The sequence below is a fragment of the Pithys albifrons genome, chromosome 1 (assembly GCF_047495875.1).
Source record: "Pithys albifrons albifrons isolate INPA30051 chromosome 1, PitAlb_v1, whole genome shotgun sequence".
In the NCBI taxonomy this organism is placed as follows: Eukaryota; Metazoa; Chordata; class Aves; order Passeriformes; family Thamnophilidae; genus Pithys; species Pithys albifrons.
In genome coordinates, this window is record NC_092458.1 from 105,425,928 (window position 1) to 105,498,016 (window position 72,089).

The 72,089-nt window shown below is 38.5% G+C and overlaps 1 protein-coding gene across 6 annotated transcripts; it reads right to left on the reverse strand.

Annotated features, from left to right (window-relative positions):
• Nucleotides 1-511: 511 nt before the first annotated feature.
• CHODL (chondrolectin) lies at nt 512-28,062 on the reverse strand. 6 transcript variants are annotated; one of them, XM_071572842.1, is made up of 8 exons: nt 27,885-28,062; nt 12,010-12,322; nt 11,150-11,307; nt 7,065-7,112; nt 6,602-6,685; nt 4,914-5,016; nt 2,498-2,576; nt 512-1,035 (listed from the first exon to the last, which is right to left on the reverse strand). In XM_071572842.1, the coding sequence occupies exons 1-8, from the start codon at nt 27,973-27,975 to the stop codon at nt 838-840; spliced, it is 1,074 nt and encodes a 357-aa protein (XP_071428943.1). In that variant the 5' UTR covers nt 27,976-28,062; the 3' UTR covers nt 512-837. The 6 variants fall into 6 exon arrangements, with proteins under 6 accessions (XP_071428943.1, XP_071428952.1, XP_071428960.1 ...); XM_071572867.1 differs by having other exon boundaries at nt 955-1,040; XM_071572875.1 differs by lacking the exon at nt 512-1,035 and adding an exon at nt 2,707-2,779.
• Between the last annotated feature and the right edge of the window lie 44,027 nt (nt 28,063-72,089).

Consider the following 72,089-nt stretch of genomic DNA (forward strand, 5'->3'; position numbering starts at 1 on the left):
TGTGGGAAACTTTGGGATCAATCTATTAGTGCCACTTCCAAGAAAAGCCATTTTTCTTCTCTTTGTTCCAACATTACATTACTCCTAATAAAATATTGGCTATATTTAAATTATCTTTAATGTCTTTTTAAAACAAACTTACTGAAATGGTAATTTCAATCTTAAACTCAGTGTGAATTTTTTTACATCAGAAAAGTTAAAAAAAAAAATTGCTTCAATAATAACTAATATCTGGCTTTAAGGGACACCTGATTAATGAGGCATCACTTACCCATTTATTTATGTGAAGCTTGGGCCAATATGTCAAAAAGTTATGGTCATTTCCTGGCAAAGTGAATTCATTCTATGATAACAAATTACTTTGATGAATCCTTGATTTTTACATCTGATTGACATTACAGCATTGCTCTGTCAGCAAACATGTTAATATTTAATAAAATATTTGTGCCTGAGGACCAAAAACTTTGTTAAATGTGCAAATAAATACTAAACAAATATTTTGTATCAAACTTTTATGCCAAGATAAATAATTGTTACACTGTAAAATTGTCAGTTCCATTTACAGTACATCGAATAGGTTACAATGCATGAGAGACTCAAGAAAACAGAGGGTTTGTTTAACTACAAACAGTCTTAAAACTGATATACAATGTGGATATTTCCCCATAAAAACTTCAAACATTCTGTTCATTTCATTGCTCACAACTAGCTAACTTACATCTCTTAGCAAAATAAACACATACCCTTTATTTAGCATGGCATATTTTGTTACTGAATTAATAAACAAACATTATATAAAAATGATCCGAACATTTGCCTCAAGGGGGAGCTTAAAGTTCATTCTTGTAGATCCTTTGCATTTTCAAGCCATTCCAAGCTAATGTTCTTTGACGACATTATAAATACAGCCTCACTGCAAAATGTTATTTTTTCTTTCTTTTCAGTCAGTAAATGATTATACCTCCATGCTACTGTCCTTCCTAGGCATCTTTGAAATCCACAGTGTGGACTGGTTTGGACTGGTTTTTGTTCTTCCTTTACTGAAAAATAAAAACAAACTATTTTCAGTGCCATGTGCACCTTTGCAGTCCCAATTCAGGTTTGTGATCAGACCTGAGTGTTTCCACCCCGTATTTGGAGGCCACCTGTGTTGCTTTCACAAAGCAGGTTCCCCATCCACAGTGGCACCACTGGTAAGCAACTGTTACCAAAGTTACCAGACTACCCTGCTTAGAAGTGCTACTCCCAGGAACTGTACTAACTTGGCCCATCTTTATTTCGAGGTTTTTTTCAGTTCCCATTCAAGTGATCAGGGTGCAGCCCACCCACTCCAGGGGGTACCCCAACCCTGCCCACTTGCACCCTGGACCTGCATCCCTGTGGCCCCAGAACACTAAGGGGTGTCAGTGTCAGAAAGCCTCTTCCCTTCAGGGCTTGACCTGACACCTGATGAAGTGATGGTGCATGAATCAGACTCCTAGCAATGAATGACTAGTAGAAAGCTTCCTCAGGGCTAGTTTTCATTCAGGAGTGTCTGGGGCATGGGGGGTGTTGGATGGATAAAACTGTTTCCAAAAGTACATACTCCACAATACTGCAAAGGTGTTCACTAATTTTTACAGGGAGCCCTGAGGTACCCTGCAAGCTTAGACCAGCCTCTCCCCACGGCTATGACTGCCACAATGCACCACCTTCCCTCACTTACATTGTCAGGTGACAGTGCACTGCAGTCTACTGGAAAGAGGAACTCCATGAGCCACTGCAGCTCCATTTCAATCAAAATATTTTAGTCCCTGGCTAGACTATTTCACACTAATGGGTTTTTTTACAATTAATTAAAAACCAGAAGAGGAGAAATAGCCATACATTACTCTGTAAGCTGGAAACTTGAGAGTCCCAACAGTCCTATACATTCAGTTTTCTGAATTTTCAGTTTACTCCTTTCCTGGTTTGTAAAAGCAAGTGAATCTGAGTTGATTTAACATGTACTTTGAGGGAGCTGAGTGGTACAGTAGTTTTTAGCCCCTTCAGACTTACCTCTCAGGTCCTACAAAGCAATGCATTATGTACCTGAGCCCATTGGAGTAATTGAAAAAACTCCCATCGGCTTCAGTGAACTTTAGATCAGGCCACAATGCTATAAACAAAGCAATTACAATGAATCAAGTAGTTTCAATGTTTCTTTCTTAAAGAAACTGATTCACTACTTCCTTCCAAATTAATCCAGCAAAAGCAGGTATATTTGATAAATTAATGATGAAATGCTTTGAATGGAGAGTCCTTGCCACATAGTGAGAAAGATTTCTAAATACCTTGGATCAGAACTTGAGCTGTATAAAATTATCTTTTCTTCAGCAAAGCTACACTGATTTTCACCAGCTAAACATCTGGTTTAGGAAATATATTTTAGTAAGAAGGGTAAGGAAGATGCAATAAATAGCTTGAGCATATTGCTGTTTTGACCATCAAATGCAATCATAGAAACTGAGAAATATACCAGGTTGGAATTTAAACTTTCTGCAAGGCATTCAGATGATAATGGAGATGGGTCTTTGAAGCAGTTTCTCCTTGCTTCCCTGGAAGAAATGAAAGGGAGAGCAACTAAGCATGAATGAGCTGATCAGTTCTGCTAGCTACAGGGACAAGGTTTTGTTTTCCTTATTACTACCCTTTAAGAGCCCAAAGCCAGGCAAAATTAGTCATGACCTTTCAAGCTAGGCATGTCCTGGTTGGCCATGGATTGTGTCTTTCAGAGGAAAGGTCACCATGCTGTGGAAGCCTAAAAAAGAATGAGAAGTCAGGTTCATGTGGAAAGTTGGGGATTCCTCCTTCCCCAGCAGGACAAAATCCCTTCCCTAGAGCTCTGAAGCATCCAGACCATCAGTTCAAGTCATTGCCTCTTTTTGCCCAAGAACTGCATACTTGTGATGAACCTGTGATTTTCCAAGGTGGAAATATAGTTGAAAATAGATGGGAAAATATTCTTAAAAAAAAACAAAGTTCTGTTTCAACAGATAAAGAAAATACTTCATTTTTGGTAATAGTTTTTTTAATTAAAATTATTTAAAAATGGCGTAATTTCTTTCATTAAAAGTTTTGATGCAACACAAAATGAACATTCTGGAGGGGAAAAAAAAATCTCTGTTTTGATTCAAAACTATTTTCTTTCTCATTTTTATATCATATAACCTATCAAACTAATCAGCTAACACAAAAGGGACTATCTTCCAAGGTGAATTTCCAACATCTGTGTCATGCAATTTTTATGTCTTGGAAGTTCAGATGAATTACATCTGGATGAACTGCTATAGCATCGAAGGCCTGATCAAAGCCCACTGAAGTCAACACCACTATTTCTATTGATTTCAGTGGGCCATGAATCTCTCATTGTTTTCCCGGGAGTATCTTAAGGTTGAAACTTTTCCGGAAAAAAGAAAGACCTACCAGAAAAGGTATGAACACATATGTCATACTCACCAGAAAATCCAGGGCCATTGTAATAAGGGTTACAGATTTCAATTACTATATAACTGCTATTGTTATACATATTATTTCTTTATTACTCTTTTACTTTGAGCTTCCAAATTTCTACAGCTCCAGTGCTATGTTTGGATAAAACCTTTCACAAGCATTTATTTGGCTGTCATGAGACATGTTGGAAAGTGAACATTTTCCTTTCTTTATTGGAAAGTGCATAAAATAAAGACACAATCTAGTTTATGATTCAGACTGCATAATATCTTTTCTTTATGATTAGTTGTATCAATGAGACACATTACTAAGGAGTACTGCAAATATCACTGTACACTCACTCATATAGACAGAAACAGCCTTCAGATTTGAAGTGTTTTTTCACCTGAAATAAAATATCTCAACTATTGGCAGAAAATATTAAATAAAAAGAACAAAGAAAAATAAGGACCAAAAATAAGGAGGACTTTTTTTCTAATTTCTTAAAACAGTGATATATTCCTTACTACTAATTCCTGCTTTTCAAGAGGGATAACAGCTTGTGAATCAGTTTATTATTCTTGATATTTTATTAAAATAGCATCTATTTATAAAACATTTCAGTTTAAGCTTTTCTGGATTACATTAACTTGGGAACACATCCTGAAAAAGAAGAAAAAGATCCTTGAAAATTTCAAGAAGATTAGTTCAGGAAAAAAAGGAAAAAATTGTATGTTGTCATATCTTAGTATATCAAATTTCGAGAAAAATGTCAAGTTCAAAGAATTTTAAAGCATGAATCAAAACACATCCCTTTTCATAGGCTGAAATGATTCCTTTTTGCATATTAACTCCTCTCTCTGCTAATACATGTATATAAAAATATCTATTTACTTTATGCATCTTCTTTGGCACATACATGATGTACAAAGGATGTCACACTGGTCTGTGGCTCACAGCATGGGTTTGCTTTTGGTTTTCAGTTTCCCTGTTCCACTGATTCATCTGTTGCTGCTATAGTATGTGCAGTGAAACATTAAACAGCTGCTGGCCCTTAAGTCTCTCCTGGAAAAAAGCTGCACTTGAAGTCAGAAAGTGAAGCAAGTCCTTGAGTTCACCCTTTACCTGTGAGGATCCCACTATTCTTTCCCACAGCCCAGATGTTGTATGGGTGGTTATTATGATATAGCTCAGCCTATCAAATGGTCTGCAAAAACACCTTCAAAGAGGTGAAGTTCTAACAGCAGTATACTTTGAGACCTGGAATTATTTCAGCATGTTATGGAAAAGCCTGAAGGTGAATGTTCAGCTGTAACAGCTGTAAACTATTTGGATTTTAATAGATGAAAAGATGCTTATTTGCATATTTGGGGACAGATGTAAGCAGTCTTTCAGCATGAATAGCTTGCCAATGGAAATACAAATTCCGCATTTTAAGACCGTTATGGATGAATATATTTTACCTTTTATGAAGCATCTGGAAACAGCAAGTCCCAAAAGCCACCAGTATCAACAGCAGAAGTGGTATAGTGGGTATTACAACATAAATTAGATTTGGAATTATACCTACGAGACAAAAGTTCTCATTAAGGTCTCCCATGTTAAATACTCTTAAGCTTGTGAGCAAAAATGTGGAGCGAAATATCAGAAATACATTAACTTACCCAAAAGAACACTTATACATTCCTTCTTTAGGCAAAGGTAAAGAGATAACTCAGCCGTATCAAGAATAAAACAGCATTTGTTGAGTGGTGTGAAAAACATATATTAAGACCTGAAATTCTAATTTTCTAATTTTTTATTTGAAAATTCAAGTATTTTAACAGAGTACATTTCTCAGCATATTATTTTTACAGTCCATATAACCTGTAGACTCAGCTGCCCTTGTATGTTGGATTCCCACCCATGCAGGACCACAGGACAAACAAGACTGGCTCTCGTCCCCCCTTTCCCCTCAAAAGACAGACATACACTATTCTTGACTAATCAGGAGAGCCAAAGGTGCTCTCCTGCAGGTTCCTGGACAAAAGAAGTGGAAAGTGGTACAAGCTGAGACTCTGTTATCTGTCTACAATAAAGGATGGGGTCTGCAACTTCCAGACTGTTTTTCAGTAACTATATGCCCATGTTTTATACCAGTATATGTTTAACCTACAAATTGTGGAAAGTTTCTTATCTAATGTCCTCTTTTGAAAATAGTTTTCACTAGCAAGAATAAATGTGAATGTTCAGGTTGGGTTTGTTTAGGAGTTTTAGATAGAGTGATTTGCATAGTTTGTATAAATGGTATTACTGATTTCAGAACACAGCACATCAATATGTCAATTCCTCTGGAGTTAGAAACAATGGAAAAATCACTTAGGAAGCTGACTCAAATCCATACAACCAGAGTGGAAACAAAGCATCAACTTTCCATAATCCCATAATACAATCCTGCAAAATTCAGAGTTGCTCCTTAAGGACATTCAGTTCCTTGTACTAAGGCCATATGACATATTTTCATTAACCTTGTGACTCCATTCAGGACAGAAATTGCTAAATCAAGTAATTGAGGGACTACAGCAAGCACCTAGGCAGTAGGCACCCATTTCCAAAATATCAAGTGTCATCTCTGCTAGAAATTTCAACAAAACTCAACTTCTCTTAGCATGTTGTATTCCTTAAAACACAGGGATCCTGGAGGAGCAGTGTTTATCCTGTAGATAACTGGAAAATTCATGTCATGTCTGTTAGGAAAGATTCATTTGTGGTTTGTTTTTTTTTTAATGAGTCAAAAGTATCAGACATAAAGCACATTCTGGGGAAGAGGTGGGGAGGAGATGGAGAGAGGCAAGGAACTGGTTACCACAGCCTAGAAGGAGATGCTCCATAGCTGGGGGAACAATGGTGATTTTGCATCTCACAGAAATAAGGCAGACTGTAGATTCAGATCAAAGTTTGGGGAGACAAGGAAATAATTAGTTTCCATAGTTACAAAGAGGAATGACTAAAACTCTTGAAGTGTTATTCAAATGTATACATTTTCAGGGCACTTTCTGGGGAAACAGTCTGTTTCCTCCCCTTGACAATAATGGAAACTGTTAAATATTAATTTGACGGAGTTCACTGTTAATACTTTTACAAGAACACTGAATTCATATGAACACTTTACCTGTTTCAGTAGCAATAATATGATACTGATCTTCTGGTTTGCTTGTGTCATAAGGATTTCCTGCTGGCACTGTCGGAAACGTATCTGAAAAGGATAACAGACATTTTAGGAAAATAGTGAGTAAAAATATGGCTGTTGTATTGTTAAATAAACTAACAATAATTACATTTTAATTTATATTGGAAAAATGAACATTTTTATTACTGACTAAACTGCTGGATATATACATGTAAACAGGATTTTATTACAAAATTGGGATTACATCTGGAACAAGAATTACAAGCAGTGCTATTCTTAACAGCCATATATTTGTAACTATTGCTCTCTAAAGGATTTCTTTTTCCTATGTTCCAGTTTTAAACTGTGCCTGTTAAACTTGAGCAATTTTGGAGGTTTTTGTAAGCTATCCTTACAATTATGTATTTACCATTGCAACTCAGTTTAATGTTTCAAAATTTCTTACCGTAATCTGGCTCCGCTCTGTCTCCTAATTCTTTTTCTAAGACATTATCTGTTAAATCAATATTTGAAGAGTGAAAAATGTGTGCAATAAAACAGATGTTTTCACTATTTTGCATGCAGTATCACAGAAATACAGTCCCCCAAATAATAACTGCTTAATTCTTCAGCATTTCATCTTCTTATCAAAGACTATTTGCAAACTAGTGTCAAATCATTTCTAGTTCATACTTTTGCTCCTTAGAAAAGGGCTACAGTTTATTCTAGTTCCAACTCTTGGTGGCCTCTGCTTAATTTCTTGTGCTGAATAAACTCCTAACATACTCAGTTTCATTTGTGTAGACAATCCTAAAACAATTTTAAAAAAATAAGTGTTCTTGAATTGCACTTAGATCTTATTCACATTTTCAAAATAATGCTTAGAGAATATTGGCTACAAAGCAAAAGAAAGCAGCACAAGTTTATGAGGTTAGATGTCAGCTTCATGTAGTTTGGGTTTGCAATAGGCAGCCCTAAAATCCAAACCATGGATTTCTTCTAATAAATTTTCATAAGGAAGTGAAATCACTAAAAGAGGAATGATATTGTATTTCATGTAATGCATCAGAAACTGAAGAATAAATTCACAGCTCTGAGTTGCATTGCAGAGGCTTGTAAGTTTACATATAGTTGTTGCTGCAACTAAAAGTTTACGAAGATTACAAAATTAATTACCTCATACAGGGGATAGGGGTGGAATCTGCATGATTGTTTGAACACCACTCCTTTATCATGAGATTATACCAATTTAATAGTGCTGTGAGCCTGCAGCTCAGTGTGTCTTGATAAACACAAACTGCTGGGAGAAATCAAAGCAGCAATGAAGCCTACCAGAAAAAGGCAATTATTTCACCTACTCTGGTAAAAAAACACCTATATCTAACCATATATACAGAAAGATACCAAAATACCCCAAAGAACGAAGTTCTGTCCCTGGGCAGCAGAAGAGGACTTTTTAATTTGATTGCATAATCAAACCCACAGGAGCTAGACAGAAAATAAATGTGGTTGCAATTACCAACCTATAATTAAATTTAAGATTGCTGAATGATCAATATGATCTAGAGCCAGTAAATACTGTCAAGGGAGGCACTATAAAAATGGCTTAAAAAAATGAAAGAATTGCTGCTTGATCAGGGCTGCCATGAACCTGCTGCTGTTACAATTACATTCAACTTCATCACAGTCGCCTACGACCTATTTTGGCCTGTGACTGGTATCATACACCACATACTCAATACAGACAGAAAAGCTGTGGAAAAACAAGATCCTCTGATAACAAACTGAAAATCAATATGCATGTGGCACTTTGATACTCCTGGTAAAATGGATGTATTTTGTATTGCAAATAGCTGATGAAGCTTTTACGGTGATTTGGGAGGGAAAAAGGTCATTTCTAAGTCTCACTCCGTTTGAGATGGCAAATGTAATTTACTTAAACACACTGGGGTACTGTCTTCAGGCAGAGAAAGAAATGCCATATACCTATTTATATACATTTATGCATACACTCCTTTCCTCCATGTGACAGAAAAATGCATTTCTGGAGAATAGGCTGGTTTGCTAAAGACCACAATTCCAAGAGCATGAAAAATAAATAGCTACAAATTCAGTAGTACTGTATTTAGCTGCATAACAATGTCAATCCTAACAATTATCTGTCTCCATATTGTTTGTCTTATATGCATTATTATATGCTAATAACCTATTTCTACGTGGTGAAAGAAACATAAATGCATTTTTATTGTTATTGTTATCACATTGTGTTCTGCCAAACCAAAATACCTGGCATTTTTTTCAGGTGGTGAAAACAATAGAAAAAGCAATTCTTTATCTCATTTCAAGAAGAATGGTAAGTAGTTCACTATTACAGAATCATTATTTCACTGATTTTTTTTAAAAGACATGAAATATACTTAAATTGAACCTTTATAATTAAACCTGCACTTTCTGACATTTTTTATTTTTTAATGAAATAAAACCTTTATATTATCTTATTTTAAATAATTATCCTCAGTTATAAAAGTGATGAAAATGTGTATGCTACATTTCCTTGAAGGGGCTATGACAGATAAATATGATAGCTGATCATCATAAGATAATGATATCCACTAATAATTTTAAAAGCAGGAACAGGTTTAGGGGGTGCAGCTAAAATGTGTGGGTATACCAAGCCTTCCAAATATTCAATATTTTCTTGCACTTTTAATTGACTTTAATATCCTCATTAAAAGACTAGAAAGTGAAAAAGTTATCATCCAAAGTCAAGGGAAGAAAATAGCCCCGATCTCTACAGACAGATTGTAAACATTAAGAAAGCAAGTATAAAACTGCAGAATTAGGTAGGTCAAATAACTGCTATGGGCAGGATTTCATAGAACCATAGCATGGTTTGGGTCGGATGGGACCCCAAAGATCATCTAATTCCAACCCCCCTGGCACAGGCAGGGACACCTTTCACTAGATCTGGTTGCTCAGAGCTCCATCCAACCTGGCCTTAAACATTTCTAAGGATGGGGCAGCCACAACTCTGGGCAACCTGTTCCAATGTCTCAACACGCTCAAAGCAAAGAACTTCCTGTTAATACCTATTCTAATCATCTCCTCTTTCAGTTTGAAGTCATTCTTCCTTGTCCTGTCATTACATGTCCCTGACAATAGTCTCTCCCCATCTTTCTTGTAGGTTCCCTTCAGGTACTGGAAGGCCACAGTTAGGCCACTCTGAAGCCTTCTCTTTTCCAAGCTGAACGATCCCAATTCTCTCAGCCTTTCCTCATAGCAGAGGTGCTCCATCCCTCTGACCATCTTAGTGGCCACCTCTGGATTCAGTTCAACAGGTCCATGTCATTCCTGTGCTGGGACCCCAGAGCTGGAGGCAGCACTGCAGGTGGGGTCTCACCAGAGCAGAGCAGAGGGGCAGAATCCCCTCCCTCCCTGCTGCCCTCACTGCTTTGGATGCAGCCCAGGACACAGGTGGTTTCTGGGCTCCCAGTGTGCATGGCCAGAGCACGTACAGTCTCTCACCCACCAGCACCCCCACTTCCTCCTCAGCAGGGCTACTCTAGATCTGCTCATCCCCCAGCCTGGATCGATACCGGGGATTGCCGCAACCCACATGTAGCACATTGGACTTGGTTTTATTAAAGCTCATGAGACTCCAATGGGCCCACTTCATGTGCTTGTTTTAATTACTTAACGAAACTGATACATAATTTCATATACATTCAGAATTTCAGCTTAGTTTTTGAAAAAACAGACCAAATTATTTGAAAATATTTATAGGATCCTGCTGAAAACCATGTTTTCATTTACTATCAGTACCACCAAATGTAAGAAAGTGTTACAGGCTCAAACTTGAAAGTTTATTTTTCTCATTTTTTTCTGGTTTTGCACAATGTTCTAGTTTATAGCTTGTGTTTCCTCTACTGACATATACAGAACTTATGTCATGTCTGGAAGTATAGCCAAATTGCCTAAGATCTGGCTTTTTCTGTTACCATCTCAACTAGCATGCATCTGCTTTTCATATCTAAAGTTTACATGGATGAATGCAGAATTTTTTTCCTCCTGTTCTGGACTTCATTCCTCAAGCCAAAACCTTTTGAAACAACCACCACAAGTAAATTAGTAAAAAAAGGCAGGTCTGCCACTACAAGGACAGAACAATATTTTTTACAGTAGGATCAAGAGATGTCTTACTCATGCTACTTGTTAGTGAGAAAGGAAAGTGGAAAATGGCCACTTAAAACATTTTGTAGAGAATTAAATAATCGGAATCAATTAAATCTGAGCAAACCTGGGAATCTATGATAGTGAGGATAACCCTGAAAACATTCTTATTAGATACAAACAGGTTTATTTAAACTTATTAAGCACTTATTTTAATAATTAATATTGATATATTATATTTCTGTTAATGTCAGCTCAGGACACACCAGAGGAACCAGTACTACAGGCCACAAGACACTCGCAGATTCTCTTACAAAACTGAGGATACTGTTTTTCTAAGGTAATGTCCCACCTGTGAAACGTAACTTTAGTTTCACCTACCTGGGGCATATTTGCAGATAAAATTGTGCTTCATGTTGCATCTATCATCATTCCATTGATAAAGGTATGGTCCTCCCAGACCAGGGTTTGCAGTTGGCTGATGATACATCACCACACAGGCTTCACTTCCACAGGAAGGCTCATCTGTATACCAATTTCTAGTGGTACACATAATAACAAACTTTCAAATTTTGAAGGTAAGGTTCATCAGAATGCTAAAAAGAGTCTACATCAATGAATGTACATCAACCCTACCACTAACATCCTCTTCAAAGAAATGCTGCATTTCCCACAATTCCTCTGTGAGAAGAGTTTAAGGCTCAAGCTCCACAACTCTGGATCTTAAAAAAAATTCTGATCAGTCAAAGCACCTCTGCAGAAATAAAACCCTACTGTTCTGCTTTCCTGGCTATTTGACTCTTAATTTCCCCCTTGTCCTGAGTTCTGTGAGTTGCTGCTGCTCTGGCCTTTGGCTTAATCAGGAAATGAAGGGCTTTTCAAAAAGGGTAGAAACAGAACAATTCATGCTAAGTAACATGCATTGATTTACTTGGTGGCTGGCTCCCTGGTTTGAGGTAGCCAGTCTTGCATGATCTGCCTGCCTGCTTTCAGACCACATCTAAAGAGTCCATGTGTGGTAGAACAAACCTTCAAAAGCCATACAGGGACAAGCTTATTAGATGGGAGCAAAAAAACCTGCAGGCTGAAGACACAATATGCCACCCTTTCACAGCTTCAAAATTAAAAGCCTGGTTGTCAGCTTTCCTTCAAGCTTCTTTCTAGAACACTTGGCTTGCTGGGCATTTCAAACTTCATTTCTTTCCATGAAACTTTTTCAATAAGCACTTTTCCAGACTTACCTGAAGGGTGAAATACTTCCATCAGCCCACTGGTAGAGGTCAGGGCAAAGACTTGATGTGGCTAGTCCATCACCACTTCTCCACAGTCCAATCCAGAAATCACCATCAGAGATCCCAGACCCTGATTTTGTGAGGTTTTGTAACATGCTTTCTATTAGTTGCTGCTCAGCTTCACTTTCTAAGCTCAGTAAAGCACCACCATCCATTTCACAAGCTTGGCGAGCCTCTTGGAAGCCCACACGTCTAGACAAGTCCTGGAAATATGCTAACTTGTAACATGAACGCTTGAAGGCACCATAGCACACCTTTTGACCTGAAAAAATAAAAACATGAGATGGTTTAGAGAACAGTAATGAATGGAAAACTGTCAGAAAAAAAGAAATATAGCACATGATGCATATACTGATGAAGGTCAAGAGATTTTTTTTTCTTCTCTGAAAAGATTCATGGTGATATACTGGCACCACTGAAATCCTTTGCTCTAATTTAAATTGCAAATATCACACAGTTCATGGGAATCTACGACTTTCCTCCCAAGACCTGTGAAACTCTCCAAAACACTGAATATTCCCACTACCTTCTAGAAAAATATTCCCTTCTCTAATGACTGTACCATCAGGCCCCTCACCTAAAGCCAAGATCTGTTTGGAGAGTATTTTCTTAATTATTTCATACTAAGGGACCAACTCCACTTTTATTTTGCAATCAAAGCTATTTGATTTAAAAAAAAAAGTTAAAATTCTCAATTTTAGTGGCAAGAAGAACCTAGCAGTTTTTTAATTCTGCTATCTAACCTGGAGAGACTGTATTCACAAGGAACTCATAGCTACTCTTCACTATACGTGCCTAAGTACAACATGTAAGGGCATGTGGCAGGAGAGTATTTGTTTCTTTACGGTATCTGGTCAATGACTTTTTCAGTGTAAAAATTAATAATAATAAAAGGGAAAAAATATACAGACAGATCCAACACAAAAACAGCATGGAGAAAAAAAAGAACGAAAAAAAAGTTGCTTGTCAGACACACAAACTGGTGCACTATGAAGAAAGTGCAGGCAAACAGGACTTTGCAACTTGATAAGGATGTTGAGGGGACTATGCAATCTCATGAGGTTAGGGAATGGGAAGCACCAAAGGAGGAACAGACAGGAAAGTGTATTAAAGGGGTCAGTCACATGTAAAACAGTGTGTGTGTGTGACTGAACACATGCCTTCCCTAGTGCCCTTCTGCCAGCTGAGGAGGAGGAGGGGGCTTAGCTGTCCGTGCTTACATGGGTCAGTCTGTGTGACAGCCATGTCCTGTCTGCATGGCAATGGAATATTTGCTCAGCTTTGCTACTTGTTGAACCATCAAGGGCAAAAGTTGCAGCCACATCCTTCAGCTCAGAGAGAGGCCCTGGATACCAGTGTGGCACCAGCAGCCAGACAGGAGGGGGTCCAGGCACTGGAGGTGCTGGAGAAGGTGGCCACACTGTAAACATGCCTTACCACACCCAAGAGATACTTCAGATATCATCAGATATCACAACCATTCAGATCCCATGAAGAAGCCCTGTGATGCCTTCAGAAAGCACTAGATCTACTGAATTCACACCACTTTCCCTTTGCCCTTCAGAGTTATATCTGTGGAAAGAATCAAAAGCCAAATGAAGAAATACTACTTATTCCTTCCAGTGCCTTGGCTGAAAAAGATACATGCCTTTTCCAAAAAAAAGGGGAAAATAATTACCTTCAACTAATGAGATTTTCTAGAGTTTATTCAAAATATAAAAGAAAAGGAATTATCATGCTCCCATATCAGCTGCAACTGAACTCCAGTATATTCACTTCAGGGCAGGAGAAGGCTTCTAAACATAACCATTTCTTAAAAAAAAAAAAAAAAAACAAAAAAAACCACAAAAAAAAAGCAAAAAAAAAACCAAAAAAAAACCCCCACAACATATTTCCAGAGTGGAAATTTATCATTAGAGAAGAAAAGTAGGAGAGGTTATTTTGATAAGTAAGAATTAGTGAAGGATACCAAAGCAATAAGAACTATCAGACATTATCTAGACTGTATAGAAATCAACAAATTTCATCATTTGAATAGTACCACATCAGATTTTAATTAGAAAACTTTGTGTTTAGTCCCACTCTTAAGCAAACCATTTGATACTACCTTTGAACAAGATTTATCCTGCTTTACCTTATTAAAAAAATCAAAAAAAACCACTTGCAATTTGTCACTGGGAAACAGCAGCATCATCCTATAAATTAAATTACACTTTATCTTTTTAAGCCACTGTTTTTCTATACACAAAGAATAAAAACAGAAGTAAATAGAAAATCCTAAAAGCTATAATAAAGTTCATTCTTCTTGCTTTGGAGTTGCTTCCTTTTTTATTTAATAAGTAGCATAATTCCCATAGCAGATTGCATGCAGCACAAGAACTGACTGAAGACACCTCTGTATTTGCAGAGTGCACAATTTCAATAATTTACAGAGACTAAGTAGGCTATATCAAAGCTGCATTAATAATGGAACATAAAACCAGGAATAGCTCTTGACTCTCAGCTAAACCTGAAAATAACTCATTTTTGGGCATTATCTTTGTCTTGGAGAGCTAAATTATGGGGGCAGTAGAGTTACATTATGCTTGGCTTTCCATTGTTTCCCACAATTATTAAAAAAAAACACAAACAAACAAAGCTCATAAAACTTCTCCTTATGATACCATATCACAGTTGGTCTGGGAGAAGGACTGTCAGTTAAGAGAAGCATCTTTGCAGTTCATTATTTGTCAGACAGACTTCTGAAAATTCAGTTATCAATAGTTAATCCATCAAAATAACAAAAGAACAGGAACAGTTCAAGAAAAAGGACAAGCTTGTTCCACAGATATCCATGGAAAAAGCCAGGGTCCCAGCAAAAGAAGGGAGCACCTATTTGGACTTTCTCAGATAACATCCTGGCAACAAAGTGTATGTCCCAGTTCCCTTCTTGCCATTTCCCTTTATTCATACAGGTCAAGAACTTTGCTATCAATGTATTAAGAGCCACAGTCCTAGCTGAAGAACTGAGGGGCAGACCCTTAGATAGACATGCATATTAAGCAATAGGCTTATTCCTAAGACTTCTTAGAATAGAATAAAATATGCCCCTGTTATCAAAGTAAAAAGAGATAACTCTAAATGCTCAAAAACGGGAAGTGCAAGAATAGAAGCTGCATGTGAAATCCCTCCGCATTCCCTTAATCTATAATACCGCAATTCAAATTTTGTTAACATGATCAATTTTCCTCAGGAGCTCTGTCTCACTGACAGGATCAAGAGCACAGGGAAGGGGGAGCTGATCAACATTTTGACCCTCACCACTGGGTGAGTGACAATGGCTTATTGCCAGAGTACACATATGGATATAACAGTACAAACATCCAAAGGCACTGAATTTTGTGGGACATTAATCACTTACAAGGAAAAGTGACCACACATTTCCCTTTAGCTTCCAAGCATTAATTCAAGATGCATATGCAAATTTAGGGAGAGTTCTTGGTTCATTGTCTTGTCTTTATTTTCCTCAGACAATTTTTAGAAATAAACTCTTCCATGATCCCTTTCATTCTATGTACATACTACTCCTTGACACCAAGTCATAAGTTATGAGCAAATTCAGCTATCAAAATATTCCAGTTACAGTTTCAGTCCTGAAGGAATATTCAGCCAACTAAGATGACTGGGCTGACCACCATCAATCCCAATCTTCTTCAGGGTACTCAAATCCCAGTCAGCTGCTCCATGAAGACTCATGTTGCTTAATAGAATCATTTAGGTTGGAAAAGATCTCCAAGATCAGAGTCACTGAGTCATGGCAAGTGCTGTTCCTGAGCCCCTCTAAGGATGCCAGTGTTATTGTAGATGTTTGTGCAGTATTAAATAACGCTAAAATCAAATCTTATAAAGTAATGTAATTGAACAAGTGAAAATTTGCATGCAGTCCAACTCCTAAATTCCTGCTTTCATTTGTTGCTCTCTACACCTGTAGCAAAAGAAATAATTTCCTCCTTACTGGCTGATCAATTCTGCAGGAATATACGTCTAGAAACTAGCACAGAAAACAGCAAGGAACCAAGAAATAATTGACATTAAGACCCATAGACTCAGACAGTCTGAATGAAGTACATGAGGCAGAGTAGTAAGCTTTCTGCAAGAAGCTGTGAATTTCTCTTGTTCTAGTTAATTTAATTGCTGTGTTTAGGCAGTGACTGACTGAATCTTTTCTTTCTTCTTTTGAAGGGGACTTTGAACTAGTTCCACTGTAGCAGATAAATGTGTTAATGGAAATCTGCAGTTGTGCCTTAATAGTTGGCAAATCAGTTGACATTTTAGTGCCCTTCTCAGAACACACTGAGATGTCAGGTTTCTAAGCTTCATTTTTTTTTACAACTCTCTCTCACTACTTATTTCTGAACTACAAAGCACAATTTTCCTTATGAAAAAATGACAGAATGGATGACATTGTACAGCCGACAAGATAAGTATGGAAACATTAACTACATGTTGTTTTACCTTACTCTAACCTCTTTGCAGGAAAGACTTCATGAATCATTTTAAAGCAACATTTTGTTATTTCAGCTGCATCATTTGAATTCCAATTTTTCCATCACAATAGACTAGAAACTAGATTTTTAAGCAAGACCATGGAAATGAACCACATTAAGATTCTACACAACATGAATAAATAGAGGCAAGTTAGGCATTTACAATCTTTCCACAAGATCTGCCATGTGATACTTGAGGGGTGAAAGAAAACCTGAAGGAAAGCATTGTGTCACAACACAGTATGCAGAAAGAAAAAAAGAAGAGCATGTTATTGCATTTTGTCCTTCCTTCAATGTGAGACTGAAGATCTAACTAATTTCATAAGACCTAAGAACTCATTCTCACTCTTTCCCCCCAGAAATGCTCAGACAAATTAAGGCTTCAACCAACCCTTTCTGACTATCTGCAGATGTGAAGGCAGAATGCTTATATCCTTTCTTTCATGAAGTGTATCAGTTCCTCAATCCTTGAGGAACCTTCCTTGCCTAAGCAGAACGGTTCAGACTCTGGTCAGAAGCAGGAACAAAAACAAGCCAAACACACACTTGGCTTGGTGACACGAACCCACTCCTTACCTTTCAATCAACAATTACTTTCCCACCTGTTGAGGAAAGAGCACAGTGTTGAGTAACAACTTAGAGGCAAAATACTGGTTTTCACTTTTTTGTTGTTACAAAACTGCAAGATTAGGTGTCCCCAGTTTCCTTACTGGAAATGTCTCCAAGTTTGTTGCTTCTGCCTCTCCTGCAAACACCAGCCATACAATGCAGTTTTGGCCCTGTTCCCTCAGCCGTAGCAGTTCTAGTTACCTAACGCAGAGGACCTGAACTGGCTGGACTTTCCTTACATTTACTTTGTTTTACCATCCCATTAGCTGATGAAACCAAGTGTACAGTACTTGCTCTAAGAAGCACTAGTTACCATTCCCATCCATATGGACCAGTTTTCATCATGGGGTGTCACATAGCAGCTCCAGAGTAGCATGTTTTGATATCAACATTAGAACAAAGACAGTTTTTAATTAAATTACTCTTTTAAACTTTTCTGCAGATAATTCTGTAAGGAAAAAAAACCAAAAAACCTCTCCTTCAAGAAAAAGAGAAACAGGCAAATTCTCAGCTGGTATTTCAATCAATTTTATCTCCATTATGTGTTAATAATGATGTTTCATTAAACAGAGATAATAGGTTCCTGGATTTCTGTCATGACAGAAGTTATAGCAAAGTGTCATTTAGAAGCAAAACTGCTGATAAAATACCCAGGTCAAAGACTATTCTCCCTAAGAGCATCAGGATTAGTTCTAACTAAACTTCATTGGGTCCATGAGGGGCACAAAGATTACTTTGAGTAACACACATTGCTTAGCTGGAGTCTTTGAAGATGGGAGGCAAAAGAAAAGCTCCCTGCTGACAAATTCCACCCCTCTTCAACTTGAATCTCACAAATCAACCTACAATCCAGGGTCCCTACCATCAGCATTCCTCTAGATTAGTGGGGAACAGCAACTGCACAGCACATGTGAGGAGAGACAAAAAGGAATGTATAAAGACTGAGGTAGTAAAGTCTATTATGTTTTCATATGGTGACTTTTTCTTTTCAAGGTAATAGATTCAGCAGAGAACATAGAAGAATACTTGGTAGAAAGAAATGTGAAATATTTAATACTAAACCAGAGCAGCATGAGTCTGATAGAGACCTCTCTGAAAATAAAGTGACAAAACAAAGACACAAGGACAAAAGTGATAATGGAATAGAAAAACAGAATTCTTCATAAATTAAACTAAAATATTCCACTGGTTAGATAGTATTCCTCTCCTTGTGTTATGAAGACTGGTCTTGGTCTCAAGCCTGCATGAGTACAGTGACCTCAGGGATTGGGTAACACTGCGTACAATTTGTTTTCACCTTTCCCCATGTCACAGGGTGCTCCCTGCCTAGTCCCAGTAATGCACCTCAAAATGTGGCCAGTAAGAGCCTAAAAGGTATTAGATTTCCCTAATCACATTTTGGTTCAAAGTTGATGCAGCTCATCAAATGATGTTTGTATCATCCAGTCAGATTTTGATTGGGTTCAGCTGCTGGTCATGTTTTGCTATATTATGTTATTCCTGTTGATGTTTTACTGCATCATATTTGTGTCCAGTCACCGAATTTAATTGTTTTATGATTCATATTACTCTTGGAAAAAAATACTCTGATAACATCTCCTAATTAAATTCTGTCTTCATTTATGATAAAAGCAAATTGTCATCTTCTTTCCCAAAGTTTATAACACTAAGACACATTCTCTAGGTGAGTCAGTATTCAGACCACCAATATTTCTCAGCTTGTGAGCAGCTTAAGGAATTCCATATGGTCACAAATTTGCCATTCAAGTGCAAACTCCTGTACAGATCATAAACCAGACTGTATCCATATTAATATCTTCATAGCTATCTCTTTCGTACTCTAGTAGGTATTTTTTTCCTCCAACCCTCCTAATAACCAAGCCTGCAGAGAGAAGAGACATTCATTACTGATTTATGCTTCTTCTGGATTAGAGGTTATGCCTAATTGTCATCATGCAGTTTTATTTAAGTGATTTTTCTAATGTGAAAAATTTTCAAAGGTTCCAAGTCATTTTTAATGGCTTATATAAAATAACTGAGGGTCATATTTGCCTATATAGTAGCTGCGCTTCAGGTAGATATGTGTACAGGGAGACACACTGCAAGCATCATATCAGAACCAACAGCATGTAGACAATGTCTAATGTGGCTTAATGGAGGTTGGCTCCAACTTCTCTTAAGCAAAACTCATCTATCAGTCAGACTTCTTGCAATACCTCTTGTAATGGAGTGCTTTTCTCACTAAATTCCTGGTCATTAACATATAAAAATTATGGATGTATAGATGGCATGTATAAAATGACCAGTAAAAGTCAAATTCTTTTCATTCTCTCTCAAACACAGGCCGAATCTATCTTTAGTCATTAACCACCTCATATCTTGTGAATTAGCAAAGATGATGCTAGAGGTCCTCAGACATCAGCTAAAAAGCCATCTCTAGGATTAAAGCAAATCTTGAAAAATGAAAAAACCAGGGATAACGGAAGCTTTAAGTGAAAAGAAAGTATTGTATTATATCATTCATCCAGAAATTTCATATAGTTATGCAAAATATATGAAATTAAACAAGAAGCATTTGTCCCAATACAGTCCCTTTCTTTTTCATTTTCTCTTTTACAATGAGAAGTTCACTTATTGCTGAAATTGGGGTTTCAGCTGTATGTTATCCTTAACTACTTAAGCTATTACAATTCCTTGTGCACTTTTGGGGACAAAGAGTTGACTTGTTATTTCTGAATAATGACTGTTCTCAATAGACCCATAATAGTTCCACTTTTACCAGATCAGGAAGTCAAAAGGATACAGTCCATTTGCAAAGGAGTATTATGTAGTCCTGATTTAAATATTAAATATTACTTATCGCTAACACCTAGATTTTTGCCATTCAGCTGAGTACAAAGGCAATTAAAATTCAGCCTGATCGCTTCCCTGCATATTGCAGCAAAATTGCTCATTATTAAAATATACAAATGAACACTTATGTCAACATTATTTTGGGGGATGTTTGTCAAAGCATCTATGTGCTCAGAACCTACACTGTTCTACATCTTGGGAAGATGCAAGGTAGGATCCCTGGTCCTGCAAAACACTTTTCATTGTGTTGAACAGAGGCTACGAGGACTTTTCTTTTCCAGATCAGGCTAAAAGTTTTTCTGACTTCTCAAAATTAGTGATGTGTTTCAGATACAGACTTGCTCTCAATGTACTGGGAAATGGAATGAAAGCTACCATCTTCACAAAGCAGTGACAGGCTTATATACTCATTTCACAAAGGAAATAACACACATTTATTTCTTATACTTAGCTTCTCAAGCCTGGCACACACAACAGGGATCTCAGGTCATTGATAAAGGATCTGTAAAGAAGTAGTTTGATGTCTAAATCTCATTAGAAGCTAATAACACTTTACCCTCCATAACTACCATTGCAGGAAAACATACGATTACAATTACGTAAATCAATTAAGGATTGTGTCTTCTACTGAAAAATAAATATTCATTTTTATTAAAAGGTTTTAGTTACTGATTCAGTTCATAACTCTGTGTCAAAAAGAAAAAAAAAATCTATAAAGTGTTTCTCAAGAACTATTTCCTCTCCCACTCTCTGGTCAAGTCATTAGAGCCCTAACAGCTTTCCTTTCTTCTAAGTGAAACATACCTTCTTTTTGGCATCAGCTCTGTTTCAGAAATATAACACATCATAAATTAAAAGCATGAGATCCATTTAGCTTTTCCTGTAATAACTGTTTCCCTCTCTTATGATCATGTGAACTTTACAGGTATATATCACAGGGTGATCATGGCAGGCAGCCACTTGTTTCTATAAGGGACCAGTACATAGCTGCACTGTCCTCGGGTTCACACCAAGTGCCAACACAGCTGCTAAGATAACCATCTGCAAGTTGCCTTCTCTTATCCCCGTGTGAAGAAGGAACAGAGATAGGTGTCAGACCTATATTTTTCCCTTGTCTGCTTTTGAGAGGTCCAGCAATGCTGGCACTGTGAGCAACGCAGGCTCTTTGGCATCACTAGACATGATGAGGACAAAGCACTTAGAAACCCAGTGCTGGCACCCAGAGAGGATCAGCTTGCACTTCAAGCCATACAATCTGCATCTGACAACTAGAATGAGAAAAAACGAGCACAAGACACAGATCAAACAATTCCCTAACAATGAATTGTATCTGTCAAAAATTACAATTTTACCCAAAGAATAACACTCTTCATGGAACAAATAACTCTATTTTCTTTCATGGACACAAGCAGGCCAATGATAATAACCAAGTGTCAACGGAATCTATTTAAACTTATTCAAAATATGAGAAAATGTGGTGTGTTGGAAAGATCTACACATCTAGAAGCCTGCTCCAGGATGTGGATTATTTACCCAGAGCTTAAAAAAAAACCAAACCACTTACTACCGAAGCTCTTAGCAGTGTTTTCACTTTACTGTTTCTTTTCTCTTAAGTTTTATAAACACACACTAACAATAATTTTTATATATATATATATATATCATTGCCTAAAGGCACACTGAGTGTTCCATCATTGTAGCTGTTACCTAAAAAAAAGGCATAAATATTCACAAGACTGACCCAGAGAAAGTGTGGATGCCCCATTCCAGGATGTGTTCAAGGCCAGGCTGGAAAGGACTGAGCACCCTGGCCTAGTGGGAGCTGTCTGTCCATGGCAGAGGGGTTGGAACAAGATGATCTTTAAGGTCCCTTCCAACCCCAGCCATTCTATGATTCAAATTAAGTCACTTCATCAATAGTATTTTGTGCAGTCATGAAGGCCAGAACAGATTTTCCAGAAACTTTAAAGACAGACATACTATGGCAGCTAAGAAGTTGTTAACATAGAATAGACACAACAAAAACTGTTCCAGCCTAGGGGAGCAGAGAATATTAATATTCTCCTGTCCCAAAACTGCAGACATTTTCACAAACACACAATTTTATAAAAATCAGTAGGTTCCCTCAACAGGCTTTCTCCTAGGCATAAATTTAAACACTTCTGAAAATTTCTGCTGGTGGGTCATTTCTTATTTTTGCCTCTAGAAGGAAATAGTTCATAAATCTTTAGTCTTAGAATATCTCTCAGTTGGAAGGGACCTCCAAGGATCAAGTCCCACTCTTGTTCCTGCACAGGATAGCCCAAGAGTCACATCGTGTGTCTGAGAAGATTGCCCAAATGCTTCTTGAGCTCTGGCAGAATGGGTGCTGTGACCACTGGGGAGCCTGTTCCAGTGTCTGACCACCCTCTGGGTAAAGAACTTTTTCCTAATATTCAACTTAAATCTCCTGTGGTCAATAGATCTGTCCTATATCAATTAAAAGAAGAAAAAGGGGAGAATAGGGAAAATTTCCCTATTATTCTTCAGAGCAAGCATCATCCATTCTTACTCTTCCAGTGATATTTGAATGTCTTTTTTCAAATAAATGTATTCTTGTGGATTTCTTACCAAAATACCTGTACTTTCCATACATTTCAGTAATACAAATATGGATGCAAAATTATATCAATTTCCTTGGTTTATGGACTTGAGTTTCCTAGGGTGGAATACCATACATGCATCTCAGTACAAGAGTGTAGAGTGCCTTATTTTTGCAGCAGTTCCACAAATAAAAGAAGAGTCAACAGGCAAAACTTTGCTCATCCAGCTTCTCCTAAGAAAGTGGGAAAAGCCAATCCACATGGAATCTTAGAGCTGGTGACAGTTCACTTAAGTCAAAAATAGAGGGAAACTTTGAGAGCAAGAGAAATATGTTAGAATATTATAAAGGATAATTTAGACTAAGAGAAAAAGTCAAATAGAGGTAAAGCATGACTGATTAATTCACATTACATGTATACAGTCCTGTATGGGAAGAAACTGTTGAGATAAAGTGGGATCCATCTCACCAAACTTTAATTGCTCCCAATGTACCTGTCCATATCTAAACTGGCTCACTGACCTCAGGGTGTAGACAACTGAATGAAACAAATTTTCAGGGTGCGTCTCTGGCATTTTCAAGATCTAAAGCAAAATTAAATTAAAACCACTCTAAAACTACAATTTTTTCCCTTCACTGTTTATAAAGTGAGCCTAATAAAGAGTCATTAGCTGGATATTGCAGCTACATTTAGATTTAGTTATGGCCATGCCAATTGTTTAGTTAGGCCTCATTTCTTAAGATTGCTTGGAACTGAAGGTCCTTTTGTCTGTCAGTGGTTGGAGCAGGGACTGCTTCAGCAAGAAACTCAATTTCCAACTGGTGAGTGACAGGTATTACTACGGGATTAGAGTGTAGCAATTACTATCAAATCATTGTTTCATCTTACTTTTTTTACATTAGTAGTATACAGTCTTTTCTGATCCATCAGATTTCCAAAGAGAAAGCCATTATGAGAATTAGTTTCAGCAAAATAGTGCTGTAGAGAGCCCTTTATGAACCAAAGCATGTTCTCCTGCAAACCTCTTATAATCAACAAGCTTGATCTACACAGGATCAGTCCTGAACCACATAGAATAAAGTCAAAGTAGAAAACATAACTTCATCAAGAGACATTTTTGCACCTGGCTGCTGCACTGGGACAGCACACCTGCCTTGTCTCACTGGGAGCAAGAAAAGCCATGTGAAAGACAAGCAGACTATCTATACCATCCCAGATGTTATTTACCATAGCTCCCTCCATGGTAGGTATTTCCTCCTGGGCTCTCCAGCCTAGTGGAATATTGGGGTTTCACAATCATGTGTTTGAGAATTGAAATGCCCTCCTCTATTTTTGAACAAGATGTTGTGAAGGAAAAGTTGTATTCCTGGAGAAGCAGCATGCTCACCCTGAGGTACAGCACTAGAATTTACCATCACTCCCCTTAGCCCCTGAGCAGAACCACAATTTTGGCAACCTGCCTAGCAGGGTAAGCCTAACAGGGCTGATAAAGGGGAAATCATCTCTAGTACAGAAATGTGGCTCCTGAAACTGATTCAAATACTTTGGTATTCCTTACCTGCTCTATAAGGATTCATCCACCATCACAAGTCTCCCATTATCAAAACTGTATTCTCATTCCACAGGGTATTGTGGAATTTCTTGGTGAAGAGCAAGGTGTGTTTAATAGAAATATGTATTATATCTAAGAGTCATCATCTATATTCACTTTAAGAGCCCAGATCATTGATTTGTCCCCAAGAAGACATTGCAAGGAGAGGAACTGATAAAGCAGTTGAGGGGATTTAAATGCCCAGCTTCTCCTGCAGTTCTCCAAATCCCAGGTTTAGTGATAACTGTGATCTACAACTAAGCAAAAAGATCTTGTACCATGTGGGCATGCATGTGCATTAAAAGCTTTTCAAGTATGGAACTGAATGCTGCGTATATATAATAAAATGAGTTCAACACACACCTGTTGCACAAGACAGGCTGTAGGGGGGGTTAGGCTATACTTTTTCAAATTCTGAGCTACAAATGTAGCTTAAAACTAAAGCTCATGTCAAAAAAAACCCCACAAAACCTCACAGTAGAAGGTTTCATCTATAGAAAATACTTGAAGTCTGACAGAAAAAAATCTCAGGTGCAATAAGCCGGCCAAGTCAAATCAATTAAATTAAATTATTAATTTCCTTAACTCTAACTCTTTTTAGAAAGGGTTTGCTATCTCTGTTCAATATCCATGAAGACACTTTTCAATTTTCTTACCTTACAGTACTTTATGTCCAAATCAAATCTGTTCACAAGCTTTGAGAATGAACTTTCCTAAAGGCATCTGAAGTAAATAAGTTTGTAGTTTAGGGGCAACTCTTATCATTTCATTACCCACCAAATGTTTTTCCTCATTTAGTGTTTTATATATCCAAATACTTCTACTACAAAATAGATACATAGTGTTTTAAAATACTGCATCACTATTTAATCTTATATTGATGCATAGCAACAAGCAAAATTTAAAAAGCCCTAGAAATACAAGTAGACAGCAAACAGCAGTCAAACTGTAACATCTATGATTAATACATAGGCTGTTAAATGATTAGTAATAAGTTTAGCTTGCATCTCTCCTGCCCAATAGATACTTAAAGTAATTGCATCTTTGCAAACTGCATTATCATCACTTCATGTTCTTTATGATGTCATGGGACAGCAAGGCAGACTCAGCACTTTTTCCTGAGCCTGCTTTGGGTTTTTTTCTTTAGGAATCAATTCTCTGGCAACATTAGAGAGTTTTATATGGAGGCTGTGAACACTGCTCACAAATCATCTGTCTAACTACACTAAAAATTACAAAACATTTGTATTACTGCTCTTCAAAACTTACCTAATTAAAGATGATAAAGAAATAACACCCAAATGTGAATTATTTGATGCTAACAATAGGTTTCATTATGTCAGAGGAAAATTAACATACTCGGAAAGAGGAACAGAAATGCTTCACATAAAGAAATGGCATTTTGAAAACACAGGCCCTTCCTTCTCTGTCCTCTTGACACCGGTCAAAATGGTTGCAAATTTGCAATTATTGCCAGGTTTGCTGCAAACTTACTGCAGTAAATGGGACTCTTACCCCAAGGTTCAACAAGCACTCAAGCTATTTTCACAGAAAACTTCTATGTGAATGATAATATTTATATAGAACAAGAACAGTGAGATTTCCAATTGTTCCAGGTTATTTATCATGACTGAAGTTTAAATTAGCAATTTTTTAGGAACAGGTGTATCTAAAATATAGACTTATGATTTCAAACATAAGCTTGTTTAAGCACAAACTGTTGGTTTGTATACAAGAGAAAGATAAGTTAGATGGGAGCCATGTGCAGCACACACTGCCCAACTACTCAACAGCACAATTTTTTGTCTGAAAAAGTGTCAGCTACTACTAGCAGTAGACCTACCCCTGTGCATGTGCCAGGGTAGGGGGGTGTGGTCCTTGAGAGAAGAGAGGCGGGGGGGGGGGGGGGGGGGGAAGAGTTCTTCTGTCAGTACATTAGAGTACCTGGCAGATGCATACTAAATATTTGGCTGCTATTATCTAGGGAACCCTTAACTAATGAATACAACTTCAGCTAATAAACTAATAGTACATAAATGGTTCCTTCTGTAAGTGGCTTCAAATCTTCTCCTGTATTCTACCAGCTAAGTATTAGCTGCATAATACATTGACATGAGGCTTATTATAGCTTTGAAATGCTTCATGGAATTATGGGGAGGAGCCTGTATTCTTTCAAAACCCCAAGCCTCATGTGCATCTAGGAACAGTTTGACTAAGCATTACACAGGGCATGCATTGCTTTAAAAGCTGAAGCTCTACTCAGTTCGCTACTTCTAACTGAAACACAGAACCTTCAAGATTAAAGGACTGGGTTTCCTCTGTCACACATGGACTCCAGCACTGAGACTACTAATGCAAAATACATCTTGTGGGTGATTAACCTTCACTACCCCTTAAAAATACAGTGTTATATAGCATTCATATAAATTGTTACACAAAGAGCTTTGATGTACCATATAAACCAGTACAATTCACATTATAATGGAGGCAGATGAAGTATTTCAGGGTAGTCTTCAGGCAAGTAAGCTTTTTCAAAGTGTTGGAAGTACTGTTACTTAGCTATTGTTTCATGAAGATATTGTTCCACCAAAAACCCAACAGCACATAGCAGTTCTTCAAATGAACATGCTTCAAATAAAACACAATCAAAATGGCCAGTGACTGCACTCCACTAGCAGCAAAGAAAGTTACTCAAATTCAGCAATCAAATGTCTCCCACCAAAAAAACTGCAAAAAAAGTTTTTCCTGACTTGCCACTGTTACAGCCTCTGAAACAATTGTATACAAATAATATGCATTGTTCTGGAATCAGTTCATAAAGAGAGATGTTCTTACCTACATATACAGAGATGTACTTTCATAACTTGTTAATGAGCATAGTAGAGCATGTAAATCTTTTGTTTCCAGGTAAATGCATGGATATGCTGGCACATGCCACATGCTTCCAAGAAGCTGTTAGCTTTAGTTTCAAGAGTCTGAGCCGAAGTACAATTAAAAATAGCCTTTTCATTAAATTTAGCAGCTTCTGGGCATATGCACCTGTACACTGGAAACACACAATGTGAGCCCACAGCTCTCAAATTAAACCTAAGCTTTAATGTTAGACATAGATTTTTGAAGTGGTGTCTTCCCTTCTGCTCAGAGTTGTGGATGCACCTACACATTACAAAACTATTTATGCCGCATGCTCTCAAAAGTTTGCTTTTTCCTCCTGACAATCTTACAAACAAAGAAGAAATATCGCTGTACAGATGCCAACAAAACTCAGTGTACAGCTGTTCCTCGGGAAGACGCTGTAGAGAGCACATGTTCCGTCTTTTTAAACAATTCGAACGGAGCTGGAGCGCACCCGCAATCAAGCAGCTCTAACAACAAGGGGCAGGAACAGACTCCAGGCTGCCGCAGGAGCCCGCAGCCCCAAACCTGAAGCTGTTTGCAGCTCGGCCGTGTGCACAGCCCCGGGATGGCTCCGCCGGGACATCAGCACTCCCGCAGCGGCACCGCGGCCGGGCAGGTGCGCCCGGGAGGCGCTTCCAGCGCTCGCCTACACGCGAGTCCTTCAACCAGCGGGCTCGGTCCCAGGTCTTCCCCTCAGGTTTCCCGGTCCCGCGAGCGCTGGATTCCCGCTCTGGATTCCCGCACCGGCCCCCTCACCGCACTCACCGCTGAGGACGCGCCCGGCGAGCCCTCCGGCCCCGCACAGCACAGCTGCCGTCAGCACGGCCGCCAGCCCCAGCCCTCCTGCGGCGCCCATGGCTGTGCCCCGCTGCCGGCTCCCTCCGAGACGCGCTTAGGGCAGGTCGATGCCCGCCGGAGAAGCTGCACCGCACACCCTGTTCTACCGCTGCCCACCGCCGGCTCCCCTCCGCCCGCCGCCCTGCCTTTATCTGCTCCCTCCACCGAGGGACCGCCCCCGCACCGCCCCCAGCCCCAGACTCTGTCCCAACACCAAGCTCAGCACCAGCCCCTTCCTCAGACTCCCGAGTCCCTTCCCCATCCTTGCTCTTCCCCGTCACCCCCAGCCCCAATTCCTTCCCCAGCTTCCTCTCCACCCCTGTCCCTGTCCCTGCCCCAGTCCCAGCCGAAGCCTCTCCTGCCCTTGGCCTCTCCTCTGGAGAGGCACCGCTCAGGTACCCCAGACCGCAGCTCAGGTGCCCGCTGTGGGGCCCGATGCGCTCCGGGCTGGAGACACTCGGGGCGGCGGGTCTCTCCAAGCCCCAGCTGCCAGGTCACTCGGGGTTAGTCACTGTCCCGTTGTCTGGTGCCTGTGATCCAGATCCAGATCCAGATCTGCCCGGATTTCCTATCTTCTAAAGCCTCTATAGACCTTCCTGGCCTGTGTTTTCCACAGCAAAAATAAAAATGTCCCATTGCCAACTTCACAATGGAGAAATGTATATCCGCGTGTACAGGTATATTCCTGGAAAGCATGGATATACACTGGAATATACAGTAGATATACTGTAAAGTCCCCTTTTCTCTCTGCCCTAGAAGATATTATCATCGAATTCACGTTGCTGTCCCTCTAAAAATACACTGGTAATTCTCTGGACCTCTTCAAAGGACCACCTTAAATACATGTTTGCTCCTCAGAGTCATGTTGAGGTTTTTTGTACAAATACACTTTGTATATTTCAGTGATTACTGATGTACTTGCAAATGCTTTGCTTTTAAATGAGATAGATCATTACAGATGTATTTAAAGGACACCTTCTATGCAAATTGTTTGATGGCTTGCCAGTCAACTTCATCTTTCCCAGAACTCAACTAGAGATCATATATATTTATATGGCATATTGGTAAGTAATTTTCCCTTTGGATGTTTATAGCCAGGTTTCAAAGTCAATACATCTCAGATTACTATGGATTTTAAAACACTTGATGGATTTCCAGCTGCCTTAAAACTACCTGGGATCAGTTTTTTTACTGAAAACAAGCAAACAAACAAAAAACCCAAACAAAAACCAGTATTTGAAGTTTATAAGTCACAACGGAAAATTATTTCAAGCACTGCTGTGTTTTGCTACCAACTTTTTTCATTTGATAGCAGAGTTATTTGTTTGCTTGACTGATACAGATTTTTTCCAGGTGGATTTATGCTTCCAGTTAATAGCTAATTTTTCTCTACTTCTATAGGTAAGTTGAGCTGTAATCATAGCGACACAGACTGTGAAACAGAGAAGTTACCTTGAATCTCCATAGCATCTGAGATTCAACCTTTCCTTTATGTACATCTGATGGTTTGCAGAAAGAGAAGAGCATGACCAAAACCTACAATGAATAATGTAAAGGAGTTCAGATTTCTTTAAATTTTCTTGGACCTCAAGTGATGACTAGCCTAGGAGGTGGGAAAAGTTAGCAAGATGTTACAAGTTTTCCAGAATGTAAAGTCTTCAGCTGTCTCAGAAATGACATATGGATAGTAAGAGACAAAATCCTCTAAATTGTTATGGGAATCTTATGTCTAATACCAGCCATAGGTATTGAAAAAGTTTTCTTTCTTTTTCTTACACCTTTGCAAAATTTGTTAGGTTGCCAGCCCCTAAAGCCACTTCAGAAAGAAATAGTTGTATATTTGCACGGCTAAAGAAAGTCGCCAGGCATCCACATCATCTCTTATAAATGGAGTCAACACTATGCAGAGGGAAACAGAACAAATTCTGTCTTTAGCAAGTTATGCATCACTTTTCTGACATGCTTTATGCTGGTTTATTAGCCAAATTTGGATATACAGTAACAGCTCCTGGCATTCTGCTGATCTTTGCTGTACAGTTCATCACACATGTCTCCTGGGGGAAAAAAAAAAAACTAATTTCAGCTGAGTTGCGACCAAACTGCATTTTCATAATTATCTGCAGAAACTTTCCAGACTTCTGTTCATCTTAGTTGCAGCCACTTGCTGCTTTCTTTCCTGCAGAATGCACAGAGTCCTGTGATGCTGCATCAGGGGAGATTTCTTTGCAGTGCCAATTCACACCAGTTAAGAAGCTGCTTATTAAACTCTCTCCTTCTCCCTGTCTCTTTCATAGCTGAAGTAGATTTCTTTTTTTTTCAGGAAATCATTATTTCAGTTTAAAATAATTGCTTCCCAGACATTGCAACTGCATAATTTGCAATTGTTTGCCTGGGTCTTCTAAAGGATGGAAACAGGACTCACTGGAATGAGGCTTATGGCTTTTATAATAGATTCCCTCTGCAGTTTCATCCACAATGTATGAACATTAGACATGGCAGCATTATGAAATGACCGGGCAACCTAAAACTAAAAAATACAGTAATCTCATTCTAACTTAACAGCCTAGTGATTCATACTTCAAGGTTCTGGTACAGAGAATGTGAATAGCATCCAGTGCATTAAAAGTTTATAATTATTATTAATAAATCCTGTTAACTTGTATGTCCATGTAATGACTCTTTGAAGGCCAGTTGTGTTTGGCAAATTCCAAAGACTTGTTTCCTAATCTGGAGACTAAAATATTGGAAAAAGAATACCTTAGTTGAACACAAAGCTTTCAAAATGTTGCTATCTTCAAATCAGGGCAAGGTACTTTTCTAAGGTAACTTTTAGTCTAAGTCAAATTATTTCACAAATCAAAGGAGAAAATAGGTAAACTTGAGCAATGTTATTCCATAAGGTAGCTAAATCATTTGATAGCTTGGTGGTATTTAGCCTACAAGTTTTAGAATAAATATGATCATTTAATGTTGATGTGTTTCCCCTTATTGCTTTCTGAACGCTCTAAAGACCAGATTTGACAAATTTTAAAATACGGTTACTATTCAGTATCACTAATCAATTTTCAAGCAAGCCTAGATGAGGAGAAAAGGTAAATTAAGTTGAGATAGTTTCCTTTTGGACTTAAGAGGACCTAAGAGCTCCTCTACTTTGCAATTCCTCAAAGTGCTAGTGCTCTATACTTTGCTTTCATGCAGTGCTGTTAAAAATACAAGTTACAGCTGTTGGCTGAGTTTATTTCTCAGGAATGACTGTTTTGTTTTCAGTTTTCCACTCATATCTAAAGTTCTCATTTGTCCATAAGCTTAGTCTTTGAAGCTGCTCTGGTACACAACTGAAAGTAGGAGGACAAGGCAATGTCTTGCACATGGGTAATTTATTAAATAAGTTTTCTAGACCTCTATCAATTTCATGTCTCATTGGCTTCCAAAAATGGTTTAAGCTACATAGTTTCTCCTGCCAATTTTCTTGGGACTATAATGGCATTATATTTTTAATGGGTTTTTTATTCCATAGTTATGGAAAAGAATTCAGTACTGATGTTAAAAACTTTTGAGAAAATACATGATGTATTAAAGGAAGGAAAGGGTTAGAAAAAATTTAAGGTTTCCTCATCCATTTTAGTAGTATCCAAGGTACCATCCACCCATAAATTTAATGCAGGTCAAAACAAAAAAAAAAAAAAAGAGGAGCAGGAGAAAAGAAAGGAAAGGTACCGCTACCTGGTATTCAAGTGTTTTAAAATGTATGCCTAGCCTGCACGACATGGTGCTGTTTAGAAATTCCCAAACTGCCTGTGGATTAGGGTCTGCCTAGCTGGGGCCAGCACTATCCCAGTTATCATGGCAGTGTTCCCACCTCGGTCTGTGCAGCTCTGAAGCCAGCTAATTCAGCACTAACTTGGGAATGTCTGCATAGTGCTGCATTGCACAGCACAAAACGCCGCTGTGGCTGTACGTGCAGTGCAGTAGGACTGACAGCTACACCAAGTTCTGCCAAGGAGGACCAAAGTAATTTAATTCTCTTCTATTGTAATCCATTTGGATGTAACCTATAGCAGAAGTAGCTTAAAAAATGCAGAATGGTTTAGTTAAATGGGATTTCTTAAAGGCCACTGAACTTTTTGTAGTTATCAGCACTAAAAGGGTAAAATTTTTTTAAGCATCTGTGATTATCTTGCATCTATTAAAATAACATATTTCTTTCCCCTTTAAAATCCTATTAAATATGGTTCTTCAGCAAAATCTTCCTGGCTATAGACCCAGTTTATTAATATTTCTTGGGTTTGGATCAGACTAATCAGTAAAATAGAACTCTGTGCATGTTAATGAAATCTGATTCTCAAACCAAATGCAAAATACTAACTCTAAGTGAGCAGCAGTTCTGCCCCAAACCATGATAGTAAGTTATGTTTCAAACTGCCAAGATGAGCATTTTGACAACTTTAAAACTTTATTATGAGAACTTATGCAAGGCAAGGAGGTAATAGCAAACAGGTTTTGTTAGAAAATTCATCTTTCTGGATAAAAGTAGTGGTTCTTCAGAATTCACAGCTGAGTCAAATTTCTAGCCCTTTTTTATTCTGTCCTCTCAGGGGAAGCAACAAGGGTGTAGCAATATTTGCTTACTACTTATGCCCAGCTTCAAAGTCCATGTGGCTTCTGCTGGAAGAGACTAAGTTCTACATCTGAGTGAGAACAACTATCTGTGTATCTTTACTAGATTTACCTGAATGAGAACTTAAGTGCTGGTTACCGGTGTTTGTCTTATATCACGTAGAAGATTTGTGAGTGTAGAAGCATTAGGATTAATATTCCCCTTTCACAGTGTTACCCTGTTTTTCCTGAGTACCAGAGATGACGGCAGGCCCTCCTTTAACTGCTGATGTCTATATGTATTACAGATACTAACACTATTTACATAAGCCTTGCCACTGTACCCTGTATGAAAGATGCACTGCACAGTTCCTTCTTGCCATGACCTGTGTTTGATATTTTGACAAGATTTTGTGATTATTTTCTCCTACAAACATTCTCTGTTTCTTGAAGCATGACTACGAGGCCAACACACCCATTCTTTCCTTCTCTACTGCTTTCAGCCATTTGTAAAGAAAATGTGATTCAAAGATGTGGTGACCAATAAAGATTGATGACTATAAGGTCTGCTCAGCATTAGAGATTGTCTGATTAGTCTCAGGATCTTTCCTTTCCCTGTGGAACCTGAGTTGTGGGTTGTGTTTTGCTGGTTCTTCTTTCTGTAGGAGGCATTTTTACTTACCAACAGAAGAGGTTCAACTAGCCTGTTGGAGAAAAAGGAGTATAATTTTGAGGGATGTTGTGTTGTTTCCTTCTAAGCACTTCTTTGTGATGCATCTCTCCGTTTTCCTCAGCTCTAAAGACACTTACTTTGTTCCTTGACTCGTTACCCTGTTATCTTAATTTGATAATTCTGTAGGTGTTAATTCAAGTATCCTGCAATGTTAGCCTACCTTGACCCTCTTCCTTCAGCACTAGGTCTCCTGAACTCTGCTGATACTGAGGCCTGCAACTCATTCTTGCTTCTCCTTATAAGTCTGAATCGTGTTCTGTAAGTCCTATAATGCCATGAAAGCAACTCTGCAGTGCTGCTTAGTCCTGATCTCCTAAAGAGCAGGGATATGGCCACATGCAGAACCTTCTTTGTTTCTTGCCACACGGTTCTTTTTCAACTCAATTCACCAATAAGATGATGTTCCTTTTCAGGTTCTTCTGCTTCCTCATGCTGAGACATGGGGTCTACCATGAGGTGAAGAAGTGAGAGTACTCAGGCAGTTGTGAGTGGTAGGGATGTCTACTCTCTTTCCTTCTCTGGGAAGGACTAGGTAGAACAAGGAGTCCTGCTTGTCGCTCCATCTTTGTTTTTGTTAGTGTCTCAGGTTTTTCATGACCCAAGCGGAAATCCGGATTCGATTAGCAGAAAAAAAAAAAAAACCTAAATGCCTCTGTTCTACAACCTTGTTCTGCTTTCTAATGTATTCTGATCAAATCATGCAACTTGTTAGCCTGAAGCTTTGTGTTATGACGTTTGTGGTGCACCTGCTCCTGTCTCTTCCAAGCAGCAGAAGAAAGGGTCAATGTTGATACTGGTGACATAACTCCAAGTCTACTTCATCTAAGTAGCTGTTTGAGCCTGTTCCTCCTTGCTGGGATAGGTCAGCTCTCATCTGTTAACCAGCTTACCTGATGTGTTTACTTCTGAATCAGAGGGAGTAAAAGAGGATATCTTGCATATTGTGTCAAAGCAGACCTGACTATGCTTAACATCAGGCTGGATACACTCACAGTACATGTGCAGAGATGATTCCTTGCACCTCTGCTGGATGAGCTGTGTGGACTGTAAGTTAATGGAGTCAGGACCCACTGAAACAGAAATGCAAGAGCAAAGTGAAAGGGACACCAGGAATCCACAGGAGCAAGATTGTCTTTTGTGGCTCCAGAGGCTGTTGTGCTGTGCCAGCAGCTGATGATTGAAGTTTTTCTTACTGCCCTTCTTATCCACTCCTGACAGCTCAGTAACTTTCTATTACTTAAAAAAACTCAAGTAGAAATATGGTTTCTGTGAGAAAATCATTGTCCTTCTTGAAGAGTCACACCAAAATTCCATACAAGAGGCCTGACCCAAAAAGATTAGCTTGCACTAGCACAGTGCTTTTTGGCCTTGTGTGAACTTCCAGGCTGACGAGGGCTATCTGCTATGCACAGAAATGGTAGCAAGAAGTCCCTGGATCTCTGACCTGCATTTCCTTGCTGGTCTTGCAAAGGCTCATAGCTTAGAAGTTTTACGTTGGCACTGAGGTCATGACATATAAAAGGTCTTTTTAGGCCTGGGAGAGGACAATCTGGATGATACTCTGGTGCATAACTTCTCTGTCCCAGATTTGACGAGGGAGAGGCCAAAATCTCAGATCCTATTGGTGTCTGTAGTGTAACACCAGACTAAAGCCTCAGAAAACTGAAGGATAACTAAGGACTTCACATCCAGTGGCTTAGAGCTTTAATTCCTCTCTATCAGAAAGAATAATACTAATTCTTAGGCTTCAATGCTGAAGAGTAATGGTCAGGTGCTGCTGCCCTTGCTACCTTTGTCTTCTCCTTCATTCCCACAGAAAAACATGTTTCTTGCACAAGTCAGTCCTTCACAGCTCTGGCTTTGTTCTAACCAGAAGTCATGCAAACCAGAGTCTTCCAAAAGCTGCCCCTTACTGGAAACACAGGAGTTGGTGAGCAGTGGTGTTCCTGTAAAACTCCAGATTTCTGCTCTCTGTCTTTCTAGTTCAGCTGCTGGTGGCTGGATCCCAGGGGAGCTGCATCTCAGCCCTTCTCCCTATCACCCAGTGTCTTAGACTTGTGTATATTTGGGGGGGGTTGTGCATACAGTTTAAAAGTAAAAGGTTTCTGTAGTGAAGATGAGTTGCTTGTATAAATACACCTTGAGAAAGAGGAAGAGGATGAGGTGGAGTAAAACTAGAATGCTAGCTAGCTGCAAATAAGGCAAAACCTGCAAAAGCACAGACGTTACATCACACACATGTAACCTTTAATATTCCAATTAAGGAAAATGCTCAGTATTTGCACAGTAAGGTAGTCACCTTTCATTCATATCTTACATTGCTGTACTTATGGTGTTCCCTGACTTTCTTATGGGCCTTTTAGCATTTCATTTGAAAGAGTAGACAGTCTGGCTCAGTAACATGAACTAGTTCTCTGACAGGAATCTAACGAGCTGTGATGCTGCAGATCTGAGAGAAGTGAAGCCGAATGTCATATTGCTGTTGTAACTTAATATGTAACACTAAACTAGTGACATCCATGGATTTGCTCCCTTGAACAACTGGTGATGTTTCCCAGATGGAAGGCTACCTATGCCTCAGGTGATTATTTCTCTAATAAGGAGTAACTTCATCATAGATCTGCCTTCAGTAAGAACTACCATGGTCTCATAACTTCCAGTGATTTGGATGGTGGTAAAAGGGTGGCAGTTACTCCTCACTGTTTCAGGATTCTAATCCCTGGAGAGCTGGGATTAATGCAGTTGCAGATGTCAATTGTTGCTAATTCAGCTTTGCAGTGATAAGGTGGCTGATTCAGCAGGAAAGAGAATTCATTTTCTTCTAGACACATACTAGCATCTTTTCATAAACTAAGCTATTTGTGATCCTTCATACCTTGCAGAAGCAGGAATGCTAGTTATAACTACTGTTCCTGCATTCCAAATGAGGTTTAATCGATGTTAGGGATGCCAGGAACTCTGAAGACTTGGCTCTCATTCCTCTGTCCAAACCTGAACTTTGGCAACTGACACCAACTGAACAAGCTACCACTCTGAAATTGTTCTGTTTTCCTCCTTTCTTTGCATCCCCTTGTCCCTGCAACTTCTTCAAGTGAACTTGGGGGGAATTTAATCCAAGCAAAACATGCCCTGCATCAGCTAGTTTAATGAATAACATTCATGTAATACAGAATCATCGTCTCTAGAAAGTGTAATCCATAGATTTTATTTCGTCCCTTCGAAGACTAAATAATCTCATGAGATTATGTTGTTGAATCAAAGCTTCAGTAGTTTTGAAGGTGGAAATTTTTGTTCAGGGAAAGAGAACTGATGGCATCCTCATCACAAAAAGAAATGTCAACATTAGAGAAATAAGAATTCATGTATGAAAAATTTGATTGGTAAAAGCCTGAAAAAAGTACATAGCTTTATAGAAGAGGAGGTTATTCTGTTTCTTAAAACATTTGACGAAGGTTTTTTCATTGCAAGAGGACATATACTTCAAAAACAAATATCTGGGGATTTTGTCTTAGCTAAACCTAAGCAAAAACAGTCATTGACATGACAAGAATGCTGGTTGCACTTGCTACACTGAAAGTTCTATGTAATAAGCTTGTGTAATGCATACTCTGACCTTAAATATGTAGCATACCTTAAGGATATCTGCTCATTAAAATAATTCTTGTCGAACACTATATTGCACAACCTGACCCCATGGCTTCATGAGTTTCCAAACTTGGAATGCCTTCAGCTCTCCTGAGTTGAATGTCAAATGACAGACAGTGTCTATGAGGGGATGGGATGGAAATTGCTCCATGTCCTCTTGGAGGAAACTCAATATAGAAAAATCATTTGAATGTTTCTTGTTTTTTTGAAGTCACCAGGCCATTACTCTCTATGTGGTCTAAACTCACCTTCACTCTTTTGTAAAGAGGCTGTAGAAAAACAGATAATTGGGAATAGATACAGTGAAATTGCAAGTTAGTATTACCAACAAAGCTTCCACCATATGTCTAGTCCACAGGCAAGACAGTTAAGGATTACTCTTATCCTTTTGGGATCTACCCAAATGAAGGTCACTTAAGTAAGTCTCTGAACATGTTTGCACTCTCTTCTTTACCAAAAGCCTACTAACAAGCACTTTGGTGAACTAAATATACTTCTCAACTAACAAGAAAAGCTAGTTAATTTTCATAGACCAGTGTAATAAAAGTAAATAAGCAGTTACCGTAAAATAGAAGGAGAAAGACTAAAAATTACTATAGAGTGTCTATTACTTTCATACAGGTCAGCAATTTGCAAGCATCAAACTATTGGGACTACTCACAAGAATTGAAATTAAAAGCAGCAACAGGAAATCTTTTCATTCATTTTTGAAAGATCACATTAAGGACAAAATCTCTTCTTTCTTTCATACTGTTATGGGTTTAGCTAGGTAGGCCTAAATTTAAACTTTAGATTTCAGACTAGGCCTGGGACTGTCAGCTGACTTCTTCTAGCCAATAGTATTTCATACCATATTCCAACATGATCTCAAAGTGTAAGAGCCGGTGTGGGAGTGGCTTGGTCAGTTCCTTCAGACTGTGGTCCAGGAGGACACACCATGCCATCCCAGGAGGGATGGGGAGGCCCAGGCCCAGAGCAGCGGCTCACCACCATGTTGTATTAGGGAAGTAAAATGTTTGTTCTTAGTCTTTCTCTCTGCTTGAATCTGTCCCTCCAGGGATTGAGTTCTCTGGAGTGATTTTTGTCTAGAATAGTGGGATTTGTGTTCAGTGGGGAGTTATTTCTGGTTATTTCTAACTTGTGTAATTGTGTCTTATATTGTAGTTTACTTTTAATCTTTCTCTTTTCTATATAAATATATATAATTAGTTTAAGTTTTAAACCTAATTTGAGTTTTTTTTTCCTTTCCACCCTTTTCTCAGTGGGGGAGAGAAGATCTGACATCGTGTAGGGCAGCTGGCATTTTGCCAGCTCAACCCAAGACACATACATATTGTTTAAATATTTGTTATTCTTCAAGTTAGGAGTAAATTTCTCACTCATGGAGATAACTTCCCTTCAGTACATCATGATCTCTTTCTAGTTGATTCTTTTCCTTTGGATACTGCTTTATCTCCTTTTGACCCCTCTTTATTGTCCCAGCTTCTATTCCACTGACGTTTGTTGCATGCAGTTCTCTACACGTGGTCCTCTTTCATCTCTGTAGAGAGAGCAGGGAGAAAAATTGATTAAATCATTAAATGCAAAACATCTTAGTGTTTGTGGCTGTTCCAGCTACCTAATATACAAAACCTGAGAGTGTTTTTCAGTAAGATGGATAAGGAATTGCAGCCAAGAAGGTTCATGGGAACTGTGATAGAATTAGTGCTCTTAGCTGGTAGAATTGGCTATGGGTGTGTTGTGGTGCTGAATTAACTCAGGGAAGAATTGTTCTTGCCTAGGTCTTAAAAACACTACAAAAAAGTATGAGTTAAATTACATATGCAGCAAGGTACTCTGTTTCTAACATTTTCCTAAGCATATTAAGGAAAATAAAGTAACTGTAAGGGATCCTTGAGAACTTACAACTGCTTACAAACAGTACTGTAGGAAAATATGAGTGAAAATTAATTTTTACTTTAAATTTTGGGTTTCTTGTCTCTCCTTAAGTATTCTTCCCCAATTGTCCGTTCACATCAAAATTTTTTCCATCTTGAAACACAGAAGCTAGAAATGAGAGATTCTGCTATCTGTTACAGGAGCTGTATTTCAAAAGTTTTGAGCAGCTGAACACCTTAAATCTAGTTTTTATTAGTAACAAAACCTGAGAAATCTCAAAGCATCCTGTTCTGATCTCAAGTGTGTCACATACCTTGCCCTTCTTGCTTTAAGGCCAAGGGACCTGCTGCTGACTTGAATTACCACAGACTTTTCAATCCTCTTTCAGCAAATAATTCAAACTCAGTATCACATCAGGGGTTTTGTTGATCTTGATTGATATGATATCCCATTTAAAATACTTTCCCAGGCTCACATGACCTCATGGAGTTGTATCTGGGATTGCTTTGAGCCACATGATCTGTTCAAAATTGCCAGTAGTTTTACAGGGAAGCCAAGACTTAATTATGTGATGTGTCTTAATTTGGGGTGAGTCTCTGGGAGATATGAAGTACTAGAAGTGTTGTTTCACAAATACCTTTGCTGATGCTCCACCAATGTGAATGCACATTGGGTAGCTGAAATGTCCAAGGCACTAGGGAATGGGAGAACGCCTTTTGGAAAGAGTTGGATTCCTCTGTCGTTAATATGAATAAGCTCCTGGGGATAATAATAAATAATAATAAATAATAATAATAATAATAATAATAATAATAATAATAATAATAATATAACAACAATAGCATTTTTGATAAAAATTGGGCAAAATTTTTGCTCACTACTGTTTCCTAGAAAGTTCCTACAGTGCCATCCTCCATGGGCACAAAGATAAAAGAGAAAAGAACTAAAGCAGTGAGCACAAGGGAGCTTAAGGGGAACATACTCTTTTTTCAAAGGCTCAAAAAGCTTCTTATTGACTGCTCAAAGAAATTTGCAGAGGTCAGGAAACGAAAGGACTGCTGAACTCCCTTTTGCACCTCCCTGACCTCTGAATATCTGTCCCTTTGGGGTTCCTTCTGCCTCTTTGGTGCTGTCTGTTGTAGGGATGCAGTCTGCAACGGTATGGATGATTCTCCTGGTCCTGGAGGTTATTCCATTACCTAGGACAAAATGTTCTCCCCGCTTTCCCTGATCACATGGTCCCCAAGAGTCCTTGAGAAGGACACACAGAGACCACCGGAGAGGGAGGAGAAGAAGAGAGTTTATTGACGGTCAGGAGTTTATATGGGCCTTGGAGGGGTTCAAAACCCACCAATAAGAAACAAGAGGGGATTTGGCTCTGGGCCAATGGGAGTAAGGGGATTTACATTCAATAGGAGAGGTGTTCAGGTAGCAGGCATGTCGCAACCTTCCTCCAGAGCCCTGAGATAACAGGGTATTCTGGGAAGGAGAAGCAGTGACTTTGCACAAAGACATTTTAACAAACGTTGTGTACATTCAAACAACATTAAAAACATCAGTTGTTAAAGCATTATCAATGGCTTGTTGATCTTCACAAATCCATTTCTGGCAGGATTTTCTCCATTCCAGATATTGTAAATGCATTCCCAAATAACCTGTATACTACATTTCTGATGACTCAATACTCTTTAATATTTTTGATCTGACCATGTAGAACACAATAAAATAACTAAGAGGGTCTGATTCCATCTTCAGGTGCTTACTAGTAAAACATTGTCATAGTTCCAATAGAAGCTGGTCAAAGTTACTGTGGAAAAGTTCTTCGTTTTTGGTTAAAAATCAATGAGAGTTACAAGTTTGAGTTGTTTCCCTTCTGCTTTATGAAAAAGAAAATTGATTTCATAGAAACAAATATTTGTTGGAAACATCAATCTGTGGAAGCATAGTGGCTGAAATCCCCCACAATGTAAATTGAGTGGAAACTAGTATGTAGAAAATCTCTTTTGGTAAAATGAATTTTTACCTAATTATTTTAATTACAATGAATCTGAAAGCTGATTGTCAAGTTCTCATTTTAAAAAACAACAAAAACTTAAGGTTTTTTCATGTTTCTTCATTCTGTGCTATTGATTGAAGCTGCCCTTTTCACATTGCTGCTTTCTTATTAATACATTCCCGTTTATGACAAACTAAGTATTCTACATTAGAGCTTTCTATGGTTAGAGCCAAGGCTTCAGAGAATCCTAATGGCATGAAGAGAAGTCTGACAAACTGTATTTAAAAAAAAAAAAAAGGAAAAAAAAAGAAACTTATTGTGATAGTGTGTCGACATAAACCTTTGCAGTTTAGTATACTTTAAGTGATAGACTTCTCACCCAGTTATGAGATCATCACACGTGGTCCATATTTCATAATTTATATTTCATCAAGTTTTCAGATTTCAGATCTACTTGCTCATCCATGAAAATCAATATAACTTCTGTATCCATTTCTCAAGCTGTGATGGAAAAGACATGAATCATCACTGGCTAACTTTACTTTGTTCAATATGATACAGCATTAATTTAATAGCCTCTGAAGATCTTGTCACATTTAGCTATATCCCAGTGCTGTGACACTACTTCTCCTTTAACAATGATTTGTATGCCTTTCCCTTTCCAATGCTGTTAATGTGTTACAGTCATTAATAGCTATAGAGATCTTCTGGTGTGCAGTATTCAGGTGGATCACTACAGGTGCAAAACAAAAGTGACAAAAGAATATAAGTGTTGGTTTATGCAAGACTTTGTCAGTATTTTGACAAAGAAGAATATTCTTTTCCAAAAGTCACCCTGATTTCATAGAATCATCATAAAATCATAAAATGGCGTGGGTTGTAAGGGACCCTAAAGATCACTTAGTTCCAACACTCCTGCCATGGGCAGGGACATCTTTCACTACACCAGGTTCCTCAGAGCTCCATCCAGGCTGTCCTTGAACACTTCTAGGTATGGGGCATCCACAGCTTCTCTGGGCAATTAGTTCCAGGGCCTCCTCACCTTCACAATAAAGAATTTCTTCCTAATATCTAATAAACCTACTCTCTGTCTATTTGAAGCCATTTGCCCTTGTCCTGTCACTCCAGGTCTGTAAGTTATCTCTTCCTGTTGGTTCGCTTCAGGTATTGGAAGACCACAAATAGGTCACCTCAAATCCTTCTCTTTTCCAGGCTGAAAAATCCCAATTCTTTCAGCCTTTCCTCATAGCAGAGGTGCTCCATCCCCCTGATCAACTTGACGGTCTCCTCTGGACTCGCTCTATGAGGTCCATATTCTTCCTGTGCTGTGGACCCCAGTGTCGGATGCAGCATCTTCCAATGTTTGTTTAATGAAAAAATAAAATAAAATCCCAATGACAATAAAATCCCAGTGACAATGACAAGCTCTGTATAAGGATAAGTGAGGCTGTTGTAATAGAAAGAACTCAAATCATCACTGGCTGACTTTTATGGCATAGTGAGCTTTTAGGGAGATAAAGCCCTTCACCATTTATCTAGGCAATAAATTGAGCTTTCCCAAAGAATTTTGGGTGTGTTAGCAAGCTCTTTATGAAAGTTGCTTGTGTTTGTGCATTACTAGGATCTGAGGTTTTCCTCTTCATTAATAAAGGGACAGAGCAGGTAAAAATGCAATATCAAAAGTAAGCTGGACAAGATGTACAGGAAAGCCCAGTTTTAAGTGCAACTATCCATTTACTTCAAAAGTGTAGATGCTGAGAAATGTTTACTAAACAGCAAATATGTGCTAAAGAGGTCTCCAGATAGATACACTTTCATCTACTTTTTCATTAAGTTTAGACTATTTGAGGTAAAGCACTTGGATCAAAACTGTCTCAAGTCTTGTGCAAAGAACTGTGTTGAAAACCAGACTCTGTTGTGACCAGACATTGACCAAGCCTGACATTTGGTGTCATGAAACCAGTAAACGCTGTTACTCATATCACTGGAATGAATCCATTCTGTAGCTATTTAACATCCTCTGCACTTATTGATATAACACTGATACTTGCAGCCAGGGCAGATGAAATCTGATCTAATGAGGGAGAAGAACCTCATGCAGGACCATGCATTGCACCAACTGGCATTTCTGGGTACCTCCTCACCTGCAAGCTATCCTGCCCTTTCACAGTATAAAAGCATCTGTCCCCATAACTGTTGGCAATTATACCATGTGGATGGCATCCTTGAAAATTATATCATAATGAGTATTCTGCTTTTTAAAACATACTTCCTGCATAGTATTATGTGAACAGTAATTAATTCTGGTAGGCTCAGAACAGGATTATGAAACCACTGGCTAGTCTACCTAATCAATTTATTGCATAAAATAAATAAAGAAACAGAAATGGAGAAAAACATATTCTTTCAACAAACTAGGTTTTCTTGTATTGTGAATAAAAATATCAATTCCCTAAGGAGGAAGAGAATTATGCTGCATGTCTGCTGTAGCATTCATGGTACCAGAGCTAATATAATAATCATTACTCACGTCATCTTCATGAAATGGAGGAAGAGAGCAAAGGTGAACTAAATGGTCATAAAAAGTACTTAAGTTAGGGAAGGTTCTTTTCTGGGACATGCACGTCCCTGCATGCTGTGGATTTAATTTTGACATTTTGAAATGGACTTGATCAGAAAGCAGAATTTTCCCTCTGGAGTAATAGTCTAATTTTTCTACCTGCAAGTTCTGAAAGGATATGTAAATGAAAAGACTCAAAACCAATATTTACAATAACAGCATTGTAAATGTATATATACAGAGGTTTGCTTTCATTTCAGATCTGAACAGTAATACCTTACTTCTAGTTTATAATGAAAGCAAAGTATTTAACCTGGAATTGGACACTGCACTGAACCTATGAAGAATATCAATATGAGCAAACTTTTTCCTTCTAGGAGTGACCATTTCTAGCCCCTACTCTTGCCAATGGCCACTTTCAGACATCAACAAGGACTAAACACAAAGACACTTGTGGGAGAGTGGAAAGGGACACATCCAGTAAGAAATTAAAATTACTCTGGGATTGATAGATAGTGTACGTAGCCATTTTCTGGAAGACTTTTAGCCTTAGTTTTGTTTCTAGAGGACCACAGTCTGGAACTTGGGGGTTGAAATGGGGATGGGAAATGTGTTCTCTTTGGCTAGTTTCTCTCCTAATAAATCTGTGCTGCAGTTCTTCAGAAGCATCCCAGACACAGGGCAGAATGGCCCATTGCTGATAATGAGTCAGACTATCCTTTACATTTCCCTTCTACATCTGCTCTGGAACCACAGCAATGCTGCAGAGGTCCTCCAGGTCTGTTACACACCTTTGCTGTGCTCAGCAGAGAGATTTCACTTCCTTTTCTCTTTATTGTCTTAAATTTGTTCAGAAATAATGTCCAAAGTGTATATTTCATTTCAACCCACTATAATTACTCATAATGACCTGGGTTGTAAATTACCTTAAAGATCATATAATTCCAACCCCCCTGCCATGAGTGGGGAGACCTTCCACTACACTAGGTTGATCAGAGCACTGCCCAACTTGGCCTTGAACACTTCCAGGGATGAGACATCCACAGCCTCTCTGGGTAACCTGTTCAGTGCCTCACCACACTTATAGTAAAGAAATTTTCCCTAAAATCTCATCTAAACCTTCTCTCTCTCAGTTCGATGCCATTCCGTCCTGTCCTGTCACTACAATGATGAGAAAGAGTAACTTTGTTACCAAGGCTGAGCTTTGAGATGGGCTTCATTTCTAGATTTTCCAGCATCCTGGGATGTATCTAGTAGTACTTCAGATCTCATGAGGTTGACAGTACTGGTCTTACACCAGTTATCTGAGTTTTCTCTTAAAAGAAGTATGTTCCTTCAGGCGGGAATGAATTCCTTCTGGATCACACTAGCAAAGGTGATAACGATAACAATTGGAGCTTCTGGGCAGCTGAGCAGCACAAATAAAAGAAATCATTCCAGTGAAAAGAAAAGAAAAGAAATCATTTCAGTGAAGAGCTGATAAATATCTGCTTGCATAGAAATTCTGAGGATCTTTTGGCTTCTTTTTTATCATTAGTGATTTGTCTCTATTGTCTTTTTTAGGGCTTTATGCTTCATTGCCATAGTCAAAGCAGAACATTAGAGCAGAAACTCTCTTTTGATAGATTTCTTCTGCAAATTAATCAGCCTCATTTCTCCTCTAATTGAAAAACGTCTGCTTTCTTCTGCCATTTGGGCTGGCTGGTAATCAGTCTTCTGATCTGTATCACTGAGCATCATCAAGCACTTGGAAATCGGCAACCTCTTCAGCTGGTAGGTAAGGCAGTAAAAACAGTTCTGTTTTTCTATTGTTTTCAATATTGCAAAATCTCAATATTTACAGTAATTATAATTTAGCTACCAAATATTTGCACATCTGCAGTCACTTCCCTACCTCAACTCTTACAATAGTACCAACCAGTGAAAAGAATTTTGTAGAGGTTTTTTATGAATTGTATATTGTACTTGGAGACCTTATGCCACACAATAAACTCAGTCTGAAAAAAACTGAGGGTTTAGAAGAACTAGAAATGGTAACAGCAAAAATAACAGAAAAAAACCCAAACCAAAATAGGAAAAGAAACCACAAAAAGAAATGCTTTGTTAAGCACGCAAAAAAAAAAAAAAACAACAAAAACAAAAACAAAAACAACCCAAAAACAAAAACCAAACAACTGATGAAATTTCACAGATCATGGTCAAAATACACAAAATTGGTGTCATTCTGAAATTGTCAGAAAAGTGATTGGGGAAAAATACTTCTGCTTTTGCTTTATCTAAATGTTCCTGTTGCACATCTAAAGGAAGCAACTGTTGTAAGGTGTGTTGTTTCTTTTATTTTTCCTGTCTTTGTACCAATTCAAAAGGAGGATGGTTTACATCTTTTTTCCGTAGTATATTTGCCTTTATATATGTAATCTCATCTCATATCTTCTGCAGAGTTCCACAGATTGAAGCCCTTATTAGGGACAAGACTCTATCAATTGAATAGAGGCAAAATGAGGCCATCAGATACATCATTTCTACTGGAAATGCATGAGCTGAGAAGAAAAAGTAGCTTGGCTTTCAGATTTAAGGATGCTCTGGCAGAACTAGCAATAATAAAATCCAAACAAAATACCATTTTACATGTGCATTGAGGAAACTTAATCTGAAAGTTACTGATTCACAACGTAATCAGTGTGCTGTGGCATAGACATATGGTCTGTCTGAGAGAAGCTATTTGCAATACCCAAGTCTGGCATACCATTGCTTATCCTAAAGAAGACTCTAAGAGGTTGTGCTGGTCTAGAGTTAATTTTCTTCACAGTGGCTTGTCTGGGGCTGTGTTTTAGGTTCATGATGAACACAGGGATGATAATATTGAGATGTTTTTCCTATTGCTGAGCAGGGCTTATACAGAGCCAGGGCCTTTTTTGCTTCTCGTACTGCCATGCTGGTGAGAAAGTTCGGGGTGGATGGGCAACTGGGAGGAGACACAGCCTGGACAGGTGACCCCAGCTGAGCAAAGGGATATTTCAGACCACATGACATCATGCTCAGTGTGTAAAGTGTGGAGGATGTCCAAAGTGACATTTGTCTTTCCAAGTGACCATTACACGTGATTGGGCCCTGCTCTCCTGGAGATGGCTGAACACCTGCCTGCCCATGGGAAACAGTGAATTAATTCATTGTTTTGCTTCATTTGAGTATGTGGCTTTTGTTTTCCCTGTTAAACTGTCTTTATCTCAACCCACAAGTTATCTGGCTTCTACGCTTTCGGTTCCCTCCCCATCCTGCTAGTGGGAGAGTAAGCAAGTGATTTTGTGGGTCTTGGTTGATGCCTGGGGTTAATCTGTGGCAGAGGCTCTATATGAATGAGCAAAAAAATGCCTATTTTCCAATGGAAATTGAGGGGGATCAGCCTGAACATAACATTCAGAAATATATATACATTTATATATGCCTGTTCATCTGTCTATTTTTTAAAGCACCCATAATGCCCATTACAGATGGTATTGTGTTCCTGTGGACAACTTGATGTTCTGTCATAATTTTTGACAGAAGCCAGCCTGAAGGTTGTCTGGCCAACTGCTCAGCCCACACACTGAGAGTTGTTCACCAAATGGATCCCTTTTCTGTCTGGTTTTTTTAGGGGGTGGGGTTTGTTTGTTTTTTTTAATTCCCAGCAAAGCATTTTAAAAAAATAGAGTTACATCTTTGTGCCAACTGCATTGGGTATTCAAAGGATGGCCCTGACAAGGTGAGGTTCTGGCCTGAGCATAGCTCATTCTGGCTTCCAGTGAGCCATCCTAAAGAATAGGATAGGATACATTGCTTAAGTGGTTGTGGGTATCTATTTCACTTCTACAGCTACCCTCCAGGTCATTATTTTATGTAATTGTACAGCTTCAGTAAGTCTGTGGCTATTAGGAGGTACAGGTCTTCATTACAGATTTTCTGTAGAAGCTCTACTAACAATGCAGTTTTTTAAAAAACATATTTTTGAAGGAAAAATAGATAACATGTATTTTCCATTTAATCCAAAGGAGCAATTCTATAGACTTGAGGTTAAAACAGGCTAAGGCATCTTGGGATATTTAAAGCTGACATTTAGTAAAGCATAAAAGCACAATTTTATTGGTCACTGCAGAATTTACAGCTACAGTTAAGAATATTACCTTACAGTATATTTCAAAGAATTCTATTTTCTGTAAAATAGTAGCTACCTTAGCTGGTAAAAAGTTTTCCTGATGTATTTACATTACTTTATTGACTTGCACTTTGCTCCATGATAGATTTATTCCTTTAAGTGACACCGAAAGTAATAAATATAAGACTTCAAATGAAAAAACATTTTTATTGGCACACTGGAGAGAGAAAGTAAAAGCAGTGTATAAAAACTTGGCACAAGCAGCCTACATTTGTGAAATGAGGCCAAATTAATGAGAAAAAACAGTTAAAATGGAGCTTCAGCATGCTGTTCATTTTCCAATAGTTTAAAAGAAAGAAAGACTTAAGATCTGGTTGTGAATTTTTCACTGAAGTGCAAGCAGTGGCATATTTTATTGCATTCTGGAAAATAGAGGGGTTTTCCTGATTTCAAAAATATCTCACCGTGGTGGTTGCCACAGTTCAGTATCACTATGGGGACTGCTCAGAAGTGTACCATGGAGATGCAATTCACCGTAAGAGCTCATCATGCTGCATAGAAGGGCTGAAAAAAAATTCAACATGCTTTTGTTAAAGTTAGATATATTCAAATTGCTGACACAGAGGTCAGGTCTTCCTTGTATGCATAGCAAGAAGCTTAAGGGCTTTTTTGCCTTAAGGAAGTGCCAGTTCTTTTCACATCTTGTAAGAAATGCACTTGTAAACTATTCATTAATAGCCCTGAAAAAAAGAAGAAAGCCAATCGTAAAATCCTATTTCTGATGCTGGGAAATCTGAGATAGAAGATATGAAATGGACGTATGCTCAAGGCACAGCACACTGAGCAGATCCCATCCATGGTGTGGTTCAACATGGTTTTCTGATATTCACTGGTGTTCAGATAGGCTCTTGGTCAAAACACAGATTTCTCAATCAATGACAGCAGGCAGGACTGGAATACTCACTTAGCTTTGAAGAGTCCCTTGGACATGCATTCTAATATTAATAAAGCTGCAGTTCCTGAACAGGTGCATCTAATATTTCAATGGAACAAGACAATATACCATCCATATACTCAAGATTGATGTGCTTTAACTACAGGCACATCTACTAACTGTAAATTGACTGTATAGATATTGACTAAAAAGCAATCACAGGACATCCATGACACAGAGACATTCACCTAGATTAACCATTATGTGGATCACAGAGTACTTCTACAATATTCTTCCAGGCTAAGCACTGCAAGGGCAGTTTGATCTTCAACTGAGATTTGAAATAAAGGCAGGCCACTGTGCATAGACCATAAGACTGACTAGTTTTGGGAAACTTGAATTTCCAGTTACAGTAAATAAGAGAAAATATTACAGATTTCAATTTCTAACCATTTATGATTTAGCATAATAAACCTCAAATTCTGTTTTATCTGGGGATATCTATATTAATGACACCACTTTTATTCAGCCAATCCATGAAGTGTTTTAAATTTTCTGTTCTAAACTTGATTTCTATCTCCATACCTTACACACTGTCCTTATTTAACTCTACCTTTATTCTGTGTTAGAAGTCTACTGTGTGAGCCCCCTGAAGTCAGTAGAAATCTGTCAACAAGAATTAGTGAAATGGTCTATGTCAAATAACAGTGAGAAGATATCTGAAATACTGACTTCCTACATTTTCCTCCTTTCTGGGTTTTTTTTCCCATTTCTCTTTCTCCTGTTGTTGCTCTGTCAACACCTTGCACTTGAGTGCTGATAGTGCGATGTCATTCTCCATATTATCTCTTGACAATGTGGTGTCATTCATCTTATCTTTTCTAGCTCTGCTCTCATCCTCATGTCCTTCACTCTATTTGTGATCTTCCAAGAGATTCCTATCAAATATTTCTAGTTTGAAATTTTATGAATCTGTATTGAGTTTGTGTGGCAAGGTTTTGGTTGTGGGGACGGCTACAGGAGTGGCTACTGTGAGAAGCTACCAGAAGCTTCCCCCATGTCTAACAGAACCAATGTCAGCTGGATCCAAGTTGGGCCCATCCCTGGCCAAGGCTGAGCCCATCAGTGATGGTGGTAGCACCCTGGTGATATCATATTTAAGAAGGGAAAAAAACAAACCCTGGGTAACTGCAGTGTGTGAGTGAGAGTATAGGAGAGGTTCTACTCTGCAGACACCCAGATCAGTGGAAAAGAAGGGACAGGAGGTGCTGGAACAGAGATTCCCTTGCAGCCCATGGTGCAGTCCATGATGAGGCAGCTGTGTCTCTGCAGCCCATGGAGATCCACAGAGATGCAGAAACCCACCTGCAGCCCGTGGAGGACCCCACACCACAGCAGGTGGATGCCCAAAGAAGACTGGGACCCTGTGGGAAGCCCTCCCTGGAGAAGGGTCCTGGCAGGAGCTGTGGCCCCATGGGGAGAGAAGCCATGCTCAAGGAGGTTTGGTGGCAGGTCCCCATAGGGACCCACTCTGGAGCAATTCATGAAGAACTGAAGCCCATGGGAAGGACTGCAGTTGGAGAAGTTTATGGAGGAATGTCTTCCTTGAGAGGAACCCCATGCTGGAGCATGGGAAGAGTGTGAGGAGTCCTGCCCCTGAGGGGGAAGGAGCAGCAGAGACAACCTGTGTTGAGCTGACCACAGCCCCCCAGTCTCCTGTGCCATTGCAGGGGAGGAGGAAACGAAAATCAAGAGTGAAACTGAGGCCAAAAAGCAGAGGGGAAAGGGGTTTCTCTAAGATTTTTTTTACTTCTTCCTACCCTACTCTGATATGATTGGTAATAAATTAAACTGGTTTGCCCAAATCAAGTCTGTTTTGCCCCTGATGGTAACTGTTGAGTAATATCTCCTTGTCCTTTACATTGACCCACAAACTTTGTCCTAATTCTCTCTGTGCAGTTGAGGAGAGGGAGTGATAGTACAGGTTTGGTGGGCACCCAGCAGCCAGCCAAGGTCAAGACACCACAGAACTAGTCAGTGAAAGGTTTCAGATGGACAAACAGCTTTGGGCAAGGAAATAGACCTTGGCCAAAATGGATAGACAGCACCTCGAGGACACTAACGATTCAGCATTCCTGGTGTACAACTATCTGCACTTCCACTTCTGTTCTGCTTGTCATTTGTCTTTCAGCAGCCAGGCATGTGACACTAGGTGTTGGTCAAGAAGGAAGTATAGGTCTTTTGTGCACAACAATCATCCTTTAGAATCAAATACAATGTTTAAAGGCATAATAAAAATAAGTATATTCAAAAACTATATCCTTTCTTTAAGGAGATCAAACCATATCAATTTAGTAACAGCATATAAATCTCTTGTCCCTTCTGATATTTACTAGCAAAGACAATAATTCATGCAGCTCTTTATTATCCTGGCTTTAAGGTAGGGGGTGTTTCATTAATTTGAGACTTCGCTGACCACCCAGAAGGGTACCACTTTGGATCATCTGAAATAAAGATGCTTGCAGTGATGTTTCATCGTAGATGTTGTGAAAGTTTGGCTACATCAATTGCTAAGTGCCATGTGTCAGTCTTTATTTCTACATGTTTAATTAGACCGTGCCACTTTTCCTGCTTTAGCGAGGCAGTTTCCAAGTTTCACATCAGCTTGTTTTAAAGCTCATTTGTGTACCTCTACTACCATAGAACCTGTACTATGCAGATACCTGTACATGAACAGACCTAACAATTCAAGAATCCAGATTAAGTAAACAGTAGAAATTCCTCCTAACTGTTTCAGCAACAAGCCACTTATATTTATTTTATTATTTTAACATTTTTTTATATTTTAATGGCTTTCAAAACTGCAAAAATCCAGCAGCATTGAATCGGAAGCACCACTGTAGGTCAGTCAATGTTATCTGGTGATAACGTTTTGTAACTCTCCCCATAGCCTTGTAAATTGGCCTGATCCACTCATTCACATTATGTATTTACAGTGATACAGCTAATGCTTTTTTTTTTACTGAAAGTAATGATGACAATTGCTTTTTCTCTTAATGGATGATGCTCATTTAAGTAGGAAGTTTACTAAAATAGCAGACTGTTATCTCACTGATAATTTCATTAGCTTTTAATCCTGAGTTAGATGAAATAGTGAAAATAATGACATTTTTATCTAATACATCAGGTATTTTATGACAGTTTTCCAGGGGAACATTGAATTGTGTTGTTTAGCTATTGCTGATTAAAATCACTCCGATTTGAGATTTTGAGTTGTTTTTTGGCTGGGATGGCCAAAACAGAAATCCTGGCATCCAGAAGCATTCTTTCCCTTTTGAATATTATGTAAATCCCCTATTAAGACTAAATTAGTCTTGATGCACTGATTGGTGTCAGTGGGAGATCAAAGTGCATTATGGTTGAGGTAGTGTAGCATCCTAGTAGTAGCTCACTGTTAGAAGATCTTGGCTCATGGGACAGTCATAGAATCATAAGCACAGAATGGAAGTACCTTAAAAATCATCTAGTTCCAACCCCTTGCCAGGGTCAGGACAAAACTTACACTGTCCCAGATTGCTCAGAGCTCTATCCAACGTGGCCTTGAACACTTCCAGGGATGGGGCAGCCACAATTTCTCTGGGCAACCTGTTCCTGTACCTCACCACCCTCACAGTAAAGAATTTCTGCCTAATACATAATCTAAACTTACTCTCTGTCAGTTTGAAATATTTCCCCCTCATCCTGTCACTGCAGGGTCTTGTGAAAAGTCCTTCTTCATGTACCAGGAGGTCACAATTAGGTCACTCTTAAGCATTCTGTTCTCCAGGCTGAGCAAATCCAGTTATCTCAGCCTTCCCTCATAATAGAGGTTTACCATACCTTTTAATCACCTTGTTAGCCTCCTCTGGGCTCCCTCCAACAGGTCCATGTCCTTCCTGTGCTGGAACTTCAGAGTTGAAGGCAGCACTGCAGGTGGGGTCTCACCAGAGCAGAGCAGAGGGGCAGAATCCCCTCCCTCCCCTGCTGCCCACACTGCTTTGGATGCAGCCCAGGACACAGGTGGTTTCTGGGCTCCCAGCACACATGGCCAGGGCATGTTCAGCCTCTCATCTACCAGCACCCCCACGTCCTTCTTAGCAGGGCTGCTCAGCCTGTTCAGCCCCAGCCTGGATTGGTACCATAGGTTGCCCCAAACCAGGTGCAGTGACTTGGACTTGGTCTTGTTAAACCACATGAGAGTGAATGGGTTATGCAGGTGCATTGCTCTACCCATGAGGTTATGTAGTAGCTCAGAAGACATTGGGGAGAGGAGAATATTTTTTCAGAAGTAACTTTTTCAGATGGGAATACGTTGATCAGAGAACATTTTTCGTTTTGACATCTCTAAGCACACCTGTATTTTCATCATTCTGAATTGATTTTCCTCCAACTCACATGTCAGTATTTGTGGGCTGTCCAATTGTAAGTTAGCAAGTCTGATGGACACATAATGCTGACTGCTATATATAGTTATGTGAATAGGACATGCGGGAGAGTCATAGCCATAGTCAGCAGTTAAAATATCTGCAATGAGGAAGGCTGGAATTTATGTTTATGGAATTGAAATTAAGCTTTGCAGGTGCCAACCCATAGAAGTTCACTGAAACTTCATGGCCAACAGCCACGGAAGTTGAATATCTGCTGAATAGGGTGTTAAATTAGCAGGGCTGCTGAAGCAGGCTTGCTGATACAACGTTGTCATATTTTAGTGTCAGAACAGTTTTGTGCATGTTTCTAACAAAAAAAAAGGATGAATTTCTCATGACAGATCTCTTGTTTGGAAAGAGCAGGGTGATTAAGCTGTTAATACAGTTTTTTTGTTATTCCCATGAAAGTATTCAAAGAGTATTTCTTTAAATACAGCTCAACGTTGTGTGGCAAAGGTTGAGGCACCTGTGCAGCAGTGAATGAAGACTATCTAAATATGAATGACTAATTATCAGGGAACAGGAAAACACTAGTTTTCTTTCAGGACTGAGATGGCTTCATCCTATTCAGAATAATCTGTTGGGAAAATAATTAGCATAAAGAAGATGGAGTTTTGATAAGTAACTTTGATGTTCATAATTATAGTAATTTTTGTATAATTTCTTTCATTTATGCTCATGTTTTGTTTCGGTTTTCTCTTTCAGCCATAAAAGCTGATATTAAATTTTAGAGTAAACCCATTTCACTGTAGACAGCCTCCTTGGGAAAAACTGTTATCTTTGTATGGTAACAGTGGACTTCACATGAATTTGCTGTTAGGTTTTCTTTCCCTTTCTCCAAATTTGTCTTCCCTATCGTAATAAATCAAGCAGATTAATTTGACAGGAAGGATATAGAAGTATTAAATTTAACATGGCATTGAAAGAAACTTTTTTTCACTTTGTGTGTATAATGTTCAATATTTTTAACTTTATTCTAGACAAAAATGCATCATCTGAAGTGTTGAGCAGGGTGGAAATATTAGGGTCATTGTGCCATCCAAAGAATAAAGGAGAATCTTCCTGATTTAGCTCCAGAATCTGGAGGACTATTGTCTGTCAAAGGATTCTGAAGGTTGCTGGCTTGTACTGTGCTTGTTCTTCTGTTTAGTGTTATAAAAATTTTGTTCCAACTTTCTTTAAGGGTCTATGATGCATCTCAGTCAGCTGAGAAGTAGAATTTCTTACACAACATTTCTTTACACAAAATGAAAAAAAAAATCAGTTTACATTGCTAATACTTTTCAGATCTATTTAAAGATGACTCTATAGAATAATTGCCACATCTCTCCTCTTGTTTGCTGTCTAAGGATTTAACTACTAGGTTCTCCTAGTAGCAAATTTGGTGTTAAATTGCTCAATTGTTCCTCATATCAAGAAACAGTTCTGAACAATTATTTCTCTTATTTTTCATTCAGTGTTTGTGTGCATATATTTTTTTTGGTAGGAATGCTTGGATTTTGGGATGCTTGCCTTCTGATCCCTGTTTAAAAGCAAATTATTATTGTGAAGGACATTCTATCTGTTCCCCCTCCCCCAGACTGTATTATTTTAAAAAGTTTATCGGGTTCCCCATAGCATGTGTAGTTAAACTTTGTCCCTTTCTTCTCACAGCTCAGTGATTCTGGGGGTACCTTTTCAGATGGCTAATGGTGCTACAAGATGAAGACACATGAAATACAGGAGTGTTGAAGGCTGAGTTATTACAAGTGCCCTGTTGAAATCCAGGGGGACTTGAGTGCAATAAAATTATTGTCCTGCAGCTGTGCAACTCAGCTACAAACTGTTGAGCAATGCAGGGAGCTCAGGACAGAGCCCTGGTGCAGATAGACTACATAGTAAGGATGTAAGCAGGGACAGGTGACAAAGGAGGAATTTTGGAAAGAAAAGTTGTCCAGGCATAAAGGAGTCATGCCAGGAAAACCATCTAGAGTCAAGACCTATGAGGGGCATGAAGGGCAATGTGAAGTATTTCTACCGCAACTTGACTGTGTTTCCCAGAGCCCTGCACTTACTGGTAGAGTTCAAGGAGAGCTGCTAGCAGTGGGTGAAGGTTAAGTCAGGGATAACTTGACCATGAGATCATCTCTTTTTCTGTGATCTTGATTTGATTTTATTATTAATTGCAAATTGAATATTTCCTTAGAACATGATAAAAATAAGGATAGAAAGATATGTGGCAAATACATTGATGCTTTCTCAAAAAGTTGATGAAATTACAGTTCCTATTTTTCTTTTTCTGATCACTTAGTGTTTTGAACATCACAGATTAAGGAAAAATCAATCTATTTGGTTCTTTGAAGCCAGATTCCTTATTCCTGTACAATTTGCTTCCCAGAAAAACACATATTTTCCTGCACATCAGGATAAAGAGAACTGCTGCTAATCATCATCACTAGAAGCCTATGGTGAAAATTAAGGTCATTAAAATAAAATTGATGTCCATAATAAACAGAATACATTTTTTTATTTTTGTTTATTTTCATTGCATTTAAGTACAGTTGTGCTAGAAGTAGTATGCAGTGCCTTCTTAGGGACTTGCTACTACCCACTACCTCTTCCTAATTTACAACTGACTTCTCAGTAATTTTTGGGTCCTTTATAATAAGAATATTCCTCCATTTCTATCACAGAATGCAGTTTGAACTTGAGGTGTACTTGCTTGGAATAATTTTCCTGAATGCCGAGTTCCAGTTTGGCACTTTTTATGTGTTTGAGACCTCTGTACAGGAATGCTTTGATAGCACAGCTGTTTCCTAGTAGTTCCAGATTCTGGACCCTGGGAATAAAGTGAAAAATCTGGAGAATATCATGAGGGAAGTAGCTTTTCTTTCAGGGTCTATTTAGTAATAAGTATTAGTAAGGGTCCACACTTTGTTTCCTGAAAATCATTTCCCAGTTTATTTGTTTTCTTGAGAGAATGAAACAGCAAAATAAAATACATCTTTATCTGATTACTATTTGAACATTTGCATTTACAATATCTTTTTGTTAAGAAAATTAATAAGAAATCATCTGCCAAAGTGTTCTGTAGTTCAAAATTATGAGGTTATTGACACCAGTGCAAATAAATGCCATGAAAAGAAGAAAGATTTAAAAATTCTGCTTTTTTTCATCAGTTGTGATGAAAAACATGAATTATGATAAAATGACCTGTGGGTAAAGGCATATTCAAAGCATCCAGTTAGTGAGTCTGGTAATGATATTACAGAAATAATGATGAGGCAAAATGCTTGAAATGTTGGCTAAATGGTGGAATTGAGACAATTAGAAACTGATATGGTGAAGCGACTCAAGCCTTTTCCAAAAGCTGCTTCATAACAGTGATGAGAATCTGTTTTATTATTGTCCTCTGATTACTGTAATCCAATGCCTTCAACAATTGTCATAGACCTGAGACCAGTCTGCAGGCACACAGTGCTGTGGCTGTCAGGAAGTCCAACAGGCAGAAAAAAGACCTGTCATTTCTTTGTTTATTTTCTTTTGTCAGATTCTTTACCCTTTCTCAGTATCCTAGCAATTCATTCTCCTAGACACTTCCTTTCCTTGTGTCATCTCTATATCCATGTCTCCATGTTTTTTCTCTCTCACTCCACTTTCAACTCTCCAGCTAACCTAAGGCGCTTGCACAGACTACTTTACCTCCTGATTTCTCCTTTCTCCTAATTCTTATATTTTAACATTTCTCCATCAAAATTATGTCTTTTATTCAATTTCTCCTCATCAGCAGCATTCTGTCATGATTTTTTTTTCTACCAGCAACTTCTCAACATCTAGAATAAAAGCAGTATAGTCTGGTAAATTTTATTATTGCTAGATTTTTGAAAAAATTTATTTTACATTACTTCTTAATGACATTGTGTAAATAAGTTCTCTTAAATTACTTTGATACCTCAACATACCGATGACGTTCTATTTGACAGAAAAATAAAGAAATTAAAAGGCTGTACAATGTAGTTAGTTGTGATTTGATCCCAGCTGGTTGCCATAGCCACTCTATTACTCCCCCTCCTCAGCTGGACAGGGGAAAGAAAATATAACAAAAGGCTGAAGGGTTGGGATAAGGACAGGGAGTGTCATTCACTAGTTGCCATGACAGGAAAAACAGACTTAATGTGAGGAAACTAGTTTAATTTATTACCAATCAAATCGTAGTAGGATAATGAGAAGTAAAACCAAATCTTAAAAACACCTGCCAACCAGTCTCCCATCCCTCCCAGGCTGAACTTTATTTCTGATTCTCTACCTCCTCTCACTGCATGGTACAAGAAGCCAGGAAATGGGGACTTTGGTCAGTTCATCTCACACCGTCTCTGCTGCTCCTTCACTGTCAGGGGAGATTCCTCACAGTCTTCTTCTGCTTCAGCATGGGGTCCCTCCCACAGGAGACATCTCCCCATTAACTGCAACATGAGTCCTTCCCACGGGCTGCAGTTCTTCACAAACTGCTCTGGTGGGACTCCCTTCCATGGGGTGAGATCTTCGGGAGCAAGTTGTCACAGGGTCACAAGTCCTGCCAGCAAACCTGCTCCAGCATGGGCTTCTCTCTCCATGGGACCACAGGTTCCGACAGGACCTGCTCCAGCACAGGCTTCCAGTGGAATCACAGCTGATGCCGTGAGTGACCCCCATCAAAGCAGAACTCTGAGCCATGTTAGTGTAGGGTAAGATAAAAAGTAAAGATCCTTTAATAACACAGGGCCTACAGCCCACAGGAATACATGATGACATGCACGTGCTCCAGTTCTTGTTTCCATGGCTTTTATAATAAGATCCCTCCAATCATTGCTTTACACATTTCTCAGTCCAGCCCTGGTTCCACCCCTGGTCCAACCCCCCTGGAATTGGGTCTGGGGTCGTCAAGACCCTCTGTCTTCATCAGCTTCTCTTCCTCAGGCACACAAAGGTCCTTTGGAGTTCATCCAGTTCTGACTTCTGGGTCACTCTGACCTGTGTTTATGTTTCATTCTGTAGGCCTTCTGATATCCTTCAGCTCTACCTTGGAAAGGAGTCTAAACAAGATTAATTAATTAAAGGAATTTGAGCTCCCTGTTCTGGGACAGGGGTAGTGATAGAAAGGCATTAAACTTAAACTGTTAGAAATATTAACCCTCTAAAAATCTACAACTACGGTGTTCCTAAAATCTACAAAATGTGAAAATCAGAACAAAACCCCTTTGGCGTTGCAATCCCCCCTTTTAGAAACAGACAAAACTCAAAAATTTTGTCTAGGTTCTACTACTTAAACTTAGCATTACACTAAAAGATAAACAAAAACTACAGTATTAAATCTTACAGCTAGGTATTATGCAAAACATTAATGATAAACATAACTAAACAGTTAGGTTCAGTAACCATGAAGTAGGTTTGTGAAGACTTTCTAAGAGTTACTTGATTTAAAGTACTACATGAGACAAACTATGGACTTTTCTGAAGCTGCAATAGCATCTGGGGGCTGATTTTGGATGATTTCAATGACAATGTTTTTCCTAATTGACTTACTTTTAGAGATGGGATCTCCAGGTCTCTGGAATTCCATAGGATTTTCCAAAGTTTGTTTCCTTCATCAAAATGCCAATTAGGGCCAATTGCGTTCCATCATCAATTGCTGGTATTTGAATACAAATACAGCAGTCAATTTTGAAGGCTTTTAGATATGTAACTAGGGTCACATGCAAGTTTTGTTTTTAAATTTTAGCTAAATTCATGATGCAAATTTAGCAATCTTTTTGGTGTTTTGGCTAAAGCCAAATGCAACTGCAAGTTTTGGCTTCAAACTTAATTCATGGTTAGTAGTGATGCAAACAATACATACAAAAAGTAATTTAAAAGAGTAATAGTCTCTGTTGCCCTTGTTTGAGGGGCAGAGAACTTCTGTCCTGCAGTAAGTCCAGGAAACCTGCTATGCTATTTTGTCTTTTAGGATGACATCAGGTTGTTAATCTTCGAAGTGGTCCTGGAGTCTGTATCACAGGGGTACAGTTTTGTCTTTAACTATGGTGTAGTTAGTTGACAGTAGTTGAGATGACTCTCTCTAGTCAGCATGCAGATGTCAGTGTCCCATCTTTCAACAGTTCTCAGTCTGGAACAGGAATGCCCATTTTCATGCGCTTTTGAAGTTTCTGCAAAGTAAAATGAAATCTAGACCAATTAATAATTTTGCAAACCACATTTTTCTTATGTGAATATGAAGAATCAATGAAACAGTTGTTTCTCTGCCTTAGCTATAGGCAAGGCTGGGGTATGTAAGGTGTCTTATGTCTCTCGTATCTCTTCACAAATTTTGCTAATTTGAGTTTTAGGAGTGTGCAATTTTGCAAATCTCAGGCAATTTTCAAAGGAATCTCAAATTTCAGAATTCTCGAATTTCAGAATTCTCGCATTTTGACAATACAAAAAGCAGATTCAGCTTTTATAACATGAAGGGGTTGACTGCTAGCCATGAATGCATGGGCCCATCAGGAGCTTTCCACCAGCAAGGTGTGTCTGGAGTTTCTGCAACACCAAACATTATCTTGGCACTAGTAATTGCTCCTCACAGAGTGCTTGCATCCTCTGAGCATAATTCAGGCCCCATCGAGGTCAGACCATCCTGCCACAGCCTGCCTTGACCACAGTCAGTCCTCTCCACCTCACGGAGTAGCTGTGCAGGAACTCCTTGCCTCCGTGTATAAAAGCATTTTCACTGGTAAATTGTATATGTTTATGTTAGCATGTTAAATAACAATGGCATCTTCATATCTTGTGAGCCATAATGCGGGTCTCTAAAAGATCATTTTGCTGAAAGAAATCCAAGAGACATGAGCATGAAAAAGTTTTCAGGACATGACTGAAATTCACTTAATTAGGCTAAAATAGGGTGCAAGCATCACCTAAATGACTTAAACAAGCTATTCAGCTATGATGTTACCAGTTCATTTCAAAGATTGCAGGCTTAGATGTAACTCAATGTTCATGAGAGAGTCCACTAAATTAGTTCTTTTAATCCTTCAGCTGCACAGTTTGTGACTAGCTGCTTGCTTTCTTGTCTTGTAACACAGGACACACAGGACTTGTTCTGCTTCTTTGAGGCTCAGTGCTTCACACACTGTAACAGACACTAGATGATAAGATGTTAGAGACAAACTCAAAATAAACAAATTTGAAGTTACAATCACACAAACCCCTGTGTAGAATTTTTAAACCAGGTTTAGAGAAATTTTTCATGCAGCAATTAAAGAGGAGATGCTGTTGTTCTACACAATGCTTGCACAATGATGTTTTCATCAACTTTACTCACAGTTGGATTCTTGAGAGGCATGTCCTTCAGGTCTGGTGGTGACAGACTTTTTGGTTGTCTGCAAATAATCATATTCTACCAGCAGATGGTTAGTTACATTAAAAGCAGAAATACATACGTGGCAACTATTGATTGCTTTTGCACCAGTATGACACTGGTCCTAGTTCAGCAGCCTCAGAGCTATGCTGAGACAGACATGCTACAAGCTGAAGCAGCTTAGAGTAAGCTCAAAACACAGAGACTACCACAGAAAGTTTTGGTTTCACTTTGCCAATCTGTCTCGGTGTATCAGGTGTTGAGGCTTCTTTAGAATGGAAATGAGAAAATTGCAAACACAGAATCTTTAAACTTAAGATAGAGATTCCTTAAACTAGTGCTTTAACATTCATCTAAGTTGGAATGAACTGAGTCTGTTCAGGTAGCTTGTAACACATTGACACTATCACCCTTTTTGCTCCCCCCTTTTCGGTCTCGGTGGCAGGGGTAGAGGGAAAATGCTGGAAATGCTCTCAGGGGTAGAGGAACTCGCTGTAAGACTAAAACATTGGTTATATTGTGCAAAGGTCTAATACGTCACAAATTCAGCATGGATAATTACTGAATATTCAGGACTGGTAATCCTCTCAGCACCTCCTTAGCAAGGACAGTGTCTCTCCTGCCAACATATGTTTTATTCTTCATTGGTGATTTGCTTCAATCTCACTCTCTTTATTCCAGAAATGCCTTTGTCTGTCCCAGAACCATGTGTTTGAGTCTTGCACCAACAAATAATACCTGAAGGATAAATCTAGACCTGAAATATTACAGTCTCTGTTTTGCTGCCTTTTTTTTAATATATAAAACTGTGCAATTTGCATACCATTTTTCAGCTACATGGCCCTGAAACATTTGAGCTTTGCATCCTTCTGTTCCTTTTACAGAGCAAAAATAACATCCAGGAAGAGCCAAAATTATAGCCAAACATCCCCCCACCCCCACCCCCCACACCCCCAAATACTAATACATGTGATATTGACCAATGTATTGTGTTTGCCCGGCAAGGTTTTGGTAGCAAGGGGCTTCTGTGAAAAGCTGCCAGAAACTTCCCCCATGTCTGACAGAGCCAAAGCCAGATGGCTCCAAGAGGGACCCACCACTGGTCAAGGTTTAGCTGTCAGCAATGGTGAGAGAACTTCTGGGATAATGTATTTAAGAAGAAAGGAAAAAAGTTACTGTGAAGGAGCATTGCAACCAGTGAAGAGAGGAGTGAGAATGTGTGAGAGGAACATTTATGCAGACACCAAGGTCAGTGCAGAGGAGGGGCAGGAGGTGCTTCAGGGGCTGGAGCTGAGGTTTCCCTGCAGCCCTTGGAGAAGACCATGGGGACTTAGATTTGCCCCTGCAGCCCATGGAGGTCCCTGGGGGAGCAGAAATCCACCTGCAGCCTGTGGAGGATGCCATGCCAGAGCAGCTGGATGCCTGAAGGAGGCTGCGATGCCAAAGGGGTTTTTGTTCTGATTTTCACATTTTGTAGATTTTAGGAACACAATAGTTGTAGATTTTTAGAGGGTTAATATTTCTAACAGTTTAAGTTTAATGTCTTTCTATCACTACCCCTGTCCCAGAACAGGGAGCTCAAATTCCTTTAGTCTTATTTGTTCAGATAACAAAAGCTAAGAGATTCTTCTACCATGAGCAGGAATGAAGACAATTTGTCATGCTAAAACACCATTTATATTGCATACTTAATACATCTGCTCTGGAAAAAAAATGGGTTTAAACTATCAAAAACACGGTATTTAGATCATTATGATAAAACTGAGAGAACTCTTCTCTTAAAAGCAGCAATATTTTTCAGGCTAAATAGGCTCCAAGAAGCCGCTCCATTTTGATGTGTTTATGTTAGAATGCCATAGCTGCTTGGTGATTTGTGTTAGTGCATGTCTTTTTTTTTCTTCCTTTCTGACCGTCCTCTTTCTGAAAAAAACCTCAGAATTCTTATGTTTGAAACCTAGGGATGTTCATTAAATCATTTTTCTCTTAATGTTCTATACATATGTTCTATTTGTCTCAAACCAGGGTTAGATGTCATATGCATGATGTACCATAAGTCAAATTCATGTTGCTCTAACTTGACAAATCCACAAATGGTATCAGCCAGGCAAAACTAGTGACATGAACACCAAACTTGTACTACACATTTTTCCTCTAAAAATTTGTTGAAGCACCATTCCAGTGAGTTGTCCTTAAAAAGAAGCATCAAAGGCACTCAGAAAAGCACTTCATGTTAGAATTTGACTCTACAACAAATCATATCTGTCATTCAAACTAATCTTGAATACTGTTATCAGACTAAACAATCACTTCAAAAATCATGATGTATTGTTTGTCTGTCTTCCCTGATACAAAACAAGGAATCTATTGATTTTTTTGAAGCCCATTTTTATTGTGGTGCAAGGCATCACAATTGCTATTAACTAGGGTATGGTATGGGCAGTGAAATAGTCAGTGCTATTAGTTACTGTGCAAGCAAATATCGACCAGTAATTTTCAACAATATATTTAATGATAGAAGACACAAGTGTTTGTTCAGCATTTTATTTTGACAATCAAACAACTGAAGAAAATCTCAAGAGTTGGAATCTAGCTACCATTAAAAATTGTGCAATGTTTTCTATCCATCTAGATTTGGCAAAATTGGCTGTAAACCAAAGGTCTAATGACTTTAGCTTTAAAGAAAATCAGTGGTATGCAAATAGTTATTGAGTTGTCATAGAGTAAACAAAAGAGCTCAAGGATTTAAACAAAAGGAAGGGTTTTAATTTGAAGAACAAAGATTTGCTATTATTTCCCTTGGGATGGAGCCAGTGTTTGTACCAGTGAGGTTTTTGTTGTTAGGGTGAAGTACTGGAATGCTGAGTGGCAGGCACATTTAGCACACAGAATAGCTACCAGGAACCATGTGATAGGTAGAGAAATATTTTGCTTTTTGCATGTGAGAGCATTTCTGCAATAATCTCTCTGCCATGCCTCAGTGCAACACTAGGGTAACCTTTGGTTTCCATAGTGCTGCATTCCCTTGTCTGGGCAAGACTGTACACCTCAGGCTGCACCCTACTCATGTCAGAAAGGTGAATGCAGTTTGTAACACAATAAATATGATTTTGTCCTTGCTACTGAAAGGTCACAGGCCCTGGCCTGAGATACCTTTAACAGGTTCCCCATGGTTAAGTCAATGGTAACGGCTCGCTCTGATAAAATAAGATTTAAATTAACAAAGCAGAAAAGAAATTCATATTTCTAACACCAAATACCTGTACAACCAGTGAATCTTTAATAATAGAGAGATTGTGGAGAGCTTCTTTCAGACACAAATAATGTCCTTTTTCAGATCTGTATATTGTCATTGGAATACTGATGGAGAGATCTATAGAAAAGTGAGAAATATTTCCTACCTCTTTTGTGTAATAAAAATGTGGTGAAATGAAGGAGAAGAGTATCTGAACTTTTTATTGAAAACAAAATGATTTTTCTGTTAACATTTGCCTATACCACTAAAAGATGAAAGATTTATTATCAAATTAGTAGGAAACACAAAGCATACAATTAAGATCTCAATCTGTGGTTGCATGTTTTTAATTCTTCATCACAGGCAGGTCTCTCATAAATCACTCATCATTTATGAAATACATTATGAGAATATGCCTGATGTTCATTTTCTTAAAGAAGGAATTAGAAGGAAGTCAATTATTTCAACAGACTCTATATTACTTTAAAAAATTGTTTTCCATCAGTTTTGTCAGTTTTCCCAAGTGTGAAATTAAGTACAGAACAATCATAGTCAGTGTAACTGCCCTTCATTTATTTTAAATTAACAATAATATATTGTCACCCAGGAAGCATGGCTATACTTGCCACTGCTCTAGGCAGGAGGCCTGGGGGGTGAGTCCCAAGGGGTGTCTGGGCTGCCCTTGCCTGAGCAAGGCTGTATTGGGCTCCCATTGCCCAGCCTGGCTGAGCTCCAGCTCTGAGGATGCTGTCAGGGAAGGGGCTGGCAGCCCCAGGAAATCCCTGGGTCTACTGGGGGACTGTCGGGCAGTTTTCACCCCTTCCCTGGGAGCAGGGGGAAGGCTGGAGTAACAAAGTGGAATGAGACACAAGATTGAGAACACCACCACAGACAAGGGGCCAATACCAAGAAGGTAGTTTTGAACACGTAACAGCTTTCACTGTATTATTAAAGAGGCTTTTTTGCATTAGATATTTTGGACTGTTTGACTGTGAAAATGCTAAATGGATAAACAATAAATGGCATGTGGCTTTTGCCCATAAGAGTATTTTGAGTGAAGAGTATTTACCATAGACAATACATCTAATTTATGTTAGAAGTTAATTAGTGTAACTAATAATTTATTTGTTAAAAAAATGCACCTGTATTTCAGAAAGTGCACAAGGGATTAAATTTTCCCTTTGTATGATGAGAAATAGTTAAAACAACTTTGCCTCTCAGTTCATTTAAGGGCTCTTCAGACATAATTTGCTACCTGTCCTCTTGTTTCCTTGGAACTGCAGCAAGCCACATTTCCAACAACATTAATGACCATAACATTATCTAGGAGTTATGGAGAGGAACAGAGACAGCCACAGATCTTGAAAGGATCTTGCTCTCAGATTGCTGGTTACTCAGGGGAGCTCATGGTCTGAAATTGTATCTGGTCACTTGCAAACCTAAGATGTGTTTTCAGGACCTCAGATGTGTGATAGTTCATGTCCAAAGAATCTTCCTCTGGGCAAGAGAACAGGAGTAGTTTCTGTAGCTATGTGGAGCCAAAAAAGTCTTGCATGCATAGAATTGTTATGTCACTGTTGATGTCACTGTTAAGAAAACACAATGACCTCACCCTGACAAGGTCTGTGGTGGTTCTGCATCACTTTACAGCTGACATGATGCAACTTCAGAGCTCCCCCTACCACTCTTCATCCATCTTTCACCATATCACTCTCCCAATGGCACTGAGAGAATCAGGTGTTTTCCCTTTCTTTCGCCTCAGAGCAAGAGGTACTCTGGTAGGGAAGCAAGCAAATTCCACAGGAGTCACCATCTCTTTAGCACAACCACACAAGACTCCAGAGAAACCTCTGCAAGATAAACTATATCAAAGGTTATTTTTTACAGACCTCAAGCAGAAGTGCATGTGGTATACTAGAAGAAAGTATTTGCTGATAACATTACTTCTCTTTCAGTCTGAAAGCTTTTAAGTGCAACAGATGGCAGCACTATCAACATAATGTAAGATAAGGGACATTTGCTCATACTGGAACATCACTGACCTGATTGATAATAGTTATGTATTTGAGGACTTTTATTTTCTTTTTTAATTACTTGATTCCCTTAATCCAGCAAGTGTTCCTTCCAAAAAGGCACTGGTGTTGTCTGGAAGTCATCTGGAAACTATTCAAATATCACAAAGGTCAAATTAAATGACTGGTCTTATTTCCAGAGTGATGTATTTCAAACCATAGGATCCCTTCACAGCTGAAGCAATTCTGAAGCTTTGCTGACAGAAGGAGTGAATATTTAATAAAGAATTATCAGGATAGTTTTCTAAAATCAGGTGAAAGCAAGCTGGCAAGACTAGAAGAATCCTGTTGGTGAGGACATTGATTTACTTATTTTTCCTCTCTTGATTTCAGTAGATTCACTGAAATAGCCACAAATAAAACCCAGCTGTCCAAATTTTTGAGAATTTCAGTGTTCACTGGATCTAGAAGCCACTGTTTTTGTTTAAAGAGAACTATTATTGTGTATCTGAAACAGCAGAGCACAAGGACTAGCACTAACTAGATATAAAACAGACTGAAGGCACAATCCAACTTGACCTTTAGTTAATATACATTGCCAAAATTTTGTCTGAATTGTAATTGTTGAGTTTGATTTTTCTAATTAACCTATCTTATACATAATGATTGATGGAACACTGTAAGATCTTTAAATTTTGACAAACAAATCAAATATCTTTGCTTACAGAATCCAATCTAGAGTCTAAACCTATTAGCTTTTTAGGATATCTCGCCAGTAGGAAATTATTTAATCTATTTATTTTAATTCTTCTGCCTGTAGGACATCTCTCTATGTCTTGGAAATAACATTTGACAAGGACTTCAAGATTATATTGTTAAGATTATAATAATAATTAGATCCATTTGCAGCATTTCCTAGTCATATTATAATATTATAGTACTGTAGTAAGAACTATTCAGTGTTTGGAAGAAAGAGTCTGATTGTTGTCTTGCAGTCAGTGCCAGATTCTCAGGTGGTGTAAATCAACATTACTTCCATGAGCTAAATGTCTTGGCTTCCAGTTTTTTAGACATACTTTGTTTACAAGGTTATTTCAGAAGCATTATGATGATAATTCTTTCACTGGCAATTGTATTGTTTTTCCATTTGCATGTTTTCTTTCCTCAGTCCCATTCCCATTGAAATTAAAATGAAGGAGGTTTGGGTTTTGTTGTTGTTTTTTTTTCACTTCAGCATTAGTTTGGTGATTTGATATATGATGCTTAGTTAGCATCAGTTTTACTGACAAGAGAGGCCTTTTTAATTCTGTGTTGTCCCAGGGTAAATGTTATAGATCTTTCATAAGCAATAATGATTTTTAATTTCTTAGACAAAGTAATAGGTGTTAGACATTATTTCCAATTCCATATATATTGATATGGACACTGTGCTAAAATGTCCTGTCTGAAATCTGACTAGTAGAAGGGGTTTTGTATTTATACATAAAAAATGAAAGCTTCCACAAGAAGTAGTAATTCAAATCACTGAACTTTGGGTCCCTGTGTTCTAAGTAAACTCATTGCCAAGCTTTTCTTCCTCTAAACCTTTTCTGTTAGTAACTTTTCTGTTGACAAATCTGTTGTTAGCTGTTAGTCTCCTGTGTAAAAAGCATATTCCTTATCTCCCAGTTCATAGTCCTTTCCAGATTTACTCTGCTTACATTTCCACCCAGGTATTTTGTGTTGTGTTTACACCTGTTCCCTGTTTTCCTTCCTTCTTGAAGATCATTTATGTCTTTTTTCATTCTTTCTAAAGAGCCACCTGTTCTCCAAGGTAACAGGGTGGCTGTTTTGCTCCAGTCCTCCATTCTGCTCTGTTGCTCTGATTTGCTCTTTGCTTCACAGTATCCAAGTTCTCCTGGCACATTCTGGCCCCATGCACCTATTTCCACTCCTCAGTCATGCTGATCTGCTCTTTGCTAATCAGGTGAGTCTTTTCTCCTTTATGCAGGGAAAATCTTTAGCAATGAGCAATTTTTGACCTAACACAAGAAGTCTTAAAGATCAATTCTTTTTTCCACAAGAGGTGTTACATTAATCCCACAGTAGATCTTTTCAGCATCAGGCTTCCAAAATTACAAACTGAGCTTACCTAACACACAAGTCTTGATATTGGCTGAAAAAAGGCATGTGACATAGCACTCATAATTGCATATTAATACTGACAAATTGTGAAAAGTGCAGAAAATACAGTTTCTTGAGTGCAGGAAGGGAGGTTTACTTCTCCACATTTGTCATGGATGGGATCCTTTACAGGGGTTTAGTTCTAGCCAAGGTCTGATCCTGCAAAGATGTGCTGAAGCCATGCAGGAGGACCATATCTGCTCAGTTGGATGGAGTGTGGGTAGAATTCTGTCTTATACAGTATGAATCCTGTTTGGAAAAGGGATATTTTGACTCTGAGATGGATTTCCACATGAACAGCAGAACCCAGGGGTTTTGTTCTTTTCACATACTGAAGCACTGCAGTAAACCATAGGGGGTAATCCTACTGTCAAGAGCAGCTTGCAAGATTATGTTCTAAATGAAAATGTTAGCTGGATTTGTCATAGTAACCTCTATTCTCACCAATGTAATTTCTTCATCCAGAACTGTTTAAGATAGCAGTACTTGAACACTGAGTAGATGTTTACTGCTCTTTTTGGCAGCATTTGGTGAAGGAATGGTGCCATTTCTGAAGCACTACCATATGCAGTACCATCAGCCTCCCTGCGGATCAGACAAGAACCAAGATGTTAAGGTTGCCAAGGCATACTTTCAAGCTACTGCAGTCTTCTGGATAGCTTCATATGCCAAAGTAAACAACATCTGAAACAAATATGTAATGAACTCTAACTGGTCCCACAGGGCTTTTAAGTGCTTTTAATTGTTCAGGCAGTTTCTTTCAACTCTTGGCCTCTGAAAAACATTGTTTGCTGCTCCCAAGTAAGGAGTGGCCTCTGCAAATGACAAACACTTTTTATTAATGAAATTTTCTTGAGATAATCATCCTGCTTCTTTGACCTCTCACCTGAAAGGCAACTTCTGACAACATAAAGTTACTAGAACAGGAAACAATTCATTGTTTTGTACCAAATGCATTTAACATTTTGTGCTTGCAAAATTTTAGTTATAGGAAGGAGTCTGTAAATTCAGACAAGCTGTAGGTCAAATCTGAGTTCTTCATCTTACATTGATGGAAGAACTGATGGATTGTCTTTTTCTTGTCTTTTTTTTTTCTACCTCTATGATTCACAAGCTATACAAATCATCCCAATTTCAGTATATATGCTTGCTGTGCGATTTTGTTAGTCACTTCAGAAATTGACTGTCAAGGTCCTTTGGTGCCTAGTTAGTATGAAGTGGAAGCCAGGTCACTTTGCTAATTATTAGGAATACACAAACCAAACCAGATAAAAAAATACACAAAACAGTACTAATAATAATGTTTGAAGCAATAATCATAATAAATTAGGTAAATTTGAAGAATTTTTCTAGTATTAAAGAGCCCTTTTAACAATTTTAATAATACATAATGTAAGACTGAAACTCTTTCCTGATCCTGTTTTTATATCATCTAGTGCCTGATAGTCCATGGGAATGATGCTGCCTGGAGTGACTACTAACCTGACTCATTTTTATACACATTCCTCAGCTTGCAGCTTGCCTGTAATGTCCCCAAGACTTCTAATATGTCTTTTGTCTTCTTTCCACAGGGAAAAGTGCTGGAAATGTCATCCATCCACTCCTACAGATGCAACAACAAGGCAGTTGGATTCACAGAGCAAGATGATGATGTGTGTTTCAGTCTCTTGAGATACTTGTCATGTTGAAATATACTTAGCAAAATGCCTCATGCTGAATAACAAAAAAGGCAGGTTGCTGTCTTTGGACAGCAGATATGACTGGGGTGAGGAAACTTGGCACTGTACTCTCTGTCTGACTTTTTCCCCTTATATTTGCTGGGTGTTGGGCAGTTAAGAGCAGGCCAAAATGGACATTGTGATGCCATTTTCCAGAATTTTGCACCACTCCCAGGTGAATCTTAAATTGTTTCTTAGAACTGCCTGAGCAGAGATCAATAAAGCTTTATTTGTTTTTATTTATTTGTTTTGTCTTTACAAATAAGCACAGATTTCTATTGACATTTCTGTCTAAGAAATTGTAGAGAAATGAAAAAGAAGCTTTAACAACCAAGGTGCCTAAAAAGAAATAAAAAGTATTGGAGACAAAGTAGTGACAGCATAGTTTAGTTTGTTGTTTTTTCTTCCCTGTCAGTGAAAGGAAAAGTTGATTTTGTATTGGAAGACATCCAGAAGGATGATTCATGTCTTCTGTAGGGCAGGTATGTGATGAAGCCAGACACCCTGGTTCCTGGATCAAGCAGCCTGGGAAAACTGTGTTTGCCCTCTCCAGGCCTATCCATCTATCATTCCCTCCTAGAGGAAACCTGAGTAGTGAGGTCTCCTTCCACCATAAAATTACATAGTAGCTGTGCAAACACTTCTTCAGTGGTATAGATGCAGGCAATATCTGCATAATTACAGGCAGTGGCCCTGTTTCACCACTGTTCTTCAACTTTAACCCATGAGGGCATTGTAAGAGAACTTTTCACAAGTGTTTGGGTTAAATACAGAGTATTTGGTGTCCCACAATAGATGAAGGTTCACTTCCTAGGAATTTGAAATACTTTCACTGAATGTAATTCCTATTACTGTGTTCATAAAACCTTTGATAATGGCAGATATCTCAGATATTCCCACTTTGTATATTATATTTATGTTTGTAATAAGCTTTTAGTCTTTTATGATTTCTAGCATCCTTGTAGAAGGGGAAGAAATTACAGAAGTGCTAAATGGCACCTTGTGGCTCTATCTGCACTTCCCATCCTTTTTTTTTTTTCTGTAAAGGTAATGAGCTCAGCTTGAGGGCCCAAGTCATTCTTTTGAGACTGACAAACTCCAAAATGAATTAAATTTTTAACTAAAGCCTTGGGCATATCTATCTCAAAGAAAAGAGTTGAATTCTAAAAATTCAAAATTTAAAAATCTATCTCCTTCCTTCACATGATGTGGTTGAGCACAGCAAGAGACAGAAAGGAACATTTTATTTTGGCTGTGTTTGACTTTGGGAGAGTTTTTTCACTGCAGAGTTTTACTACAAATTCTAAGAAAAATATATCTTAATGCCTGGTTGACCTGGTAGCAACTGTCATTAGTTAACCTGGTTAGTAATGTCATTAACCTGGTAATGACATTGTTATTGGTAACAACACTGTTTATAGAGGAGAAGCATTTCTGGAGGGGGACAGTGGGTAGAAAAAGAAGATTCATACAGAGGAAATTCAGGACTTGCCAGCAGAGACCACATCAACTTGTGACAAGAAGTGGCTAGCTCAGAGTTTGGAAGGAAGTAAAATCACTGTTGACTATACATTTTACTGTATAGTATGGAGCAATCTTTCAGATGTCACAGGAATGATATCTTCTGTAAGAGGGATACAGAAGATTGTATTTTCCATTAATTGTAACCTAATAAGGAAGAAATCACTATAAGTAAAAAAAAACTTGATAAAACAGGGCATCTCTGTTTATTAAGCAAGGGTTTTATAACTAAGGCCCACTCTAATGAAACACTTTGCCTGTCATTAGTTATGCATTGCAGATGGGCTATTGTGTAAGCATGCTATGGGAAAGAGCAACATAAAGTAAAATATGATACTACAAACAAACGATGGGAAAAATAGTAACGGGAAATTGAACTTTTCATTCACCTTATGAGTAAAAGCATCTTTACACAATGGGACACCTGGTAATCCGCCAGAGTGAATTAGCAAATCCGCATCGGTGGAATATGAGAAAGAGAATAGGAAACTGCATATTTTATTTGCATTCTACCAGAAGTGATTAGAATAGCATGCTCTATGCTAAAGATTTAAGCAGAAAAAGAATATACTTTTTAAAAAGTGGACAAATCCTTGACTTACTGAATGAGTTAAATGTGTTTTAGCATAAATATGATAAATGTCCCTATTGCTTACTTTTACACCATTTACTTAATATTTTCAGGGAATCTTCTCATATATCAATTATAAGAACTTCTGCTTTCTGCTTTTCATAAATGTTACTGCTGATTCCCACAAGTCCTAGTTTCACTGTCTTTCAACAGAGATGGGGATAAAAATTTGACGCAGCAAAAGAGGGACTGACAGTTCGACAGAAATTAAAATGAAAGGAGGTAGGAACATTTCCATCTTGCAGCAGAACCAGAAGTAATATAGTTGAATAAGTAGAGCATTGAGCTATAGCTTCTAAGTCTGTCCAAGACCATAGGAATGTATGCTTGGGGAAGGATGTGCCTCAGTCCGCAATAGATGACTATTCTGTCCCATTTTCTGAATTCTTCTTTGCTCAGTCTCCAAAAATCCTTAGAAGCATAAAGTCCGTGTCCACTTTTTCAGCTCTTCAGCTTAGTAAACCTCAATTTTAATTACACATTTAAATCCATCTTTAGAAACCTTACAGTGGGTCATACCTTGCAAGTTCACTTAGCTTTATGCTTGATAATAGGTACCCAA

What these genes read in the sequence shown, in the direction of transcription:
- CHODL (XM_071572842.1), bottom strand. Translation starts at nt 27,975, where the DNA reads ATGGGCGCCGCAGGAGGGCTGGGGCTGGCGGCCGTGCTGACGGCAGCT. An exon ending in GGAAGTATTTCACCCTTCAG is followed by an intron (nt 11,308 to 12,009) that starts GTAAGTCTGGAA and finishes GTGTACCACTAG; the next exon opens with AAATTGGTATACAGATGAGC. An exon ending in TTCCAGATGCTTCATAAAAG is followed by an intron (nt 2,577 to 4,913) that starts GTAAAATATATT and finishes CATTTCTTCCAG; the next exon opens with GGAAGCAAGGAGAAACTGCT.